The sequence below is a fragment of the Siphateles boraxobius genome, unplaced genomic scaffold, assembly GCF_051911475.1.
Source record: "Siphateles boraxobius isolate OS27281-9 unplaced genomic scaffold, OSU_SipBor_1 18, whole genome shotgun sequence".
Lineage (NCBI taxonomy): Eukaryota > Metazoa > Chordata > Actinopteri > Cypriniformes > Leuciscidae > Siphateles > Siphateles boraxobius.
Window position 1 is genome coordinate 5349778 of NW_027508788.1, and position 70866 is coordinate 5420643.

Sequence of the window (70866 nt, forward strand, 5' to 3'; positions counted from 1 at the left end):
AAACTGCTTTCTGGAATACTCCCCAGTTCATGTGAGCTACGCTTGAACTGACGGCACTACATGATCCCACACTCCTTTCAGAGCGTCTACAAAGCCACGCCTCCTCCAAAACACAAGAATGCGCAGTTGCGCACAGCCAGAGCTGCAGAGTCTGCAAAGCGTTACGGGAGACGGTGTTAAATTACCTCATGTCAATAATAATGAACGTAAACAACTTATAGAGCTCTGTCTTGTACAACCTGTCGGATGCAGATTAATTTTGCTGTTAATAGAAGGTCCCGGGTTGCCATCTCGTAATTACGGTTATGAAATGGCGTGAACGCATGCAGCATAAGCTCATTGTTTTGGTTTAGGAGGAACTATAAAAGGTGGCTATTGTTTGTTTGCGCCGCCCAGTTACTGTCTGTGTCTACAACTCTGCATATGGAATGCGCTGATGACGTGTAATGTATGGAGGAATGGAAAAACATGTAGGTCGACAGGCAGGTAGGATATCCTATTATTGCATTCGAACCGAATGCAGTGATTGGACAAATATTTTTTGGTCCTGAGACTTCCACAGAAGATATATGTAAATGTTTTAATCTTTAGACCACTTCTATTGACTGCTATTAGGTTGTGAAGAGAGTTTCAACCAGTAGGCCTAAAACAGAAAGTGTTTATGAAAGAAAAAAAAGCCTACCCTACCATTAAAAAGCATCAAAATGTTATTTATTGTTTGAATTTCATAATAAAATTGACAGAATTTGAAAGCTGAGATGTTGTTTTATATCAGAAGTAACAGAGCACAAAACTTATTACGATTTATTAGATGGGAGGTGTGCTAAAAAGAAATCAATATTATTGACCCAGCACTAATGAAATTAAATGTGAATTGACATTAAAAGAAGACTAAACATTTCTTATTATTATCAATGTTGGAAACATATTTTTTAATGGAAACTGTGGTACATTTCTTTCAGAATTCTTTGATGAATAAAAAAACTGATGAAAGTCAATTGAATGTGTCCTTGTTAAATAAAACATCTCAGGTTGTGTAACACAGACGCAGGCTGAGTAGTAAACATAGACAGAAGATACTGTCTATGTTGATACATACAATGATAAGATAACGCTCAGAAATGCAGCCGGGGCAAACAAGACTTTGCAATGTGTGTATGAACAAGCAGGGTTTAAATAGTCTGGTGATCAGGATCAAGTGTGCAGTAATCAGTCCCTGTATGTGGGTTCTTGGGAAGTGTAGTTCAAAGCTAACGTAGGAGATTGAGACCTCCGATGGCCGACAGGGGAATCTTCACCGGCGTTCGTGACAGGTTGCATGTGCAAGCCAGTTCCCTAAGAAGGGGAACAAGACGCTTTGTCTTGGTTTGATGCTATGAGGAACAGCATCAGCATGACTGGTGTCTGAGGCATGAGTAAACATGACGTCACATGAAGAGCACCCATGAGTTTAAAAAGGGTGCCCGAGTTACACGTAATTAACTCTTTTGTTTTATCAGACACACAGGCAAGCCTTAGACATGGCAACAAGATGCAGCATCTTGTTCCCCTTCTCAGAGAACTGGGTTGCATATGCAACCTGAAATATTGCCTTTTGAAGAGGAACTTCAAAATCTTGGTGCTTTGGGGAACTCAATACTCACATGCTGAAGAAATGCCTGCCTCACTAAGCAATGAATATGTATAAACAAACTAGGCATAGCAGTAAGGGCCTGTTTACTCCTGGTATTAAGATGCGTTTTGGTCGATCGGATCACAATTCAATGACACTATGTAAAAGTGGTCTAAAACTTTTTGAGCTTGTCCACTTTAGACCACTTCCAGAGGTAGTCAAAAAGCATTCGACCGAATTGCTTTCGTAGTGTAGATAGCGTATTGCAGAAATATATACACATTAAATCAGGTTCAAAACTAAAACCTGAAATATAAACTAAACTAATATATTTGTATTCCATTATTCCCAAAGGCCCGGATGTAATTGTACGTGACAACTGAGTCAATGGGCCTGATGTATATGTCAAGGGATTTTTAGGGCCATCAGACTTGAAGGATTCACCTGTATCAGGACCTTTCTCAAAGTGGCCAGGTTTCATAGGGCCATTTAAAAAGACAAATTGATAAATTTAACTGATAGTCAAATAGATTGCACAGATGCATTGGAAAGGACAGAGCAGTCATGTCAAACAGAATGGATAAACTCTAATAAGATGCTTGGACAAGAAAAAACAGCAAAATATGAATTCAAAAACTGTGCATGAACATTTACAGACCACTGAGCAATAATCAACTCTAGTATTTAAGACAATAAAAGAAAAAGTTGTAAAAAATTGCCCAAATCATATGAGTTTTGGTTTATAAAGTCTGTTTTTATAGATTTCCAGAAGGATTAGAGGCTTAAAGTTTCAAATTCTATCCATTGTAAATTAATTGACAGTGTGATAAAAACAGTTGTAATAAGATTAAATGGACAACAAACATTTTACACCCCATATTTGTGGTTACTGCACTGGCAAACATTGTGACAAGTGTGGTTTAATGTGATTGGTAAATGGTTTTTCATAAATCAGTTATTTTTGTGTGGTTGATCTCGAATATCTCATCATCGTACTCAAAACTCATATTTTAAACTTTAAGAGAAATATATTTTTGTATCTTAATAATGAAAGAATATTATCAAATAAAGCCTTTTACATAACATTTAAATAGTTTTTTTCCCCCATCAGTTAGTATCTATTTTTCCTCCTCCTATTGCTGTATTACATCTATTTTGCTTCTTGAAACCAAATGTAAAGTAGTATTTAAATAAAGAGCTAAAGGCCTGGTCTCTCATGCCATATATAAGAGAACTTAGACATTTGGGGAAAATCATAAACACTACAAAGCAAATGTACATTACATGTAATGAAGTCATATAGTCAGTATACACATAAATGACTTCTTGGATAACTCCAACTAAAATGGATGCGGCACAGAGACACAGCTGTATTAGATGCAACAGAACAGTCTTGTTGGCTTTTTTGGCAGACATTTTATCACAGGAGGCTGTTTTAGCCACAGCAGCTATAGAGGCATAAGTAAATATAATAACAAAAGTCACTACGACAAAAAATACACATGTAAAAGCTATTTCAAGTTTCTTATATATCTGCAGTCTGAAGAGAGTAGTTCTTGAGCAGAACAAATTCATCACTGTGTTTGTTGTATCAATGGAATAGAAGATAATAATCTCAGACAAGCACTGAATCAAACCTATCATCCAAATAACACCAATGGCCATGTTCGTTCTTCTGTAACTGGTGATTTCTGCATGTCTGAGAGGGATGCAGATGGCCACATACCTCTCCAGTGACATCAAAGCCAGATTTAGTACGGCAACCTGATAGAGGGATTGTGCAGCCGCAAGAAGAATGATACAGACATTTTTCAAAATAAACAGCCTGCTTACAGCACACACAAATAACACTACGCTCATAAAGAGATTGAGCGTATCGACCCAAAGCATGTGACCAAACAAAATGTAGCGAGATGTCTCCTGAAAAACAGTCTTTTTCCTTAAGGTGAATATCATGACTCCATTGACATAAAGGAAAATAACACATGTGGTCACACACAATAATGTTTTCACCGGTGCATCTCGATCTACCAGGAATGGACTCTGAGTGAGGTTAGATTTAGAACCATTAAAAGCAGACATATTCATAAAAAATAAAACATGAAGATGTTAACCTCAGATGCTGGTATAGCACACTGACTTATACTGCAGTCTACAATGTCCTTGGATTGCATACAAATCTCCAGGCTTGTGTGCTGTTGATGGCACAGAGTGAGAAAGATCAGAGCGTGGCACTTTAAATATTGTTAAATTCATTATTATGTTACGTATGTGTTGAATCCCAGTGGTTGTTTCGTGTATGTGGGGGGTGGGGGAGGTCTGTGTGTGTTTACTTTGTTTACCTTGTAATCTGGCAAAATCTCCCTAGGAGGTTTGTTGGAAGCTAGTTATTAGCTAACAAAGTTTTAAATATGGATATTTTTCTTACACATGCATTGCTTCGCTTCAGAATGCCTTTATTAAACCAGAGATGTATGGATTACTTTTATGATTGATGGGTGGCTTCAAAATCTGCGTCTGAATGGGTGCGTCTGAAATTGCAAATGACTCACAAGCTGATGATGACCACTGAGTTTTGCACAGAGAGCGCTTTGATATGACTTTGAATGTATTTATGATAAACAAACAAACAAACAAACAAAAACACTCATAGTCTGCTTTCCAGATCATGTGATTAAACCGGGTGTACAGTGGATAAATCTGAAAACAACACTCTTGCGTTTTTGTATGTACAGCAAATCAGATATTTTGTGAAACAATGATGCCACATGTCGACCCTAGTCAGACACCTTGCTTGTCTGTTGTCTAATTAAGACAATTCATATTTTGTACCAGGCCATTTATGGTTGTTCATAACAATGTTGTTTGGCGTACGCCCCGTCCGTATCGCAATCCGAGGGTACGGAATCTGCATATCCTGCCTGAAGACGAAGGCAGGGGCGCAGCAGACCCCCTGAGAGGTACCCACCTGAGGTTTCAGCTTTGAAACACAAAGACAACACAGAATAAAGATAGAATGAATTAAATTGAGGCCTTGTCCACACGAAGACGTTTTTAGCTGTATACGTAATTTTTACTACAAGTAATAGAACATGATTGGATAGATGAGAAGGTAATAAGTGACGTAACAATTGAGTCTTCCCGGCAGAACTTACGCTAAAGCTTTCATTTCCTGGTAAAAAAAAAAGAAGAAGAAAAAGCTTCTGAGGCAATTATTATTGTATTCAGTGCACAAGGTTTAAGCGCAAGCTCCAAGTCTTCTCTGTTTTTATTGTATCTCTGTGGCAGGATATCAGCGCCACACTCTGGTCTAGAATGTATACTACATCGTTTTGTGTCAGTTTCAGTGGTTTCGTGTGTGGACAGATATTTCTTGAGACGACGCCGTATTTACGAAATTTATTTTAGAACGAGGGAAAAAAAATATTGGATAGGGAAAGCTCTGGCTGCTGTGGTTGTGGCCTGAGGGTATAAATACACAAGATAATGAGAACTGAACAAGAAACAGGTGGCGGACATAGTAACCAAGGGAACAAATGAGAACATAATTAGAAACCATAACCAAACCAAGAAAACAGGAACTAAACAGGAAAATGTACAACGAGGAAAAACATAACAAATTAGACTTTAAACTAAGAGTCTCCAAATACAACGAACCAAAACCGTGACATCATGTTAAGTATTTTTCATGTTTAAAGGTGCTCTAAGCGATGTTGGGTGACGTCACTTGTTGACGTTTAAAGTATTGTCAAACCGGAGGCTAGCTAGACCCTCCCTCCTCCTCATCCGCTCACTAACCCCCCAAATCCTTCTTGTCAGCTGGAACAGTTTGTTATGTTTCGTGGTGCGGGTTGCTACAGTTTGTTTTTGTTGCCGTTTATGGAGCCTGGGGTTTCTGCAAAGACCGCGCTTTTTTACAGTGTGTTCAGGGAACAGGCAGCTAGCGGATAGTGAGGAGATGTTTGCGGTATGTGACAAAAAATGTTTTGGCCTAAAAAACGTGTGACATCGCTTAGAGCACCGTTTGTTTTTGTTGCCGTTTATGGAGCCTGGGGTTTCTGCAAAGACCGCGCTTTTTTACAGTGTGTTCAGGGAACAGGCAGCTAGCGGATAGTGAGGAGATGTTTGCGGTATGTGACAAAAAATGTTTTGGCCTAAAAAACGTGTGACATCGCTTAGAGCACCTTTAAGCAAACTCACATGAGCACAGTTAAAGTCAGCATGAAACCGACATTTTTATTGTCTTTTCTTCATTATAGTAGGGATGTGCCTGAAGCCGAATTATGTTTTCAGAAACCACATTCTACGGAGCCCCTTAAATGGACAGGGTGATGGAAAAAATATGAGATGGGAGGAAAAAATATATTTGCTTTTGCATTCTCTTGCAATTATAAATTTGGGTAATTATCCATCCATCCATCCATCTTCTTCCGCTTATCCGGGGCCGGGTCGCGGGGGCAGCAGTCTAAGCAGAGATGCCCAGACTTCCCTCTCACCAGTCACTTCCTCCAGCTCTTCCGGGGGGACACCGAGGCGTTCCTAGGCCAGCCGGGAGACATAGTCCCTCCAGCGTGTCCTAGGTCGTCCCTGGGGTCTCCACCTAGTGGGACGTGCCTGGAACATTTTCCCGGGAAGGCGTCCAGGAGGCATCCGGAACAGATGCCCGGGCCACCTCAACTGACCCCTCTCGATGTGGAGCAGCAGCGGCTCTACACTGAGCTCCTCTCGAGTGACCGAGCTTCTCACGCTATCTCTAAGGGATCGCCCAGCCACCCTGCGGAGAAAGCTCATTTCGGCCGCCTGTATCAGGGATCTTGTCCTTTCGGTCATGACCCAAAGCTCATGACCATAGGTGAGAGTAGGAACGTAGATTGACCGGTATATCGAGAGCTTCGCCTTGGGGCTTAGCTCCTTCTTTACCACGACAGACCGGTACATCGACCGCATTACTGCAGAAGCTGCACCTATCAGTCTGTCGATCTCCCATTCCATCCTTCCCTCACTCGTGAACAAAACCCCAAGATACTTAAACTCCTCCACCTGAGGCAGGAACTCTCCACCAACCTGAAGCGAGCAAGCCACACTTTTCCGACTGAGGACCATGGCCTCTGATTTGGAGGTGCTGATTCTCATCCCAGCCGCTTCACACTCGGCTGCAAATCGTCCCAGTGCATGCTGAAGGTCCTGGTCTGAAGGGGCCAACACGACAACATCATCCGCAAAGAGCAGAGATGAAATCGCGTGGTCCCCAAACCTGACACCCTCCGGCCCCTGGCTGCGCCTAGAAATTCTGTCCATAAAAGTTATGAACAAAACCGGCAACAAAGGGCAGCCCTGCCGGAGTCCAACATGCACCGGGAAGAAGTCTGACTTACTGCCGGCAATGTGAACCAAGCTCCTGCTTCGGTCATACAGGGACCGGACAGCCCTTAGCAAAGGACCCCGGACCCCATACTCCCAGAGCACCCTCCACGGGCCGCCGCGAGGGACACAGTCGAATATCTTCTCCAAATCCACAAAGCACATGTGGACTGGTTGGGCAAACTCCCATGAACCCTCCAGCACCCTGTAGAGGGTATAGAGCTGATCCAGTGTTCCACGGCCTGGACGAAAACCCGACTGTTCCTCCTGAATCCGAGGTTCCACTATCGGCCGTATTCTCCTCTCCAGTACCCTGGCATAGACTTTCCCAGGGAGGCTGAGAAGTGTGATTCTCAGGAGTTTACTGACTACCTCAGTGACTTCAGCTAGGGTGATGGACGAGTCCACCTCTGAGCCCTCAGCCTCTGCTTCCAGAATGGAAGACGTGATGACGGGATTGAGGAGATCCTCGAAGTATTCCTTCCACCGTCCGACGATATCCCCAGTTGAGGTCAACAGCTGCCCACCTCCACTGTAAACAGCGTTGGTAGGGCACTGCTTCCATCTCCTGAGGCGCCGGACAGTTTGCCAGAATCTCTTCGAGGCCAGCCGACAGTCCTTCTCCATGGCCTCACCGAACTCCTCCCAGACCCGAGTTTTGCCTCCACAACCACCCGGGCTGCAGTCCGCTTGGCCTGCCGGTATCCGTCAGCTGCCTCAGGAGTCCCACAAGCCAACCAGGCCTGATAGGACTCCTTCTTCAGCTTGACGGCATCCTTTACTTCCGATGTCCACCACCGGGTTCGGGGATTGCTGCCTCGACAGGCACCAGAGACCTTACGGCCACAGCTCCGAGCAGCCGCTTCGACAATGGAGGTGGAGAACATGGTCCGCTTGGACTCAATATCTCCAGCCTCCCTCTGGATCTGGTCGAGTTGAAGATCTCTCCGACAGGAGACTCGGCCAAACGTTCCCAGCAGACCCTTACAGTACACTTGGGTCTGTCCAGCTGTCCAGCTTCCTCCCCCGCCATCAGATCCAACTTACCACCAGGTGGTGATCAGTTGACAGCTCCGCCCCTCTCTTCACCCGAGTGTCCAAGACATACGGCCGCAGGTCAGATGAAACGACCACAAAGTCGATCATCGACCTACGGCCTAGGGTGTCCTGGTGCCACGTGTACTGATGGACACCCTTATGCTTGAACATGGTGTTCGTTATGGACAAACTGTAACTAGCACAGAAGTCCAATAACTGAAAACCACTCGGGTTCAGGTCAGGGGGGCCGTTCCTCCCAATCACGCCCCTCCAGGTGTCACTGTCGTTGCCCACGTGGGCGTTGTAGTCCCCCAGTAGAACGACGGAGTCCCCAGTCGGAGCACTTTCAAGCACCCCTCCCAGAGACCCCAAGAAGGCCGGGTCCTCTGCACTGCAGTTTGGCCCGTAGACACACACGACAGTGAGAGACCTATCCCCGACCCGTAGGCGGAGGGAAACGACCCTCTCGTTCACCGGGGTAAACTCCAACACATGCGGCTGAGCTGGGGGGCTATAAGCAAACCCACACCAGCCCACCGCCTCTCACAATGGGCAACTCCAGAGTGGTGAAGAATCCATCCTCTCTCAAGGAGTGTGGTTCCAGAGCCCAAGCCGTGCGTAGAGGTGATTCCGACTATCTCTAGTAGATAGAGATCTACTTGAGTAGATCTAGAGATCTACTAGAGTAGATCTAGAGATCTACTAGAGTAGATAGAGATCTACTAGCCCCAGGGTGGGGCCCCGACTGCGCCATACCGGGCGACGTCACGGTCCTCATTTTAATTTTGCTCATAAGGGTTTTTGAACTGCTCTTTGTCTGACCCGTCGCCTAGGACCTGTTTGCCTTGGGAGACCCTACCAGGGGCATATAGCCCCGGACAACATAGGTACCATGGTCATTCGGGTACTCAAACCCTTCCACCACGTTAAGGTGGCAGTTCAAGAAGAGGTTGTGTAATTATATTGTATGTAATTCAAACCCCCTGCATACGCATATTGATAGCGGCTTCCTGATGCCCGCAAATTACACACAATATAATTGGGTAATTATATTGTATGTAATTTGCGGGCATCAGGAAGCCACTATCAATATGCGTATGCAGGGTTTGAATTCACTTTTGAATACATGCTCACTTTTTACTTTCACTTTCCAATTCGCGATCACGTATACTCTGTGTACAGGGAGCTGCAGTATACTGACTCAAAAAATCAAGTATTGACTCACAAGGTGATGATGACCACTGTCCAGTTTTGCGCAGAGAGCGCTTTGACATGGCTTTGGATGTATTTTTTTTCCCCCGCCACCAACCCCCTCTTCGGAGGACAACTTTATTTTTAATAGAGAAAAAAATATATACGCAATATTTTACAATACAGACAATACATTTATATACAGTGCGTAACGATTCACCCCATTTAGTGAGACCCTGATTTTGTGATTTGATTTGTTTCCCCCCAGGCTGTCAGAGTTGAATAGATGGTGATGGTTTGGCAGATGTTGGATTTCTTGATTGATTGTGAGAGAAAGGGGAGGTCTGCAACTGGGATATTTGTGCATTGGTTTTGTTCCAAATCCAGCCACGGGTATTTATGCTTATGTAAATTGATCCATTTAACTAGGAACTGTAATTGATTTGCCAAGAAGTAGTGATGGAAGTTTGGTGCCTCAAGCCCCCCATGTGATTTTGTATTTTGTAGTGTTGAGAGTGATATTCTGGGTTTTTTTGTTTTTCCAATAAAATTGTGTTGTTAATGAATTATGGGTTTTGAACCATTTATCTGTAGGAGTGATGGGAATCATAGAAAAAAGATTAATTTGGGGTAGGGTTTTCATTTTGACAGCAGCTATTCTTTCGATGAGTGTGAGTGGGTGTTTAGACCAGCGTTTGTATTCGTCTTCAATTTTCTTTAGGAGTGGAGTGTAATTGAGGCTGAAAAGCTCTGACAGCCTGGGGGAAATCTGAATCCCTAGGTACTTGATGTTGCCTGTGTGAAGGTAAAGTGATGTGTCCTGAGTTCCAGAATCCAATACATCACCTGAAAGTGGTAGTAAAATTGACTTATTCCAGTTGATAGTGTAATGTGAGACAAGGGAAAATCTGCTGATAATATTGAACGTTTCTTGAAGGGATACTTGTGGGTGCTGTCAATAAAGTAAGAGATCATCTGCATATAAACTCATTTTGTGTTGTACATTATCTACCCGAATTCCTTTGATTATGATGTTTTGTCGTATTGCTGCTGCGAGCGGTTCGATGAAAATGGGAAAGAGGGAAGGCGAGAGTGGGCATCCCTGTCTGGTGTCCTGATGCAATGTGAAACTGTGATGTAATTCCATTAGTGGTGATGGTGGCCTTTGGATGTATTTTTGATAAACAAACAAACAAAACAAAACACTCACAGTGTTGTCTGCTTTCCAGATTATGTGCACGCTTACACATGCAACAGTTTAAATAATTATTTTCTGATCAAATGAGATACATATGTTATATGTATCTACATAATCTACATTATCATGTTAGAAACAAAGAAATGCTTGATTAAGCAGTCTACTAATTTAAACTGAATTTTATTCTTCTCATTGTTTCATTTTCAAGTACATTTTGATGTCACACGTTCCATAAAACAGTATATGACTAAAGAAAAAATAAACCTTTATGGTAACTGTAATTATGTTTATGTCATATGGCTGGAAAGAGTGCAAAACATGGACAAATAAAACAACCCTTACAAAACACCTTCTCATATCTGTGGTTACTGCACTGACACAAATTGTAAAATACATGGTTGATTGTTTTGCCAAAGGTCAGCAATTTGTGTGAGGTTCTTCTCCAAAATCTCATTGAATAAAGTCACAAGTTCATATTTTGCAATTTAAGAGAAATTTCCTTTTGTATTTTAATAATGAAATAACATTATCTATAAAAGCCTTGTATATAATATTTCAATAGGTTTTTACCATAACTTTTCAGCCTTCTCCTGCTAAATGTATCGTATTACAACTGTTTTTCCTTTTGAGACCAAATGTAAAGTAGAATTTAAATAAAGATCTAAAGGCCTGGTCTCTCATGCCATATATTAGAGGACTTAGACATCTTGGAAAAATCATAAACATCACAAAGCAAAAATACATCACATTCATGTAAGTCATATAGTCAGTATAAACATAAATTACTTCTTGGATAACTCCAATTAAAATGGATGCAGCACAGAGACCCAGCTGTATTAGATGCAACAGAACAGTCTTGTTGGCTTTTTTGGCTGATGCCTTGTCACAAGAGGCTGTTTTAGCCACAGCAGCTATAGAGACATAAGTAAATATAATAACAAAAGTCACTAAGACAAAAAATATACATGTAAAACCTATATCAAGTTTCTTATATATCTGCAGTCTGAAGAGAGTAGTTCTTGAGCAGAACAAATCCATTGCTATGTTTGTATCATTGGAATAAAAGATAATAATCTCAGACAGGGATTGAATCCAGCTTAACATCCAAATAACACCAATGGCCATGTTAGTTCTTCCGTAGGTGGTGATTTCTGCATGTCTGAGAGGGATGCAGATGGCCACATACCTCTCCAGTGACATCAAAGCCAGATTTAATGTAGAGACCTGATAGAGAGCTGTTGCAGCAACGAGTAGGATGAGGCAGGCAATTTTCATAACAAAAAGCCTACAAACAGCACACACAAACAACACTACACTCATTAGAAGATTCAGCGTATCCACCCATAGCATGTGACCAAACAAAATGTAGCGAGATGTCTCCTTAAAAACAGTCTTTTTCCTCAAAGTGAAGATCATGACTCCATTGACATAAAGGAAAATAACGCATGAGGACACAGACAAAAATGATTTCAAATCTCGATCCACCAGTGGTATAGTCTGAGTGATGTTAGATTTAGAATCATTCAAATTAGACATATTCAGGGGAATTAAAAAGACCAAAAATGATGTTATAAAACACTGAATAATACTGCGATAAAGTCTTTGTAACTGCAAATCTCCAGCCTTGTGTCACCTATGTTGTTGAAGGCACACAGAATGATCAGAGAGTATCACAGTTTAAATACCAATGTAGAGCATCTGTCATGAACTACGTATGGAATCCCAGTGGTTTGTGTGTCAAAATGACTGTGAAAAACAACAACAACAGTAACACTTGGTGTGTATTTCAACAATAAGTGCCTGACTAACAGCATCAAGTATAGCAAATCCCAGTGGTTTATGTTTCCTTGTGTGTTTGTGTGGAAATATGTCTTTAATTCTTGAAGCTATAAGACAGTCTGTGCATTCATCTCAAACTCTAACTCTTTTTAAAAAAACAGTTAGGCAAAAGATTTCTCTGATCACAGTTGGGAAAAGCTGATTGTGTGGATAGATGGTCAGTTAATGAAATTAATATATTTAATATCTCCTTCAATTTATTAATGGAGTTTAAAGAGTTTTAATGAGTGTTTAAATCATTATTCGTTATAACACAGCTCTCTGGGATACTTGGTCAATCATGGGATTCAGCGATTAGATATTGTCCATGTGAAGTCGTCTAAGTTTATAGTGGTGAATGGCAGATCAGGGGGGTGTTTCCCAAAACATTGTTAGCCAACTATGGTCGCAGGTTCCATTGTTATTATCAGCATAGTTCAACGAGTCGGTGTTTAGGCCTACCAAAACCACAATCGCAAAGTTGTGTGGTTAACAACAGCTCTTGTCCTGTGGTTAGAAGCATTAGTTTCTTGTTTGTTTTAAATATGAATAAAGTTGAAATGTATTAGGCTACATTAAATACTTATCATGAGCAAATTATAAGCAAGCTGACATTCAGTACAATCTATCTCTTTCATTTCTAATATATACAAATTTCATTTACATCTTTAAGTTTGTCAGTAGATCAAAAGCACCGTTTTAAAGAGTGTGCATGTGCGTACATGCTCTACGTAAGAACGAGCCATTGAATCTGGCGGAGTGTGTAAAAGTGCAAATAGCCCGCCTTGTTTGCAGAGGCTATTTACACTAACTCCGCCCACTGATGTCTAGCCAGACAAAATTACGGAAGATGCTAAATTTGATTGTCAAAGTATTGATAATGTTGGTGTAAGGCGCTTGGCCAAAAGTTTTGATGTAAATCGACCTAAGTTCGAATCTGCCTTTTGCCGAACTCGCTATACTCCCTTTTCCCACCACTTATCAGATTGGAAAGGCATTTATTTCCAATAAAAACGAAGAAAATGTTAAAAAATATATGGGAAAAAAAGTGTCTAACGTGTGTTTAATAATAAAGTTTTTTTCAGTTAGGGTTCGGTGTAGGGAGGGCTTTTTTGTCCCAATAAGGCGGCATCCATTTAATAATTTGAATAGTTAATCAATTACACTCTTTGTTATTATGGCATACAGTTTAATGTACAGCAACACCGAGTCATAAATAGCATCTGTCACTATTTATAAGTAATAATATCCTCCAATACTATTTACACTTATAGCAAAGGAAATGGGCCTACGTCTATTATTACATTGTTAATATCGCTAATTTTACTTAGTGTAAATACTAATATCATATCGCTAAGAAAATGCTGCTGTTTTTATGTTGTGTAAATAGAATCTAATCCTATTAAAACTTAGTGTAAATATAATATATTGCTATTAAAACTTAGTGTAAATAGCAGCAATCGCTTTGTACTTAAACATCATCTATCGCTAAGAAAATATGCTATTTTCACTTAGTGCAAATAGTCGCTGTACGGTAATTTCAGCATGCCGTGAATGCATCTTCATTTACCATCTAGTGAAAATAACTGCAGAGGACTTATGTATTAATATTATGTAAAATTGTTGCAGTGCTAGTTTTGTTGCTTGGCCGAATATTTTGAATATTTTTTTGATTCATAGTGTATATGCAGTTAAAGGACAATACAGGTAAAATAATATAATTTTGTGCTACTCTATTTTCATATAAAAAAATCTCTAATTAATATCCTACTATTATAATTAGTAGTAGTAGTAGAAGTAGAAGCAAAGTGTGGATCCCCACCTGTGAGAAAGAAAGAAAAATAATGTCTCTTATTTATTCATTTTATTATGTGCATTAAAATGTGCATTATGCACTTACTGTGTTTATCTGAACCCTCATAATCACATCATGTCAATCTTGAGGGTTACATCAGAATCTACTTGCACACAGTCCCTTGAGTTTCCTTTATTAATCACATTAAATATTTAGTATATGCCTGTGTGTTTGTACAAAGAGGTCTCTGGGGGTATGAAATGTGGTGTTGATGTCTACCTGTGGTGGTTACTTTGGGCCACAGGGAAAATAAAACCTTATGTTTGGCACATTATGTCCTCTAGATGTGTGCCCTTATTATCGAGTGTGCTATGTAAACATTAAAGTATAAAATAAACACAAAATCTTCAGGGGATATTCTAAGAAGTTGTCATGTAGTGACAGGCATGCTGATGAAACTTACTCTCCATTTGTCTAAGAATATAAAAATGTAAAGAGCCAATTACAAAGTGTCCATAAACATGATCTATCATGTTTAAAAGACTCAAATCATTCAGTCTTCTTTAAGTTAAACTATTATACTAAAATAAATTAAAAAAAGAACATAGCATATGAATAGCTACATGCATATAGAACACATTACTTCTTAAGTATACAGAAGTTTAGGCCTATTTTAATTTAGACAAATACACAGTTATGATGTAGCAAATCATGCAAAACAAGCAATGGTTGTTATTGAATAGAACTTCATATAGGCTATATTTTATGTATCCTATTACACACACCATTTAATAATATTTCACACATTTTTTGATTAGTTGTGTAAAAATTGAAAGCCATTTTCAGACAATTAATAAAATGGTTTATGCTTTAAAAAATTATGTATTATTTGACTATTTGTTTATCATAGTAACAGTGGAAAAGTAAAGGCAATTTGAAAACTAGCAGAAGCAACCGATGGAGTCATGGTAAAAATTCAATAGGCTACTGTTTTAATGTGACATAAGCAACAAACAAAAAACAAACAAACCAATACACACTGAAAAAAAAATGTCATTGGATTTACACAATTGAATTATGGACACTGGTTCCACATAATTAGTTTGGGTTCACAGTATCCAACACATTCACATCGTTTCTGTACAATAGTTTTGTGTTAATCACATGTATTTTATTTAAGTAATGTGTACATGCTCTGTTTAAGTTAACATTACATAATTCAGTCATGTTAGCTGAATATTATTCTTTTATTTTAGATACATGACTGGATCATGTTAATTCTACAAAATCTAATCAAGTTATCTTTACATAATTTTTTTGTTACATTTTTAATGGTTTATGTTGTTACTTAAATGTGTTTTTGTACTAAACAATAAAAAAGCATTCATTTAAACCATTTATTTCATTTATTGAACATTCATTCATTCACTTCAATTCAAAATTATGCATGTAAAAACGTACAAAAAGTACTGAATGATGTATGCAGTGATGGTCTTTATTTTCTAGCTAGACATATAATCTCATTTATGAAGACCATCAGATTCATATCATAGATAGATAAGATTGTAAGCAATATAACATCTCGTATTTCTGTGAAAACTGAATTTTGCACAATTCAAAGAGAAATTAGTTATCTCCGAAACATTTAATGTGCAGACCTAAAAAGGGTCAGTCCAGCACTGAATTTTTTTTATGACATCTTGAAATGACAATGAAATAACATCTCTTTGGTGATTAAATATCAACAAGACTTAAACTACCGGTAGTATGTAAAAACCCGTACTGTTCTATGCAATACGCATACATGCCCATTTTAGAGCGAAGATGTGAACTCTTCATAAGAAATGTTTTAAGAAATGTTTTAACAAGATCATGAACATGAGTTATATATCATACCTGCATTCATGACTGTGTCTTTATAAACAAATAGAACATTGAAGCACAAATAATTTGATTTCATGAAATAAAAAAAAATGTCCTGTGACTCCTCTGCACAACTTGAATGTGTAGAACTTGTGCTGATTGTCTAGAAGAAACCTCAAAACTTTAAGTGCCTAAGAAAAGGCAGTACTCAGAACTGTTAGTTCATGCATCCTGCAAACTCTCACAGGTGAAGTTTGGATTTGAAGTTTTGGGCCTTGATAGAGAGCTCACCCCCATCCAACTCCATGATGATTTTTTGCAAAATCTCAAAAGTGTACCGTAACGTTGTGGGGTACTTCAGGTTAAGAGAATAAATGAGACCAAACAACATTGCAGTTGCAAAAGCCACATTCTCAAGGTCCTGAAGCACAATCACACCCTCAAGGACAATTCCCACATCTCGGGGTTCATTCTCAGCAATGTGCTTTATCACAAAGATCCCCATGGTGGTCTTCTCAATGGCACTGTGAAACAGATCCTCATCCATGTCCTGAAGAAAGTATTAATAGATTAGATGGGTATATAATTAAAACACTAACACAAACCATAAGGGGTAGCTTTTAGAGTTTTTACTGGGCAAGTGCATTTTTAATAATTTGCAGTACATAAACACTAATCTAATACAGATGGTTTCAAAACAGTTTTACAGTGACAACAGGAAATTAATGCAACAAAGATTGTTTTGGCTGTACGGCATGCACATATTATGTGTTTAATCTATAGGCATGCACGTTTGGATGCGTATATGGGTGGGCGCGTAGTCTTTCTTTACAAAGTGACATTGCCAATTACTTGTCTAGCAGGGCTGGGCAAAAAAATAGATTTTTTGATTTATCGTTTTTTAATATGTGGTCAAAAACGATTCTCAAACGCCACGAATCGATTTTTTCAAGCCTACGCAATTATATAACACAAAATGCTGCGATTTTATATGAACTAAACAAATTTGGGCTGTTAAAGCAATTAATGCAGCATCATTTGTTAATTTTTGTCATCCTTTGGCTATTGTTACATAATCCCGCTCTTATTCATGCAAATGTTTGTACACCATTCCTACGTGACAAGACAAAAAAAGAGCTCACTGCATGTGAACGTCCTGACCATAGACTGTAAAAAAATTTGGACGACGCCCCTTCGTTCTCTTCCATGGTGAAAACTGTATAGCTTTGTGTATAGGGTTAACTGTGCACAGTGTAGTAGCTATTTCTTTCAGTACAGATTTCTCAACTTGAAGATTATGCTTCTGAAAAGCATCACAAAGAACATCTGTATTAAGAGGAATTGATAATGTGCTATTTAGGTTGTAAAGCTCTTGTAGAAATTCATCAATTTGTGAACTTGGTACATGGGACAAATGTTCAAGCTTTAACAACGCTGCTGCAAAATTGTGTTTGATAATATTTGGTAGGTCCTTTGTGGAACAGACATCAGAAGCAGATTCTATATCATGACATGCCTCTACCTCATCATCCTCTTCAACATCTGATTCCTGTGAAACTACTGTGGTAGTAGTTACTATCCCAGGTTTAAAATCTTTAAGTGAAAAAGAATTATGTTTTCTGTTTTTATGAAATTAAAAGTACCACAGATGTTTGTTTTAAAGTTACAATGTGAAAACATGCACGTTATCAATTCATTTTTTTTCAAATGTGCATTAATATGAGCCCAATAATATTTCTCGGAGTACAGATCTCCACAATTACATATATGGCAATTAAATATGCTATTTTTAGACTGTCTCTGCCTAGTTTGAGTCACATGGAATCTATTCAAATGAATCTTAAGAGCATTCCACGTTCTAAACGAGCATGGGCAGTTTAAATATACACATGGAAAACAACTATTACGTCCAAAATGTCTATGTTTCAGCCTATAATGCTGCAATAGTTTCAACCTACTTGTTACAACTACTGAACAGGCCTTGCAAGTCCACATGTACAGCAAATGTTACTGAAAAGAGAGAAAGAGCAACAATTAGTCATAAATAAAAACAATAAAATTATATAATCACAAGATATGACAAAAAATATATTTAACTAGGTGAGTGTATAATTCAGCAATTCTTGAAAAAATCTTTGGACAGTAATTTTATAAAATCTTCACATGTTAATAATAAAATACAAATTACTATATACTTTTGAAATACATTCATTAAAAACAATTTAAGTTATATTGCTGTTTGCAATTTGCCCATGGAGTCACAGTGCGCATTGAAATGTATGGAAAAAAAAACACATCCTAGTGTATATCTATCCAACAGTTTATAGATCATTATTACATTTAAATATTACATTTAAATTAAATTACAGTTGTTCTGCGTATGATGCCAATTAATGTAGTGTGATGGACTGAAAGTCTGAACGAGGCCTTAGAGACAACAGTAACGTAACGTTAGCGGTGACGACATCGTTTAGACACCACAAGTCATTACACTTCAGCAAGACGAAGTGATTTTATGCAGATCCACAGCCCTTTAAATGCAGATCAAGCATTATAATGGGATTATATCATATCAGAGAGAGTTTTACCCGGTTTTACCGTGCCGACTGTCGTAACCGTATGAGGCACGCTGGAATGCTGCAGCTGAACGGAGAATGATTGACATCCTCAGCAGACGGAAGACAAGTTTCCGTGAACTTTAATTTTAGGATGTTAATATTCTTCTGTCCCTCACATTAATCTATAGAATGGCTTTAGATAACTTTGAATATAGTGGGACGAAATTTGATGGAGTCGGTCAGGCGGAAAACCTCGTAGTTTTCAAACCCTGACCAAGCGGCTAATGTTACAACACTCGACGAAATAAACAGTCGACATGATTTAAAACGTGTGGGATTATCTTAAAAAAACTATTTATTGTATTTAAAGTTAGATGGACAGAAATCTTTAGAAAATAATATTACATTTGTAATGATATTCTTACCTCTTAAAGTCAATCCCCTCAGATGTCCTTCTCCAGACCAACGGTCCTCGTGCATATAGCGCGTGGGCGGTCGCTCTCGTCCAAATACTCCCGCGCAGTGCGCGCACACGAAAATTTAAAAATAAATAAAAACCTCAAAAAAGACAGACCAAAAAAAAATGTGCGGGCATTTTTTTCTTCTTCCTTTGTTCAATAAAAGCCTAATTGACTTTGTGTGCAGCATTTCAACATAAGTCTAAAAATATGTTTTTTCCCAGCATTGACATGACACTACCCAGAAACCCGCATTTGCTAAATATTCAGATTGAGAACACATGGACGCCAAAACGTCTTGTTTTTATCATATAAAAATGATAAAATAAAATGGAATAAGCTGAAACAAACATGTACCTCTCTTGTTTAATGTAGTTTCAGAAATACACTGATGCAATATTTACATGTTGCAACAACTGAATTAGGTTAATTATACATGATGAAATTAAGTGCCAAAATACAACACAATTGTGTTGTATTAGCTCATTTTAATTAAGTAAATGGAACAGCAGTAAAATCATTTTGCGTGAACACCATCTGTTTGATGGTAAATTGAGCCTGAATTGATTTGAACATTTTATTGCAACATGATCATATCACTTTTTGATGACTGTGCTTAATTTCATTTGGAGTTTATGCAATGTAATTATGTTTGCATCTCAAACATAAATGCATTAAGTAGATTGTAAGTGTATTATTTTAGTATTCTCAATAAAGCTGCTTTCCTTTTTTTTCAGTGCACCGGCTATAGAGGATAAATAGTCTCTTATGAAATATTTTTTTGTTAAGGGAAGGAGTGGTGTTTCAGTTTTTGAAAGATACGCGTATTGTAGTTGGCTACATACGAACTATTAGGACAAACTGGTGTTGTTGAATGAGGATAAAACATCTGTCATTGAAGTGCAACGGTAACAATAGGCCTACAGTCTCTCCTCCTCTTTGCTTGCAATGTAACGAAAGCTCATGCATGCCGCACGATGGCAGTAACTAACCTTGTCAAATCAAAACACAGAACATGAGGAAGTGGGTTGCTAAGGAAATCAAATCAAGCCTGAAGGCGCTGTAAACAGTGAAGAAACGCTTACTGGATAAATATTAATGCTCGTTTTACAATCTTACCAGCTTTTGCTGATCAATGAATGATTGGGTTGATTGTGTAAATCGTGGTACGCGTGCTAATTATAACTATTCTGCTTTGTTTATGGCGTTGTGAAACCGGAAAAGGAGCTTAGATAGTCAGGTCGCTAGTTAGCTAACGTTAGCTGTTCATCTAGTTTTAATTTACCCTAGTTATAAGATGGATAGATATCTGTAGCTGCAAGACTTAACCAAAAAACGAAAACTTGTTATATAAACATATTTTGGTGCACCTAAACAACCTGCAACGGTCGAAAAGTGTATTTATAGCCGAGATTATTATTGTTTATGAAGCAAAGTTTATCAATGCAAACAACAACAACGATACACTATAAAATAAGCACAAATATGTAAACAGAAATACTAGTGAATATATGTTGGAGCAAAAAGAACAATTAAACAGAAAATATATGAATCTATTAACAAATATAATAGTGGAATATGCTAATGCAGTGTATGAAATTGGTTATATGAACATTTGAACATATGCATGTGATAACCAACATACTGCATAATGTAATTTCAGGACTCTTATGGCAGAATTGCATATAATTGGGCAGATCATTGGGGCCACGGGTTTCCCACAGAACAGCCTCTTCTGCAAATGGGGTGTACACACAGGTGTCTTTTTTGCTTTATTGTTTACTATTTTATACTGTGTTAAAAACTGTTTACTCTAGCTGTACCAAAAACACTGATCTTATAGACAATTATTATGTTTTCCTTAATTTTTTTTTAAAGGTGTAAAGATTGTTTTAATGCTTATTTGATTTTCCAAACTTTCTATAAATTATAAACTACAAAAACTTTTCACTTTGTGCCATTCAGGAGGAGCATGGAGGCTTCTTGCTGGTTTGAAGGAAGGTCAAACTCAACTGGACATGCCTCAAACAGGGGACATGGCATACTGGAGCCATCCCATTGATTTGCACTACACTACTAAGGGCCTACAAGGTATTTGTATTAGAGGTCGACCTATAGTAGATAGAAGATTTTACCGATACCAATATCTAGGTTGGACTGCACTGGCCGATAATCGATTAATCAGCTGATAGTTTTTAAAGTGGATTTACTGAATGAAAACTAAAATAGTGCTAAACTTTATTACCAAAAAATCAAATAATACTGAACCATAAAAATGTATCATACTTTTTAAATGGAATAAAATTATACATATTAATTATACATTGATAATTAAAGTTATTTCAATGTGCGTTAACTAATGTTTAACAGATGCATGAATGTTTAACTGTTTAACAGACTTGTATTACTAATGTATTACTAAAAGTTGAAATAAACACTCTAACAAAGGCCATAAGGATTGAAATTACACACATGTATGTATACTCTCACACTTTATTTGCTTCTATTTTAGAACACTTGGTGATTATCTAATCAAAATTACAAAATATGGAGGTCGCACACCGGACGAGAAGCGTAGCGGCTAGCACAACTCACCAGTATCGCACTCCGGATACGTCTCGTTCAATTCAAGCTGCGGTCCAAAACACCTTTATCACCAAACATGCAAAAGTTCACTTCAAGAATGAACAAAGTGGCATAGATGAGTTTGAAGTTCGGTGTTTCTGATTTGTTTATGTTTCTGTCGGCTGCATGAACATATCAATTTGCTTTTTCACGTCACTAGCATTAAATTTGCTGTCTAACGAATGCATAAAAGTGACCAGCTGGACATAAACTAAGGCAAATAGATGGTAACTATCATGACATCAAACTTTTGGGTCGTCGTACGTTTTTGTCACATTATTTTACCTGCTTGATGTACTACTAATGTTAGCGTCTTTCGAAATCTCAACGGCAATCATACTGCTGTTCTCCACTAATGCAGCATCTAGTCAACAAATTAATCACTTTATAATGATATGAAAGCATGTGGTGTAGTACACCGTTTCATTGTCAATGTTTTAAATCCGCATCTGAAGTGTCCTGCTCACCTCTGTCTCACATGTCAAAACAAACAGCACGAGGCGTCAGTTATTCCACCTCTAGTGGCCGCTTTCGTACTGTATAATGGCAGTGCACCCTTCTTAGCCACTCCAACAATGGACGCAATTCAGAAAGACTATCGGATTTTTGCCAATAACCGATTGTTCCAGCAATCGGCTATCGGTGCCGATTAATCGACTTTTAATTTGTATTATGTTTTAGTACCACTTAAACATGATTTAATATATATGATGTGTTTTCTACATCTAGGATGGCCAAAGCTTCACCTCCAAGTGTGGCATCAGGACTCTTTTGGGCGATGCCAGCTGTATGGTTATGGTTATATCCACGTACCATCAAGCCCAGGACAGCATCGGCTGCAATGCGCTACATGGCGACCGCTGGGATCCTGGCAGGATCAACTTGCCGAGATGTTTGTCGGAGGAGGACCACAACTGCGCTCGCCAGATCTCATTTACAGTGGCGCAGATCGATACAGACTCCACACGGTTGGCATGGGCACAGTTGAACTAGAGCTGTGCGTTATTCTACGCCACTTTGACAGATATGGTGTGGAGAGCTGAGAATGGACTGTGGACTGACACACATTTCAGATCAGAGATATGAGGAGTGAAAAGAAGGTAAAATATTTTGTTATACTGGACAGGAGTTTTTAACATAATGTAATGTGTGAATGTAAAGGTGAATAGTTAAGTATAATACAATGAGTTGAGTGAAATGGCAAGGATGGATTTACGTCTATAGATTGATAATGAGCTGTTGCTGTTGTGCTTTTTGGATCTCAAACAAAACTTTTTTAATTTCATTTTTCTACATTTTTTGTACATTTTGTATGTTTTATAGAATTGTATTTTGTTTTGATGCAATTAAATTTGGCAGTTTCAAAGGTGAATCATATCTGAATCAAACATTTTTAAATCGTTCATCATCAATGCTTGATTGGAAAGATATTTCAAAGAAAAAAACTGACATTCAGTTGAATAAGTACCTAGTTCTAGTAGTTTGTTTGTTTTTTATCTTTATGTAACAGGCTTTTTTGTAGCAGGCTGTGTGTTTTGAAGATAGTGAGATACAACTCTCACATTTTGCTCATTTCCTGTGTGGAGTTTCTAACTGTTTTAGTGAGACTAAAAAAGACAAAAGAGCAAGTTAGATCACAGCTGATTTTATTCCTCAATATTGAGGAAGTTTAAAACTTTACAACTCAAGGTTTTCAAAAAACACAACTTTGTTCTTTGAATGGGCATGTAAACAATTAATAAATAATAATAAAAAACCGGTTGACAGCATCCTGTTTCAGAAATGGAAACATTGGCTGTTAGAAGTATTTTAATGCACTGTTTCATGTCCTGCTTATACTGAAGATCATCAGTTCCTCTCTAAACTCTGTTTCTTTATTTAGACAAAAAGAGAGCTGGGGGAGGGTTGTTTTTTTTACGTTGAGGAGTGTGCAGTTGTCATCATTTGGTGGCTCTGCTAATTCGCTGTTAAATCTGTCTGCTTTCTTCGAAGAGTTCAAAAGTTTGAGAGTAGGATACCCTCTTTGGGAATTGCGTCTGCATTCTGTAAACGCAAGCTGTGGAAGATATTTCAACAGATAAACTGCTGTGCTAGCATACCTTCTGTGTTGTGCGATTTAACTGTTCCCTTAACATACCCAGCTGACCTATTTAAAAGTGCACTAATTTGTTCTTACTCATTAAAAATGATTTGCATACAAATAAATGAAGGATACTTTTGAAAAATGTATTTAAAATCATGTATACGCACACATGAGATAGGCTATCGGTTGCCTAAAGGTCATGATAACTGCCATCAAAGTTTAGCACAACACTGGAGTTTCCACATGAAAGAAGGTAGAGCCCCAGAGCACAGCTACCTTTTACGTAATTGTCATGGACCAATCGCAGGTCACCGTGAAGTTTTTCAGAACGTTTGCACTGCCAAATTGTCTTAAAAAAATGACATCATACCCATCTGTTCTTCGATTTTGCAATGGAGAGGGTCGCCATGTGGGCCACCATTTTGAGATCACCTGACCAAGTAAACTTTACTCACTTTATCCTAATTATCCCCATTAGTATTTAACACTTTTGCACACTTAATAAATGGCTGACTGTGATTTGCTTTTTTGTGTGATGTCCAACCCAACTATTTTTATCCTGTTCTCACAAATGTGAATAAAAAAATTAATAATCATTCTAATTCTATGAAATATGAAAGTTCACACTACAATTATAACAATAATGACACAGAGGAACAATATCGCTGGAATGGATTCACTTTCAGAATAATTTTTTTCCCAGCTGTTGAATAATAAACACAGTGACCGGCTTTTAGAATCCCCCCCGATTTTTAGGGACTTCAGCATTTAGCGTGGTAGACGCTATATCTTTATAGTTTTCGTTGTTATCGTTGTAGAATAGGGAAGTCCACACCACAGCTATATCGATAATGACATAGAGGAATGATATCATTGGAATCACTTTCAGACTTTTAAAAGCCTGAGCATATAAATTGGCAGACCTCATAACTGCACTGCACACTTAATGAATATAAAGTTATCATGCCTTGGTGCAGATGCTTATAGTTATTGTTATAGGTATTTTATAGTTCTCGTTCTTGGTGTGAACAGGCCTAAGAAGGTTTTAATGTAGTACAGGTAGGTTGTTAAGGATCTTTCCTGAATTCTTGTTTAATTAAGGAAAGAATTCATAACATCGTGTTTCATTCTAAATGTTTAATTCTTTGTTGAGTGGATAGCAATAACCAGCTGACTCCAGGCATGTGAATGCCATCATGAGTTGAACTAAACACTTTGCCTCGCATATTGTCCATAGTGCGGGGTAACTCTTCAGGGGAAACTACTGTGCTGAAAAGGAAGTGTTGTGTCATTTGGTTAAACTGTGCTGCTTCCTTTTCCTCTTTTGTCATTCCTTGAGTTGAGAGCAAACTGTTCAGAACAAGAGGATGGCACGCGAAAATAACTGATATTACTTTGAAGCTCAAATACGTGCGTTTGTTTTTTTTTCCTGTTGAGCGGGACACAAGAAACCGTTGAGATTATCGAGTGGAAACTATGTACTGTAAATTAAGCATGGTGGCTTGTGAGGAGATATATTGCGTACGTTCATTGGACCTCTGACTTCGTTGGTGAGTTTTGTTTGTTTTTTCCAGATCCATTGTGTGTTGTGCCAGCCTCCACATCTCAGTAATGTTTGGTTTCTGATTCAGGCCGTTGGGTTTGAAGTGAAGAAGACAACACCAGCTTATGCTGTAGCAATGCTAAAGTGACGATAGAACTATATCCAGAAGTGCTCGAGACCCTGTAACCATCCTGTAACCATCCATTGCCACACTCAAAGACTGAAGATAAATTCCAGCAACGCTGACCATGAGACCGGAGAGCTTATTTCTAGTATTGCAATGCCTGCTGGGATTTGTGTACTATAGCAAAGCATTGTCAACATGCAATCCTTTAGACCTGGAACTGATAAAGAGAAAGCGCATTGAAGCCATTAGAGGACAGATACTCAGCAAGCTACGTCTGCCTAAGGAACCAGAAGTAGATGAGGAAAAGGAGTTAGAAAACATCCCAGCAGAACTGATCTCAGTGTATAACAGCACTGTAGAGCTAAACCAGGAGCAGGCGGCAGATCCTGTACACCAGCCTATAGACGATCCTAATGAGGAGGGATACTATGCTAAAGAGGTTCACAAGTTCACAATGAAACCGAGTGAGTGGGTCTGTCCTTTCTCTATTGTCTAGCCTGTTGATTATTGAATGATTATTACATTGCCTTTCTTAGTGTTAGAGCCTAAGATGCTATGTGCCTGCCAATTTCCTCAGAGAGCTGAGGGTGTGCGCAAATTATCTGACCACAAACAGGAAGGAAGGCTGCTAAGAGAATGCTTATTTTAAGTGACTCATATCTTGGATTTAATGTTTCATGGTAAACTACAGTATCACTCAGATCCAATCATCCCTTGATCTATTATTGTCTCTTAAATCCATATTTGGACTATTATATGTGTTGGTTGCAAAGACAATACTAACAGTCACTCGTTTTGAGGTTTCCCATGCTTTTCACAAAAATACATATTTATTTATTTGTGGTCATTGATATGTTTTTTTTATTTTTAGATTTTAAAAAAAAGTAGGCTATCACTCAGCTCCAAAATCCCTTGATTTATTATTCTATATATTGTATTATGATTAATTTCAGTGAGCATTACCTTTTGATTGCATTTTGTAAACGGATTACTTTTATAAAGTACCAACATATCAGTTGTACAGGATGGTTATTTTATTGGTACATATAGAGCCCCGTTGTCTTTCTCATAACACATCCTTTGTTCTCTACTTTTCTTTTGGCCCTCCATTCATACAATGTCTTGTAAAATATAAAACATACATGCTTATTTCTAGACATATTTCCAATCAGTTTTGCTGTCTTTCTTATCACCAGTGAAGGATAACCCAGAAATGTTGATATGGTTCAACATCACAGATATAAAGCACAAATTGGGTTCGAGCCCCATGCTCTCCCAGGCGGAGCTCCGTTTGCGTATCAAGGAGCCTAACATGCCTAATTCAGAGCAGAGATTGGAGCTGTACCAGAACACTATGGAAAAGGCTCGCTACCTGAATTCACGCTTCATTTCCAATCAAATGTCTGGCAAGTGGGTGTCGTTTGATGTGACATCGACCTTAAAGGACTGGCTGCAGAACACGGGTGAGAATCAGTGCTCCCTTCCACAAGCTACAGTACACTTTGCTGTATTTTAGAGCTATAAATCCCATGTGTTTGGCAGAAACTATTATCTAACATGAAAAGTAGCTCATTTAGCAAAACACATCAAAAGACCCTCTCGACTGTATTAATCTTGGCAGTCTAAAAAAAAAAAAATCCCCCACTAAAATAGTCTAAAAATGTAAAAAAAACAAACAAACAAAAAACCCTTTTTAATTTACTAAATTTAATAACGTTAAGAATTAAGGTGTCCCACATTTTGCACGCAAAACTGTTACCACGTGATTTGTGATCCCTTCACACACAAAACAAAAATCCTTAAAATTGTGACATTCCAATTGAATTGACTGCATATGAGTTAAGATATATGAAAACACTATTTTATTTATTTGAAATTAGTTAATTAATAAGTGGTGTAACAAAGTGGTGTTGGTACTGAACTAAAACTAAAATGTAAAAATAATTGGTAATTGAAATAAAGCTGAAATATAAATATTGAAATATTTCTGGAAAACTTAATATTTACTTCATATAAAACAAATATTAGAAGTGTTGCCTTGGCAGATAACTAAAATAAACAAAACAACTAAAATAAAAAGAAATTGAAGCTAAATAGAAACATAATATATAAAACAAAAATTAATGAAAATGACAAAAGCACATAACAAAATTACTGAAACTTTAAAAATAAATTAAAGCTGCAAGCAGCATTTAGCGGTGTTCAAGCAGTTAAGGCCTTTAAGGCCGTTAAGCACAAAAGCATCAAAAGACATTAAGTTTTATTTAGCATTAATTTAACCACTGACAAATTAGATGGAAAAGACCATTTACAGCCAATACAGTCAATTTACCATAGGAAATGTATGGTTTTAAAGCTTTTTAACAGTTATAGCGCCACCTATGGTCCAATCTCTATAAAATTTTGCATGCTTCTTCACCATTTTGTGTCACATATGCTCACCTATTTTTGTGAAGTTCTGAGTTGTTATTTAGGATTTACAGGCTTTTGAGTTTGTTTTGCCACGCCCATTTTCTAAATGACCCGGTTATAGCGAACCAAAAAGCAAAGTTCAACTTTTTTTTTGATAATTATATATCTAGAGAGTCCAGAGAATTGTCCTAGACTGGTCTGGTTCCGATCGGGTGAAAACCAGGGACTAGTTCGCAAAAGTAGGTTTTGGACAAAATTCGACATAGCGGAAAATTTTTCTTGCCTAAATCGACATTGGAGATATACATTTTGTCCGTCTTGAGCCAAGGATCACAGTGGTGTAAAAAGCTTGAGGCTAGGACCAGTTATGAGCAATTTAGTACTTTTGGTTGCTGTAGTGCCACCTATGGGCCAATCGGGGTCATACTCTGACAGGTTCTCCCCAAAAGTGTGGCCTACCATCTGACCGAGTTTCATGTCTCTAGGCCTTACGGTTTGGGCTGCATGATTCGGTTTAGCGGAATTTTTTTTTCAAATAGCAATTACAATAGGTTTTCAGCACTTCGTGCTTGAACTCCTAATAAAAATAAAATTAGAACTGAGCATAAAAATAAAAGCTAATTCAAAATATTAATATATCTTCGATTAGTACATAAATAACCTGAATTTAACACAGCTACAAACCAAAATTTGCAAACATGTCACATTCTAAACCTGTTACCCTTTCTGGTGTAGTTCTTTTTGCAGTTACATTTTAATTTGATAGATTTTTAAGTTTGATGTTGACAATTTTTCTATTTATATTACTGAAAACACAGACACTGTTGTTTGTAAAGAAGTTTTTATTACATTAAATGAAATGTATGCGTAACAAATTAAACTTTTTCTCTAAAATGTGATTCATAGAGGCGGAGCAAGGATTTCAGTTGAAGGTGGCCTGTAATTGTAAAAATGAGGATTTTCAATTCAAAATAGCAGGTTTGTGAGTTAAAATTCAAATCCTGTATGTCTTGAGGTTGAAAGGACAAGCTAATATTTCTATTTGTGTATGCAGGTTTATCTTTTTCATCAAGAGGTGACAAAGCCACCTTAGCAGAACAAGAGCCAAAGCCCCACATTTTGGTAATGTCTCTTCCTGCTGACGGCCACAGCCCATCAAAATCTCGCCGAAAACGGCAAACTGATGCAGTTTGTGCCGAGTGAGCCTTTTATGATTCAGCATGAAAGAAAACTGACTATCCTTTTATATATAATGTTTATGTATTATATCAAAAGTCTCACAGTATGTCACCTTCATGCTTAATGCAGAAAGTCTGAGGGCTGCTGTGTGAGGAGCCTGTACATTGACTTCCGCAAAGACCTGGGCTGGAAGTGGATACATGAACCTTCTGGCTACAATGCTAACTATTGCACTGGCTCTTGCTCTTACGTCTGGACTTCCGAAAACAAGTACTCACAGGTACCAATCAGGACTTACAGATGTTTCATATACCTGGACCGTTTAGAAATGGTGTGTCTGATATGGTCCGATTTTGTTTGCCTACAGGTTCTTGCACTGTATAGGCATCATAATCCTGGTGCATCTGCTCAACCCTGCTGCGTTCCTCAGGTTCTAGAGCCACTGACCATCCTTTACTATGTGGGGCGACTACATAAGGTCAGCATTGATTTTTTATCACTTTCATTATCAGTGCTCAACAGAAACTTAATCTAATTAATGCTTAATGTAACTTTTCTCAGGTAGAACAGCTGTCAAATATGATTGTGAAGACATGCAAGTGTTGCTGAAAGTGTCGCTTCCGTTTGGTCCTGATCTTGAGGCCAAGTATTTTCTGAGGGCAACTATTTTATTCCTGTTCTTTTTTCCTTTTTTTGTCAACTTGTCCTTTTTGTTTTACTTGTCTCCACTGTATCAGTAGTATTGCTTGTTTTGTACTGTACATTTATGTGTTGAATAACATTCTACATGCTGTACACGTTGTCATAGAAGTGGACATATTCGTTGTTTGATATAAAGATGCCCAACATGTTTAATATTATTTAGCAGATAAATCATATTATGACTGAACATTTTCACCACAGTTCAGGTGTAGGTTTTAAATTGTTTTATTTAACATTAAAACACCTGTCTCTTTTTTTCAGAAACATCTGAATAAAGTTTTCCAAATGAAAACTGTTGGACATGTGTTTACTGTACGGACTGAATAAAGTGGAAAATGATATTTCTCTCAGCTCTGTTTTCATATGATTCTGTACTTCCAGGTCAACAATAAGCATTGCTTTAACTCATTGTTCTGATGCCTGGACTCAATCTATGCTTAGTTATGTTGTTGGCAGCGAAAAAAAACCATCTTTTTATTTTTATATAATTATTTTTTCATTATTTTAAAACTTATTTTTATTTTTTAATTAAAACATTGCTTTAATATCATTAGCTCCAAAACGAAGCAATGTTGCTAAAATGTAGTACAATTACGTTTTTTAGAGCCAGAGCTGTTGGTGTAACTTTATTGCTGTATAATTGTGATCACCCTTCAATGTTTTTAATGTATGTTGAGCTGTTTTCCCCGTCTCCATATTTGTTACAGGTGTTCAGGAAAGGCAATTTCCTGCCAGCTATTTTGTTGTGGCTTCAGAGCTGGCAAGGCTTTTGTTGTTGGATTTTATAAAGGAAGTGAATTAAAAGTGGTATGTACACAGCATTTTATTGAGTGATCTTACTAAAAATATAATAGATAATAGTTAGTTAACTACAATTATTTATCTTGTTTGTTAGGTGAGAAAATAATAACCTGCACAGTAGTGGCCAAATGTACGGAGGGAATTTGTGTATTTAATGACCATGCAAGTTTGATTAAATCATTAAAATATGAGAAAAATGTTTTATATTGTTTTTAAATATTAGAGCAGAATCAAACACTAAACTTGGTAAAGGTTTTTTTTTTTTTGACAAAATTATTTGCCAAAAAAGGAAAACTACAGCTACAGGTTTTAAGGTTGGTAATATATATATATCATTATTATTTGTATGTACACATTTAGTTGTTACTGTAATCAGGAGCATGTTTGTGAGCTTTTGAGGCCAAGGAGCGCCATGGATAGATCATGGATAAATCTATATAAAATTATTTATATGTATCCATGATCTATCCATGGGGCTCCTTGGCCTCAAAAACTCACAAACATGCTCCTGATTACAGTAACAAGTAAATGTGTAAATAAAATTAAAAAAATTAAAAACAGAATTAATAAAAAAAAAAAATAATATTTTAAACATGGAAACAGCATACTTTAATTCAAATTAATATAAATATTCAACCATGTGAATACAACAGAAGAGAGGCATGAATGAATCGAGTGTAGGGATTCTTTAGATTTGTGTCCTATGCTGCCATCTAGTGACACAACTGGGGTGAAGATAAATTAGTGTTACTTGCACTTTTGACAAATTAATAGAAAATGAATACTGATATATTTTGGAAAAGTTATTAGATTTTTATTGATGAAAGGTATTTAGGATATCTGAGTTTTCAGTATAATTATTCGACTGGCAATGAATTGTGTTGCAGGCTTTTCCAGCTCTCATGTTAATTCATTTACACAATGTAAATCTTTGGCGTCCTCTACTGGTTACACATCTACCATACTTTCCCTACGATTCAGAACAGTTTTAAAAGTGCTTGTCTAGCCTGCTATCCAGTTACAGGGTGTGACAAAGTAAATAAGCAAGTAAACATTTATCTTTTTATTTAAAATGAAAGTAGTGAATGAAATAAGAGATTCTTGCTTTTGCTTGACTTCAGTGTCGTAATATTGTGATCATGATCCAAACAAGATGGTTTCCTGTTTATTGAAACTGAGGGTGGGAAGTTGATTACACTGTTTTATCACTTTTAATCCACTCATAAACTTTCATCTTTAGCTGGCACAGATATAATTAATCCACTGCAATGAAAACTGCTTTCTATTGGCCAATAAGGTTAAGATACCACCAAATATTACCAGTTTATAAGTTGGATTGTTTTACAGATTGTTTTATGATGGTTTTGTTTTCTCAAAAGCCAATAAAAACTTGGATAATATCAGGGTTATTCTACTTCATGTAATAGTGAGTGATAAGGCAGGTATGATTGTGTATGAATTGCAGGGCACAAAAGTCAATCTTGTATAATACAGTTAATATTTCTCTAATGAATGCTTTAAGTATCCTAAAACAAGCACATGACCTCAGCAAAAATAACCTTTGTGCATGAAGAATGTGAATGCAGTCAAGCTGACAACCAATCATTTTAATTGTTACTTACAATTCAAGATCTCATGTTGACAAATATTTTGGCAAACTAAATATTAATTTAGCTTGATAAAATAGGAATGTATACAGAGATTTCAGTTTGTGCAGATAATAAAATCTGTTCTGTGGGAGAAGGATTTGAGGCCAAAATCTGTTTATCTTCTATTTATCTTAGTGAGATTAACGAAATAACCCAAGAAACTGAAAAGATACTGAACATCTGATATGGAGAACTCATAAACCATACAATTTACTTTCAAGAAAACTGTGCCAAGTACATATCAGAGCTTTCTAAAATGTAATTTCATGTACAGTAGTTGAAGTCAAATTTTACAGTATATTTTGGAAAAGTCAGATGTAATCATGACATTATTTTTTTAGATGGAATGAACCGATGATGCCTGATTTCTTCAGTCTACCATTCCTGTACAGTCTTGTCCCACACTAGCTGTCCATGCGGCTCTTTGGCTCCTTCAGGCAGCATGGCCAGATACACAGGAGTTTCTGCTCCTTCCTCTGGACTCTTGGTAGCATTTTGTCCAGCCATGTCAGTCCGCACCCATCCTGGACAGCAAGCATTCAGGAGGATACCATCACCTGGCCTCGTCTCGCTGAGAACTCGAGCCTGGATCTTTGATAGCACAGTCACACCAATCTAAAAAAAAGACAGAAAATAAAAACAATTCCTTTTCAGACAGATTTTTGTCTGGGCTTGCTTATTGCTAAAATACACAACCTAGCAAATCACGCTCTTGGTATGTTAGGGGCTGCATCCGAAAGCTTAGGCAGCTGAATTGTTGCCTTGCTGGGACTGCCCTATCAGCAAATGACTTTGCAAGCAGCATAATGGTTTAATGATCTACAACAAAATCAAGGGAACTTTGGAGATAACTAAGTGAATTTATATATATATATACTGTATATATATATATATATATATATATTACTACAATATTAATTTCTCGCTAAATGCCACCAAAGGTGGAAAAAGTTGGTCAGAACCATACATGTATACACGAACTGACCACCAAATGCAACTTTCAGATACTATTTTTTATTTTTGAGCTCAATTATCATGGAATGGAATGTGCAGCATTGTGGGATATCATAGACAGCAAAGGAAATCAATCAGATGAAGGTATTCTCATGTACACAGGATCATAACATGACCACTGGATTCGGACATGCCTTGTTACCTTTCTTCCTCCGTATGCTGTCTATGGAGGCAGCTTTTTTTTATTTTTTATTTCGGATGCAGCCAGGGACAAATAAGGATGTTTGTTACCTTGGTGGTACCATAGGCAGTGTTTGGCCAGCCCTGAGCCGTATGATCCCCTGTCTGTGCAGCATGAACAAACTCTCCCATCAGCAGGCACAACTCCTCCTCTGACAAATCTTTATTTCTGAATCTGTCCAAAACATAAAACAAAAAATACTTGATTTGCTGTTTACTTTACCTTATCACTTATTATAAAAATCGATTCACACACTTTGCCTGTAGTTCAGGATTGCACTGGTCAAGGGATTTCTTGCTAACAAAGCTGGACACATTGGCCACTCGAGCATTGGGTCGAAGTATCGGCAGAAGAGCATGACACACCCACAGTGTTCCCCAGAAGTTGGTGCGCATGGACACTTCAGCCTGTTCTCCAAATGGCTCTGTTGCTGAATCTAGATAAAATAAGAGAATTTCAAATGGATGTAAATGGATGCAGAATGTTAAAAAAAAAAAAAAAGCAGCAAGGGTCTAGAGACACATTTTGAAATGCATGTTTACATAAAAAATATATAAAAAAGCAGCACTGTGGAATGCAAAAAACAAAAACAAAACGATTTATGTGTAAACGTGCCCTAAATGAACAGAATAGAGTGAAGATTTTAGCACAGAATTCTGTATGGACCGATAATAATATAATTAATATAATATAATATAATCAGTGTTGGGTGTAATGCATTACCAGTAATTAATACTTTCCCATTAAAAGTAAAGTAAGGGATTACTCTTAATTTTTCTGTAATTTAATTACAGTTACTTCTAATGTAATTTCAATAATTACTGTTTAGAACAATTCTATATAAAACAATAGTGGATTTAACAGATACATTTAATGTCTGATGTTTAAATGTACGTTTTTAATGTAACCTTCTCTCTTTAAATACGTTGGTCAGTTCAAGTAAAATGTATGCAATTTTATTTATGTTGAAAGAATTAAAAGAGCAGTTTCATGTCTCCTTGTATTGGTCAGTATAGAATTGTGTTGATATGTGTTTGTGATATTGTGTTTCGATATTTAGAAAATAGGCTAATTATTAGTAATAAGTAATGCAATACCTTTGTAGAGAGAGTAGCCTACTAAGTACAGTAATCTAATTACACTGCTGAGGATGTAATTAGTAGCTATGTAATTACTTTTGAACTTAACTTAAAAATACCCAACACTGAATAATATAATATAATATAATATAATATAATATAATATAATATAATGTAGAATGTTTTAATTGTTCTTTGACACTCTTTTTGACAGAGCATTAAGGCTTAAAGATTTACGTAGGTCTGCGTTGAAAGCAGAACATTCAAAACTAACGTTTGAAGGCAATTCCCGCGTTGTTGATAAGAACATCCAGGCCGCCGTACTTTTCCTCCAGAAACTTCTTGAGTTTTAGAGAGCTTCCTTGGTCACAAACATCAAGTTGATGGAAGATTACGTTTTTGCACCCCTCCGCTTGCAGTCCAGCAATAGCCTCTTGTCCCAGTTTCTCATTCCGTGCGGTGAGGAGAATATCTCCTTTGAAACCTGCCTTGGACAGCCCTTTAACAATTGCCAGTCCGATGCCCTTATTTGCCCCTGTAACTACAGCCACTTTTTTGGACATTGTGGGTTTCTATTGTCTGCCGTTAAGCGAAGAAATTAAGCCACGAAAATAAAGAATCTGCACTCTGGTGTTTAATGTTGAAATACTAGTTTCTGAAATGTTCCGCACTTTCGAAGCGTAGCTCCTCCTCTAAAACTGTCAACAAAAGAAAGTGCAAGTCATGCTTACTTTTGCTTTCATTGATAACATTGATGATAGCTTTTTCACTTCCCACGGGTAACTTAAATGCAGTATGTTATAAAAAAATATGATATTGAATGTTATAAAATAGAACGTGTTTAAATGCTATTCTGTTACAAATAAGGATGCATTTAAAGTTAAGGTTGTAGGCTACTTTATTCATTTTGTGTGATTTGGATGTTCAAGTTGAAAATGTAAAAATGCTCCACCACCTGGGGAGTTGTGAGTGGAACCAGAGAGGGAGGAGATATATGCTGGGTCCCAATTCGCATACTATCCGTCCTAAATAGTATTCGAAAATAGAATTAGTACGTCCCAAATCGTAGTATTTTGAAATGAGTGTTCCAAAGATACCCGGATGGTCTACTATTTCCGGTCAGAATCCGAAGTGCAGATCGATGCACACTCTAACTGTGCGTTCACACCGCCGCCGGCGAGAGCGTCAAAGTGGCCGGAAGTCATTCATTGTCAATGAGAGCCGGCGGCGAGCTCCGGCGAGAGCGGCGCGGCGCGGCGCGTCTTGGACGGTGAGAGCGGCGAGGAGAGTTGAAGTCAGGTCAACTTTATGGTAATAAGCAATAGGCTCTATGCAGTACCGCTGCTAGACATTTTGGTGCCCTAAGCATAATTCCTTTATGGTGCCCCCCGCCCCTGGGAAAAAAAAAAACGTTTATTTTTGCCGGTTTAACTTTAACTTTTTAACGCGCAATCCAACGGAACACTGAGGCGGCGGCGGCACCATCGTTACTTTCTAGAGCAATTAAATACTCTTGTTCCGCCTGTCTTGTTATATACATCCCTAAAAAGTGCCTAATAATATTTCTATAATGAAATAATATCGGCACTATAATTATTATGACTATGATATGATGATTGATTTTTCATTAGGCTATTTTTGGTGCCCCCCTCAGCACTTGGTGCCCTACGCACAGTGCGTGATGCGCGTGGTGGGAGCGGCGGCGCTGGCTCTATGCAGCGGGGATTGTGACGTGTTTCCGACTACACTCTCTACTGGGCTAACAGTTTCGTGAAAAGTCCTCTTACCGGCTCCCGCTTCCTCTCCCTCTGACATTTCCGTCAATACAACGAGAGGAAGCGGGAGCCGGTAAGAGGACTTTTCACGAGTGAAGATATTATTGCGCCAAGTCGAAGTGCTCAAAAGCACTTGTTATGGTATTCCGCCATACAATATAGTCATCAATTTTAAACGCTTAGAAAAGCGCAACGGTTTATTTTGTGTCACCAGCCCAGGTCAAGTTACACTACTCGAGTAACTGTGTTTACATAGGGAAAACGTGGAAGTGTTTGGTCGCTTCTCTGCTTGGCCCATATTTAATGCATAGGCTAAGCTAAGTGCTAACATAGTTTTGCGGCAATACAGAGCGATATAGTGCACGAAATGAGACGAGAGAGGTATGTATCAACTCGTCTTAGTTAAGGGAATAACATAGTTTAATAAGAAAAACTGGTGGAGTATGCCTTTAAGATCAGGGGCCTGTACCATGAAGGTAGCTGAACAAACTCGGGGTTACAGGATTAGTTTTGAGTTGACAAAACCGAACCGATGCAATCAGGCTTTATTGGTACCATGACGCAGCTCATCAACTTTCTCTGTCAACTCAGGCTTTGATCTTAACTTATGATTAATCCACGAGAACGTGCACATAAAAGAGTGACGTCGGCACTGAACAACCAATCGCGTTCGAAATGGATAGAGCGAGAGCTATATATTTTTCCGCGCAGGAGCAAGAGATAATTATTCAAAAATATGAAGAATATAAAAGTGTTTTTCAAGCACGCAGTAACACTGTATCTGCTGCCAAAGCAAGAGAAGATTCTTGGAGGAAGATTGCTGATTGCGTTAGTGCGTAAGTTAAACAATTAATGTAAAATGATGTAATCATATTAAAAATGTATTAAATGCTAAAATAAACATGTGTGTATTCGTGTTGATATACATGCATGCATGCATACTATACATACGTGTGTGTAGATGTATGTAAAATGTGAATGTATAGGCTATTCCTAAGAAAGATTGATATTCATATATTTTTAGATGCAACCCCAACTCCAAACGTTCTTGGCAGCAGATCAAGACAAAATATAAAAATATAATTCAAAGTGGTGAGTATTTACCACAACCTTTTATTATTTTTGTGAACATTTATTCATAAAAACTTGTTTGCAGCAAACAGAAAAAAATGTGAAATCAGGAAAACTGGGGGAGGGCCACCTCCTCAAAATTACACTGTGGCCGAGGAGTTGGCGCTGAGTAATAATAAGGGACGGCCGATTATGGATGGCATTGCAAGTGCTGTACAGTCTGACCCTGGTGCTGGCTCCTCGAAGCAAGTGACACTGGGTATGTGTGTGCAATGCATTACTGATGTTTTAAAAAGGGTTAAATTTGGCTGACTCTGTTCTGCAGTAGAGGGAAATACAGTGTCCCTGTTGAAGCCAGCACACATGCACACAGTCTCCCACACAGAGGTCAGTATATGTAGCAGACAGAACACCATGAACATAGCCTGCTTTATAACAGTTATGCTTTATATTTGCCTTTTATTATGGGTGAACCAAATGATGAAGACACTCTGTCTGTGTGTTCTGAGACAGTTGCTGAGGTGAATGCACTGGGCTTTTTATTACGGCACACATTTGAATGTCATAATTAAGTGACTGGCCCTTACACATCTCTTTTATTGTAGGATTTTTCACAACCTGCCCCAGAAACTGAAGCCTCTACCTCAATGGGCTACAGAAGGAATGTGAACAAGGTAATGCTTTAAACCCTTGACATAAATTACAGTCAGTCCTATGTTTGTAGATAGTCATGCCACTTTTTGTGATTTGATCAACCTCCAGAAAACTTGTAATGATCATGTTTGTGGTGGAATTGTTTCAGGTGGAAACAGACTCAGTCAGGGCCCTTTATAAAAGGAGCCTAGAACTAGACTGTGAGCTAAAGGAGCTAGACTGTGAGCTGAGGAGGCTCCAAATTAAAAAAATTAAATTGGAGATCAAACAGCTGGAAAAAACAGATCTCCGTTTGTGAACTTTTTTTTAAACAAGTAACGCTTTAGTATGAACACTATGAATGTCTATTAATGTAATTTTCTTGCTCTCTTTCTTCCTCCCTAGCCACATGACCAATAAAACAGTTTGAGTCCTATCTGCAGTGTCAGTGTGCTTTTATTAAGTAAAATATTGTGTTGTGATCGCATCTCTGACAGCTGCCCCAGCTGGGTGGTCAAGTGTGATGGGGTCAATTTCATCAGGGAGAAGCTGGTTTTGTGGTGGTTCTCGCTCCTTTCTGATAGTGGCTATATTATGCAGAATGGCACATGCAGCCACTATCTGAGGGCCACATCGAAGCGGTTTTGTGGCCCTGTCTGGGGGTCAGGATAGGGCGTTAGCAAAAACCTCTGGCATGCATAACCTCTATCTCCTACCAACAGGCCATCAAAAAGCCCTGTCATAGAACAGAAAAGGGGAAAAATTTGTAAGTTTTGCCATTAAAATAAAAAATGTAAAGTGTACTGTACCAAATTTAACTTGCCTTCCTCAAAGCGCTGACACAAAATAGACTCACGGAAAATGCGTGAGTCATGCACTGAGCCAGGCCATTTGGAATCCAAGCTTGTGATCATGCATTCATGATCACAAGTCATCTGCAGATGAAATGTACAGTAAATCATTGTCCTATCTGTTAGTTACTATTTATTTAAAGATTGATCTCAATGCAAATAAAAATAATTTCACATAGGGTATAGTAGCCCTACCTGAACATTAAGGCTGTGAAAGGACTTTCTGTTCACATAATCTGCCTCATGTTCTCCTAGAGCTGTGGAGATTGCAACATGTGTGCAGTCTATTGCTCCTATGACTCTAGGGAATCCTATCATAGGAATTAAACATATATATTTAAAACATTTCTTAACAGGTAGCTACTGCAGACTATTGTACAATAGATTTCTAAGTGTGAATTTTTTTTTTTTTTGAAGAAAAAAAATTTGTGTGAAAGGCTACATTTGTTCATGTGATGTCACCCTATCAATATATCTTACCGCCAATTTTATAAAAGCCCTCTTTTATGGACATGGTGGATATATGTCCAGGGAACACAATGAAGCTATTTATGTACCCCTGCAGAGCGAGGACCACCTTGCGAATTGTTCGACAGACCGTGTTTTTCCCTAGATTCTCTGCATCACCGACCGCATACAAGTATGTACCACTTGCAAAAAACCGCAACGCAATACATACCATTTGCGGTACAGTAAGTGCATGGCTTCGACGAGTCACATTTGTTATGTGCGGCTCAAGAAGTTCGCAAAGATAAGACATTCCTTCCGCGGAAAATCTGTATCTTTCATACAAGTAAATATCAGGAAAGTCAAAGGGATTTTGTCTGTCCCTAAAAACTCTTTCTCTACAAAGTGCTCGTCTAACAATTTGCGCGGAGATGTCCACGGGATTTTGGAGAAAAGGTGAAGCCATTGCAACAGAGAACAGACACTGGGAATCAGTTACGTCACCTATATGTTTCTTGGCTCACAGCTGATTGGTCAAACTTCAGTCTGAGCTCTCGAATCCAGAACTTAACCTGCCCCGGAGCAGGCTAGCCGTGCAGCGTAAGATACCATGGCAACGAACACCGATTAAAGCCGAGCTGCTTTCATAGTACCTAAAACCCAGAGTTGGCGGAAACTAAGCTGAAACATAGCTGGCTAGCCACCTAAACCGGCTTCATGGTACAGGCCCCAGGAGGGATGACTTCAAAGTCAACAAAAACACAAAGGTGTGTAGCGTTCATTTCAAACCCGATGACTTTTTGGAAGGGACTAGACTGAGACGTCTGAAAAAAGGTGCTTTCCCTACATTGTTTGAGTGGAACCGTTACCAAGTGCAGCCGCCGAGGTCGAGTGTTTGGGAACGGCGAGAGAGACCGCTGCCCACTGATCCTGACTCGGACGTAGAGCAAGATATGGACTTTGACGTGGAGAGGACTGGACACGATTATTGTTCAGTTCCCGAAGCTTCAGCTGTGGACATGGTATTGCATGAAAATGAGGAGTTGACAAGGGAGATAGAAGATCTACGGAAGCAGTTGGACCAGACCAAGATCACACTTCGCTTTGGTCTCCAGAGATTTGCTGGGTCCGATGAGGACATACGCTTTTATACAAGGTAAAATTATATTGCCTGTGATAAGCATTTGTAATAGCGTTGCCATTGTCCTGAAAACACTAGTCCACGTTGTTATTAAATATTATTGGAGTTGTATAAGCTAGCTGCACGTAAAAGTTGGCTACACAGACCAAAATAATAACAACAACATTGGCCAACATAATTATAAGTATGAATAGCAGCTTTTGTCATCAACAGCAATCAGAGTTAGTTTAATCATGCATACCGAATTCCATAATTTTCATGACTCATGTTGTATTACAAGATTTTTGTATCAGTTACTTGTAGTTCAGGATTCTTATTTCCTAAACTGGAAATTAATATACTATACTATAAACCAAAGTGTAAGTATTTTATGCCATGTGAGAACCAATGCACTTTTCTTTCTTGACAGATTTGCAACCTATAACCACCTGATGGCCTTCTGGGAACTGATTGAACCAGCAATGCACAGAATGATTCGTGTCACCAACTCCAAAGTCACCAAGGAGGCTGGAAACACTCGTGCACTTCCTGCAATAGATGAGTTCTTCCTGTTCATGATGCATCTTGCTTTGGGCCTCAAGCAAAAGGACCTTGGTCATCGCTTCCATGTACATCAGGCCACTGTGAGCCGCATCATAACAACCTGGGCCAACTTCCTGTACTTTGTCCTGGGGTCAGTGTGCATTTGGATGCCGAAAGAGAGAGTACGAGCCCATCTGCCAGAGGAATTTCATCTTTTCCGAGACACACAGGTTATCCTGGATTGTACTGAGATCCGCTGCCAAACACCTTCCTCTTTGCTATTACAAAGTGAGGTTTTTTCAAACTATAAGTCTCACTGCACATTCAAGGCTTTAATAGGAATGGCACCTCATGGTGCAATAACATTTGTGTCTGGACTCTATGCAGGGTCTATTAGTGACCGGGAATTGTTCAAACAGTCAGGGATCATTAACCTTCTTACCCCTGGCATGGCCATCATGGTGGATAAGGGCTTCTTAATTGACAGCCTTGTGCCATGCAAAATTCACCGGCCTGTTTTCCTGACCAAGGAAAAACAAATGTTACCTCATGAAGTGACACACACTCAGTCTGTGGCCAGGCTCAGGGTACACGTTGAACGTCTTATCCGTCGAGTGAAGGAGCACAAGTTGTTTGACGCAGTCATCCCCTTGTCCATTTCTGGTAGCATAAACCAACTGTTTACAGTGGCATGTTTGCTTGTGAACTACCAATGTGGACCACTTGTCAAGGCATGGAGCCACTGAGTCTAAAAACCCTCATCCTTGTTAAAGGGATAGTTCACCCAAAAATGAAAATTCTGTCAGCATTTACTCACCCTCATGTTGTTCAACCCCGTAAGTCCTTCGTTCAATTCGTGTTCTGAAGATGAACGAAGGTCTTACGGGGTTGGAACAACATGAGGGTGAGTAAATACTGACAGAATTTTCATTTTTGGGCTAACTATCCCATTAATGTGCTACGGTTTGTCACCTGTAAATATTCTACATATACTTTTGTAAAAACTATGGATATCACACTCTCTTCTGTATTCATTAATCTGATCAACAGACAAAACTAAGAAAGTGTTTCCTTAAACATTTTTTATTATAATTTCATAATGCATAACATATTACATATTTATTTATTAACTATACAAATCTAAATATTTAGTATATATGTACGTGTAATGTAATATAAGATAGGTATATATATTGTATAAATATAGTGTGTGTGTGTATATATATATATATATATATATATATATATATATATATAGTATATTGTGTATATATGTAAATATTGTTTATAGTGTAAATAAATAAAATAAAAATAATGCTGTATATAATAATTTCAATAATTGAATGGACCACCAGTGGTACGTGGCCACACTGTAACACTTAAAACACAGTCATTAAATAAAGCAACATTTGTACAATTGTAGAAATTGAGAAATACTTCACTGTTATCTAAAAATGACTTAAACACGCAAACACTTCAGTATGTAGTGGTAAAAAAAAAACAGATCTGCTCGGTCTCTAATGGTGCGCATTACATCAATATTTTTGTATATACGCTCAACAAGCATGTCCTCCTGCGCACATACTACAAAATCACACCACTCGAAACCTGTTAGGAGGATCTGACCTTGCTCTTGCCAGTAATACTTGTGCTGCCTCCTAAGCTGCAAAGCACCATCTGACATTTTGAGGTAGGGACAGTCAACATAACTCTGGATGTTGGGGCATTTTATTTCCAGCAGGCCAAATGGTGGGTTGTCAGAAGGATCGAAAACGACTCCATCGGGAGAGCATCCCAGCCATGGAGCATCAGGGTGTATAATGAACCCGCAGGGTGAATAATTCACATTTTTTAAACTGCAGTACTCTGTCACGGCAACTGGCTCCATATCGATTCCTCTTCTCATGTCCTTTGTCATGACAGTCCCCCTCAAAATTCTGTGTGCCAGATTTTCAGCAGATGTATGACAGCGAACATGGCATGCCTCGTGAAAGCGTGTAGATGTGACTCGCATCTTTCTCAGTCGATGCCATTCCTGGCATGAGCTCTGTTCCTGTGTTGCAGCTTCAACCCTGTGGGCCATGTCGAATGACACCTGTAGCGATTTCATATATACATGTTCCTCCTCTGATAACACATAAGAGCATGTGGTTGGCTCAAGCCTATAGCTTTGGACGGGAATAGAAGGTTGGGCAGGGGCGTCTGGGATGTTGATGATTTCCCGCATTTCTGGTGGTTTTAGCTGAAATGACAGCACACTCCCTGCCTGGACAGCCCCAAAAGCTGACTGAACTAATGAGACTTCTGCTGACATGCCCATGGTGGTCACTAGAGGTGCAAGCAAAGGGGGAAAGTCCTTATATACCTCTGTCACTCTCAATGTGGCTAGATCTGGCATTTCCCCGTCCAGTGCTTTGTAGAGAGAACTTCTGAAAAAGTTAAAGTGAAAAAAACGTTTATAAAAAACTGCAGCGTACAGATTAAACACATAAACTAAAGGTAATGTAATCTCACCTCACACAAACAGCGGTTGAATTCTGGGGTTTGCGGACCTCCATGTCTCCCACCGGACCTGGCCTAACACCCTGACAGCAAAGACACATTTTGACATGGCATCACAATAGCTACATGTGCAATTCACATGACAGACAGATGACTTACCAAGGTCCTTGGTTTATGCCAGATCTGCTCAGTGTCTGTGCAACTGTGCACTGGGGGTACAGCAGGGATGCTTAATTGTGAGAAGTGCACTGTTTGATACAGTAGTGCAACCAAATGGTTGCATAAGGCACACCCCGCCACAAAGGAGCAGTGGGTGCTCGCCAAAATGACCGGTTTTGAATGTTTTAACACCATCTAGGGAGAAATAGAAGCTTAGATGACAAATACCTCTCAAGAGCTAAACTGTTAACAAGAGGAAAATATAACTAATAAAAGCATACAGTGTATTCTAGATGAGAGGCACATATGTTAAAATGTAGGCCTACCCATTCACGTCCATAGACAGTAGACAGAGACTAAGCCATATACATTTAGATAATGTTACTTATCAGATGATATGGGCAACTTATCAGCAGGCCTACCCATTACCCTAACATTGACCTTAGTCACCCTACTCTCAATTCGTGTGGCTTTTCATTTTTCCTCATGGATCTATGGCAGACTGCCCTCACGCTGACCTCTCCTGTCACCTTGTCTTTCATTGACACTGTTAGGGAGAAAGATGAAAATACATTTTGAAACTGTTTTATTTAGTAAAAAATTTCACAATTTGTAAAAAATAAAAATTATATATATATTACTAAAAAAATGAGATGCCTACTCTCAGATAAATGAGGCCTATGATTATTTAGAGGCAAAAACAAATCTAAAACCAGTCCTAATTAAAAGAGAACAAGTTGACAAAAAGATTGAATCCAATATTGGGTGATAATATAGCATAACAAGTGATTTATAAGCAATTTTTTGTAGGCCGGTCATTTTTGACCGGGAACACCACAAGTGTAACAAGGTGATAAACCCCCCCCCACCCAAAAAAGTAGGAGAGAGCGAGGCACAACGTAACGCTTTTTGACTTTCAAGTATTTATTTTTCCCCACATTAATTTCCCACGTCTAGTACAATTATGTGGTTTTGTTTTATTAATAGTGTTTACTTTTTTCTTGATATACCCTGAAAGAATGGAAGTGAAATGTGACAACATGCCCCATAGGTGGGGCACATTGTAACATGACCATATGACAGCTTAAAATGTTATCTGATCAAATAAAAAATATATACAAGTCAAACCAAAATATTTTCTCAATAAAATACAATTATTAACTTTTTCAAATAAAATAATGGCATTTTTTAATGTATCAGATTTGTCTAAATTTAAATAAACAAAAAATAGAGATGAAAAATTAACATTAGTAAGAAAAATAATTTTGCAATGGTTAAATAAATGTTCAGTGATATCTTACAAAGATTTCTGAATTTTGGCGCATTCTTTTTCTCTAAATAGTGTTGATATGGCAACTAGTAAATACACTAAGTTTCGTCCATAGACAGTAAAAGAGGTTTCGTCATGCTGGCATGTGTGGAAGTATTTAAAACAAGTTTGTTACAACTAGCCCCACGTTACCTTGTGCCCCGCTCTCCCCTACGAAAATTGTCAAATTTTCATTTCATTTCAATTTTTCTCAAAAACATTTGAGAAGTACTTATAACGTTACCCTCTGTGAACAAAGTCACTAAGTTTCAGTCCAATGCGATAACATTAAATAATTGAAATTTTCTCCGGATCGAAATGACCCGAACACAACCTGAGGGGTTAATATAGTAATTACGTAGTTACTTACCCTCATAGTTGTCGATATAGCTGCCGATGTACATTTTAAATCCTTTTTCCCGCTTGCTGTTGGGAGCAGCACATGATTTTTTTACCAGTCGGTCTACATCATTTACCGTCAGACGAGGTAAGTCCTGAAGACAACGACTATAAAAGAGAGCCATATCTGTCTGTGTATAAACAGGAAGTTGAACCGGAAGTTGATAGCCTAGTACACGCGAACCCGGAACTACGACGTGCATAGAGCATAGACAGTAAAAGAAATGGACAGAGCGACCCCGTTGATTTCAACGGAGAGAGTTGAAGCCAAACATGGGTACTCACTTCCTGATAGCCAAGCGTTCTGCGCAGGCTCAAACTGAGCTTGATGACGTAGATGTCACGTGAGCAACCTGACTGGGAGTTGTAAATCTTCTAGTAGCTGTGCCAAGACAAATCTTAATCACCCGTAGACAGTCACCCAACCGCGACCTGCAGCAACTTTTGGTAAGTATTCTGATTAATTATTTTGTCAAAAACGTTGTTGAAATATTTTGTCGCGTTGCTTTTATGGACTCTATCTATGCCATGGGCTGACTTTAGACAGTAAAAGATTGCCTGCGAGCTTCTCCTCCTGTCTATACGGTAATGTCTCTATTGTGCGACATAAAGTCGCGTGGTTATGACGCAATTTTTAGCCTATTTTTACAAGAATGGCTTCTACGGGGCCATAACGTAAGATACAAAGTAATGGAGCCTTTTATACATTGTCGTGTTTCTTTAGAAATAAATAATGGACAAATGGAGTCTTTGGACTGTCAAAGTGACGCCAAAATGAATGGGAGTCAATGGGATGCTAACAGCAGGTGATAGCCAGCTACAATGGCGGCCCCCGGGGGCAGCTTCAACTTCCGGCTGATGGATTACCCCCTTGGCATAGAGCCTATGACGCGGTTCGGCGGCAACCAATCGGAATATAGAGGTGCTCCGTTTGAGAGGAGTCCAGAGAACGCAGTCCTGTAAACTTTGGTTCCGACCACATTAGTTCCCAAGCAAAATTGAGGAGGTTGATCATTTGAATTTGATAAGGCGCGCAACACTAGTATTTATAGGCAATATTTTCGCGCTAGAACGCTTGTTTTTCAGCGGGAATGCAAATTATAATAGCACTTAACCATGAACACAAAAGCCACACCACACAAATGGCTTTTAATTTGTTTATTTCATTAGCAAACATGTCACTATAATTGTTAAGTTTTTTTCCATCGATCACATTTCTGCAAAAATAACGATCGACATGCTTGTTTGCTTTGTGGCCCCTTTAAATACAGTTGTAAAAAAGACCACGCGTTCGATCTACGTCAGAGCATCAGAGCGTCCACGAATCTTTCCACGGCGTCGCTGGCAGGGCGGCGAGAGCGAATTTTGCCGCTCTCGCCGGCGGCGATAACGGCTAATATTGCCCACAATCCATCGCGCGTTGGACGAGGATTCGGTTAGAACTACAAACACGAGTGAAAAGTGTTAAAAAACTACAGACATGGACGATGCGCGAGTCTGCCCAGATAGCAATTACATTTGGCCCGGATCCGTTTTAAGCCTCTTGCCTCCGTTTCTATCTTAGAGACGTTTTCTGATTGTGAACCAGATCCGTGCCAGATATAAGTTTCAGCTTAAACATTCTAACTGCCATCAGTTCAGTATTTTTACCATTTTGCAGATCTGGCCCAGATCACTTTTCCCATAGGTAACCGAAAGACATGTGTCTGACACTGATTTGGTCCAGATCAGCAATATGAATCTGAGCCGATACTGTTTTCACAGGCTATACTGGTGTGGCCCGAATCTGTGATGCATATCTGAGCCGACTGCATTTAAAAAAGGGCTACAAACTGCTCTGGCCCATATCTGCAAAACGGATTTGATCCAACACTGTTTTGACAGATACTACCTGATGTGGACCACATCCGAAATACTTTTCTCAAACTGTGTGAAGAACTCCGTGGATTGGAATAAACATTTTCAAGACAACATGGTTGTCTGCATATTTTTTTTTATCTAGAGCATGATAAATGCATTGTCATTAAGCTGAGCAATATTATTAGTGTTTAAAAACTATACAGCAACATTTTGTGATGCTATAAGGCCGTTGCAGCACAGTCGTTTGAGCTCCGTTTTAGGTCCGTTTCACGACAGCGCCAAGTGAACGTTGGGTCTCGCTTGACTGTCGTCTTGCAGATACGGTCCACATCCGTCCTACGGACTTCAGCCAGAAGCGCCAAAAAAAGAAAAGAAAAAAAATAGATAGGCTATCATCAAACCAACTGTCAACGCAGATTTACCTGACCAGCTAGGCTACCACACGTAAGTTTTTATGTGTTTATTCTATGTGTTTATTATGTAAATCTATTTGTATGTGTTTATTCTAATTTACTGTCTATTACTGTGAAATGCTGTTTGCTTTGTAGATAGCAGTTACAGGCTGTTTTTTTGCGCACCACAAAGTGTTAAAGCCGCATCTGCTATGGCGCTACTGCGCTATACAAATAGCATATGAGTAGCACAGAATAGACCCAATTAGGATAACCGAATCAACTTTTTAATGGCACATATTTGCGCTAATATAGGCCTACTGAATTTTAAAAGGTAGTTTTCGCTTAGGATGTCCAGACGTCCCCGGTTTCAGGGGACAGTCCCCGTTTTTGGTTGCCTCCGGGAAAATACAGAAAAACTAAAGTTACCTGTCCCTGTTTTTTGAAGATAACATTGTATGTATTTTAATCAGATTGACAGTCAAACTAAACATGTCCCCGTTTTTTCCAAAATTTTGGGATTATATCCCCGGTTTTGGTCTCGGACATCTGGTCACCTTATCTTAGCTTTAGCTGATGCCGTTAAAGCGCTGAGAATTGCAGGCTCACATTCATGAAAATGACACCATTGTAAGCTTAATTTTACACTTTGACCGACCATTTAAACACTCGCTTGAATTGTATGCTGCCAGCTATCCATCATCTAACAGTGTCAATAATTGATGCCACAACCTGCAGCTATTAACTATTAAGTTGGATGAGACTAGGGCCAACCGTTCCGTGTAATACGGAATCGTTCCGTATAATACGGAATCGTTCCGTATTTGACACATAAAAGGCTTGTTCCGTGTTGAACTGATACGGAACGCACTTTGTTCCGTATTTTTAAGAATCAATTCAGTACAAATCCATGACAGACGCATAGCTTCTAATATATATGTCTGACAGACTATGATGAATGAACGAAGACCCGCTGCTATAATGGCAAATTCGGGGACTTGGTCTTGACACACCCTTTGCGGGCTCTGACGTGTAATGACGTGGAGTTGGCTCATTGGTCGCACGTCTGAGGCGCCCGCGCCATTGGATGTGCAGTTGCCGTCACAGCCTATGAGCGAGCCAGACGCTCAATGTGCAAAATGCGTTTTACAGGCTTCAGTAAATCGAGTAAAATGTGTTTTGCATTTGTAGGCTATGATAAGAAAAACTACTAAAATTAAAAATATATATATTTTTTGCACTGGAAATAACATTCTAGAAGTCTAATTCTATTGAATAAGTTCGCACAAGGCTACAGAAAACTGTTGTGTTTATTTTTCTTCAAATGCAGTCTAAGCCGATGAGTTTTGAATGTTATATGTTGTATTTGTTTAAGTTAAAAATAAAACGTATTATAAACTAAACAAATACATGGTTCATTTTTGGCAAAATGATCATGATAGCCTTTATATATCTACGTGGTTAAGTCTTGTATATTGATTAAGCCTACTTTGCTATTCTATAAATATATAGGCCTAATACATTGCATTATAGTATGATATAAAATGTATGAATTTCAGGGGTTGTTTTTTTCAAAATTTTCTGTTATTGTTGCCTGGCCTTATTGACACAACTCGGATTGATGATAAATTAACATATTTCCTCAACTAGGATTTCTTAGGAGTTTTAGTATGTTGTTCTGCGCACCTCATAGAAATTATCTATGGTGATTATTTTTTTTTTTTTTTACAATTAGTCTGTCGTAAAATGCTACTTTGCCTGGACTAAAAATAAATTGAGTAATTGTGATTAGGATTTTTTTTTTTATTATTCATGGCCAAAGTATCATTACTGAAATCAAATATACATTAATTAAAGAATAGGAAGAGAAAATATATGATAGAACTGATAGAAAGTGGCAGGGACAATAGCCTACATAATTTAGAAATACATCTGAATGTATATGCCTCCAACCTTACACTGAACAAAGACCATAACCACTATTCTTCTCATGCCTACCCCAATTACAATTTCAACCTTACAATATATAGATAGATAGATAGACAGATGGATAAATAGATATTGACCAATAGAGGGATAGAGAAATAAATGTTATACTTGTTACCAAATCTTTATTTTTGATAAACCAGACAACTTTTCCAGTCACATAATACATCAAATTAAGTAAGACAACAACTTACAACATACTTTCCATTTCTTTTTCCAGATGCTGAAAACATGATGCAAACTGTTGAGACGAAGGTATAATACTCAGATTTTCATTCCATTCCAAACTCCATACTTTTATTTTATTTTATTATTATTCAATTTACAGTTGAGATAGTTACATAAATGTAAAAAATGAATAGACGCAAGACACCTGTTTCCAGTTCAGCGTTGAGGAGAAGAGCCAGGGTGGACCTTAATAGAAGGTTAATTGATTCGGCCAGGAAACACCTGCAGCCACACTTTCTCCCAGAGATATTGGGTCTCCAACAGATGATGTTGCAGAACCTGAAAATGAAATCATGGAAGAAAATCTTGGATTAGATCCAATGGCAGGTGTTGTGTCTGACAAAGAGGATAGATCTTATTATCAAGATGATAGTGATGTAGAAGAAATATCTGACTGGGAGGAACCAGAAAAACTCAGAAATCGCCTTTCCAACTGGGCATTAACATATGGTATTTCCCATATTGCACTTTCGGCTCTCTTGGCAATATTAACGGTCCACCACTGTGACTTGCCAAAAGATGCACGAACTCTTCTTAACACAAGAAGAGATTATTCTGTTAGGGAGCTCTGCGGTGGCCTTTACCACTACATTGGCATTATTGAGGCGTTAAAACATACCCTTTCCCAGTGGAAAGACAAGCTTGTCGATGGATGTTGTTTATATCTTCAAATGTCAGTGGATGGCCTGCCACTTTTTAAAAGTTCAGGTCTTCAGTTGTGGCCCATTTTAGGTAGATTGGTAGGAGTACCCATGAAAGAACCTGTAGTCATTGGGATGTACTCAGGTATAAAGAAACCTGAGTCATCAAAAATGTATCTCACAGATTTGGCAAATGAACTCTCACAATTACAGGAGGGGTTTACATTTGAGGGGAAAAGGCTCACTTTAAAAGTTCATTCGATGATCTGTGACGCACCGGCAAAATCCTTTGTGAAAGTCACAAAGGCTTTTAACGGTTACTATGGTTGTGACAAGTGTATTCAGAGTGGGGTGTACCTCAACCACCGCATGACATACCCCCTCATGAATAGCCAAACACGGTCTGATGAGGCATTTGCCAGGCAGGAGGATGAGGAACACCACCATGGTCCTCATGCCTTCACAAATGTACATTTTGGTTTGGTGTCCCAAGTCCCACTGGACTACATGCACCTGGTGTGCTTGGGGGTGGTAAGGCGCCTTATCTTTCTGTGGATGAAAGGTCCTCTGACTGTCCGTGTACCAGGGAGAGACGTGGACAGAATATCCAGAAATCTTCTAAGCTTAAGACCCCACATTCCTTCGGAATTTGCTAGAAGGCCAAGAGCACTGAACGAAGTGGATAGGTGGAAGGCGACGGAGTTCCGTCAGTTTCTCTTATACACAGGGCCGGTGGTGTTGCGCGAGGTGTTAAGACCTGATCTATATGCAAACTTCCTGCTGCTGTCGACAGCCATGGCAATGCTGGTCTCCCCTTTCTTTGCCAGAAAGTACAACGAATATGCCAACAGCCTCCTTCATGCTTTTGTGGAACATTTTGCCCGCCTGTATGGAAATGATCAGCTAGTGTACAATGTCCATGGATTGACCCATCTTGCACAGGATGCAAAACATTTTGGCAATCTGGATGTTATATCATCCTTTCCATACGAAAATTATTTGCAAAAACTCAAGGGTTTTGTACGCAAACCCTCAAATCCCCTGGCCCAAATAATCAGACGCCTGTCCAAGGGATTAAATGGTGGTGTTACAAGTGACCAGCCCATCAAATTGTGCAAAGAACATGCCCGAGGCCCTATACCAGTACCAAACTTGATCTGTCACCAGTATGACGAACTGATATCAGAGAGGTTCACCATGACCACAACATGTCGAAACAACACATTTCTGATGGGCAAAAATGTGTGTCAAATAATTAATATAATTGACTGTCACGGTGATATCATAATTGCCTACAGACAGTACGGGATGGTTGAAACATTTTTTACCTATCCTTTTAATTCGGACATTTTAAACATTGTGGTACCAGCTGACCTAGGCCATGAGATAAAATTCTCCAAACTGTCATCTTTCACACAAAAATGCATGGCTGTCCCTTTCAATGAGGCAATGGTGGTTATACCGTTGTTTCATATGAAGGACTAGACTTTATTTTTGAAAATCATAGATCAGTTCAGTTCAGTTCAGTTATTTATTTTTTTAATCATCTTATTTTTTACACAATGATTTCTAAAAGACATTCTGTGGAGTAATTTTCCTCGACGAGGACATTATAGAAGTTGTGCCGAGGTCATGGGTTAAAGGTGATGAATGTTTTTGGCCAACATTCATTTCTGAGGAAAAAACCCAAAAGGCCATAAAGAGGCATGAAATGCCAGGCCCTGGCTGGAAAATCTTCAAAATAAGAACACTCTTTGAAAAAGGTAAATAAACAAGCAAACAGGGTAATTCTATGTCTTTCCATGTTAGGACAACAGTTATGCCTTACTTCATTTATCCTTAATTATCTCCATATCTGTCTTTATTTTTTATTATTTTTTATAATAGTAGATGACTTCAGTAAGGCAAGGCAAAAGCTGAAGGACTACAACAGAAATGGAACGGCAGTCCTGCAGTCAGAGGATGAGAGCTCAATGGCAAAAAGGAGAAGAAAAGCGACACAGTATGTACATTATAGATAATTGTTGTATTACTGCAAAAGCTATGGCTGGGGATGGGTTTAGGGTACAAAAAAAGCCTTTGTTCATGCCTGCCCATTGAATGATGCTATTGCCTTGTCATTACAATTTGACCTGTCTTCACTAGTTACCCAGGATTTGAAAACGGCAGTACTGACTCTGAAACTGAGCAGACTCCAAAAAGAAGACCAAAGTCTCGGCCTCGGCCTCAACCTCTCCCTATTAGCGCTACCCTTCCTAGTCTCCCTCCAGCCCCCCTCTGTAAGTTTTGATTTGATTGCCAACTGCAACAATGTACAGTCCAGTCCATTTGTACCACTGCAATATGTTGATTCACGGTTTTCCCTTTATCAAAAAGCGGACATCGCAGTGGACATGGGTAAGGAGTCTCTGGACAACACAGGACAGGAAACCTTTACAGACATAAGCTGGAATGTGAGGAGGGAGTCAGACCCCTTCAATGGTAGGAGTCATGCTCTATAGCAAAATTACAATACAAATGAAAGTACAATTGTGATGTTCTGTCCTGTTAATTTCTGTCCTTGTCTGACAATCTGCCTTTCTTGTTATCATTTTCCCTCAATGGTCATCTAGTAATCAATAGCTCAGCGCACCAGTCAACACCACCACCACCTCAACACTTGAGTCCAGTGTTTGACATTAATATGGGCTTCCCCTATTCACATGGTGACTTTTTCATACAAATTTACATGTACAGTACATGTGTACAATAAATATCCTGTATATACTTATTTTTTTCTTGTTTTCTGATTTTAACATTTACATACCTTTCCTCAATTAGCCAGCGGTGGTGGAGAGCCTGGAGGTCACCTCCTCTTCAAGCCAACCTTCAGAGTTGGCCATGAAACAGGGCCAATTCCTTGCACACGTAAGAAAAAAAGAAAACAAAAGAGTGTTAACAATGTTTACAATATATATATATATATATATATATATATATATATAGTACAGGCCAAAAGTTTGGACACATCTCATTCAATGCGTTTTCTTTATTTTCATGACTTTTACATTGTAGATTCTCACTGAAGGTGTAACTGGTCTGTTGTCTGCGTTGTGTTTTTGTTGACTTAAGAACAGGACAGCATTCGGCAGCTTCACAAATCTTTAATGCCTGATACACAAAACATATATGACATCCTGAGTGAGACGCCCCTACATCACTCTCCTCAGTGCATTAACAATGCTAAGAGCAACATAAAACTGAGAAACATACCTGATACACAAAACATATATGACATCCTGAGTGAGACGCCCCTACATCACTCTATAAAACAAATGTGACGTACATTTAGTCACCATGTGCTTTCATCTCCACATATACGGATCAAAGTCAAAAATATAACTGAATTAAGGATAAAATCACCAAAATAACCATATAGATAAGTAAAATAAAACAATACACATACATTGTAGTGAAAATATAAACATAAAACCAACTATTAAAGTAAAGATTAATTAAGATTAACAAGAGCCAATAATAACTCACCTCCTCAGTGCATTAACAATGCTAAGAGGAAGAGGTGGAGACAAAACCGGAAACTTGCAGGCTCACAATGACGTCACAGCAATTAAAGGAAAACACCCTTATTCTCAGACAAGTATATCAGATATATATGAAAATAAACCTTTTTGTGTAAATTATAACAAACAATACATACATTTAATAGTACACTTTATGTACCTGTTACACTCACCCCTCAGAATTTACACAAAATTCACCTGAGTATAATAAAAAAACACTGGTCACTAGAATTACATGGTCCACACTTAAAAAAACAGTGGAAACAGCATAAAAAGCTACCCAAACGAAAGGGATACAAATATGAAGAAAGTTGGCCAAACTTCAACACATATTGTAGGCATTACCAAAGTGCCCATTACACTTTGAAAAAATCTCAGACCAGGTACTTAAACAGAGCCAATAGGCATTAGAAAATACATGACTTGACTTCTAGCATTTTAAGAGAAGCGGGAAGAAGAAAAAAAAAGAAAAAGAAAAAAAATGATCTAAACATGAATAACAGGAGATACCGACTCAATACCAAGTAAGGTTTCGAGTTGAACCATTGACTCAATCAACCTACGAACAGGCTTAATTACTCTACCAAGCCTGGTAGTGTAACGATCACTTGTATTTAAATCAGCTACAGGATCTCGCCTAAAGGGTTCACTGGCAGAGACAGGAGTTTGGGGAGAGTCGATGGCGCCAGCCACAGCCACAGTATTATCATCAGTCACTGACACAGCAACTTGTGCATTTGGCTCCTCTTGATTGGACAACTGAGAATGCACCCATGAAGAAGTGCGGACATCACCACAAGTAGCAACATTGGAGATGTTCGACATAGAGTCTGCATGTGAGAGTTCCTCAGCCTCATTCTGCCCATCATCTGCGTGCCCAGCAGACTCAATTTCGGCAACGTATAAGGACTCACCACTGCCTGTCTGCTCGGTTAGACCACCACAGTGTGCTGCATCAGATGTATGTGAAGGTAAACTACAGGCAAGTGTTTCAGCAACATCATGATCAGAACTAACCATTTCTGGTTCAAGCAGCGGGAGGAAGTTCACTTGAAGTAGAAGATTTCGATGCACTATTCTCTCATTACCAGCTCTGTCACTGATCTTATAGAGATGTATGGATGGCTTTGAGGCGACAACAGTGTACATGACCGGCTCCCATTTGTCAGCAAGTTTACGTTTCCCCTCTACAACCCTTGTTAGCCACAAGCACTTGATCACCAACGGCTAGAGGTAGGCCTTTAGCTCTTTTGTTGTACTGGCTGGACTGGTGTTTTTGTTCCACTACAGCATTCTTCTGTGCCAACGCCATGGCAGACTGTAGGTCGCTGACAAGAGATTTGACATACTTGTCATAGTCACAGATTGTCTTATCCTGCAGGACACTACGGAACATGAGGTCAACTGGTAATCTCGGTACCCTACCAAACATCAGGTAAAAAGGGGCGAAACCGGTTGTTTCGTGAGCTGTGCAGTTATACACAAATGTCATGGTCTGTATCAACTGTGGCCACCTCTGCTTAGGCCTAGGTGGGAGAGACCTCAGCATATTTCCTAATGTCCTGTTGAAACGTTCGGTACCACCATTCCCCATTGGGTGGTAAGGGGTAGTTCTCGACTTGTCAACTCCAGCCAGTTCAAGGAGCTCGGCAATCAACTCACTCTCAAAGGTAGCCCCCTGGTCAGAATGGATGCGTTGGGGAAATCCATAGACGCAGAAAAAGCTGTCCCAGAGTTTCTTAGCCACTCTTTTCGCTGTCTGGTCTTGACACGGGAATGCATGCGCCAGCTTTGTGAAGTGATCTGTGACCACTAAAACATCCACAGATTTGTTGTTCCGATCTTCAGCAGACCAGAAGTCGATGCAAACGAGCTCCAGTGGGGCTGTGGTCTTAATACTCTCCAAAGTGGCTCTCGCTGCAGGCTCTGGAGTTTTGCTGAGGACACACCTGGGACATTTCTTCACGTAATCCCGCACATCACGCTCCATATCAAGCCAGAAAAACCTCTGACGGGTCAAAGACAGAGTGCGAGGCTGCCCTTGATGTCCAGCCAGGTCGTGAACACCCAAAAGTGCCTCAGATTTCAATGAGTCAGGTAAAACGAGTTGGAACTTCTTGTGCTTGGTGAGCGGGTCTTTAATAGCTCTGTACAGGATTCCATTAAGCACAGAAGGTTTGTCCCACTGCTTCAGAATTCTCAGCACACACTGGTTATCATTGGCACGCTCACGTCTTGATGGTCTGCGCTTCCTGCCGACATAATAAGACACCCTAGCAATGACAGGGTCTTTGTACTGATGTTTTTGCAAGTCTATTAGTGAAAGAGAATGAAACACTTCCTCGTCTCCACTGATTAAAGAGTTTAGATGTTCTGCAACCGACGTTGCTCTACATTCAGTTCCAGTTTCCCAATCATCACAGGAGGACAAAATGGAAGACACATCATCAGCGGACATTGATGTATCCAGCCCAGAAACAAGTGATCCTGTCCCTAATGTTTGCGGTTGGCAGGTAAGGCGGAACACCTCTTGCACATTTCCATCCTCTACACTGTGTACTTGTCGCAACAGTTCAGCATACGGCTCGGACAAAAGCCGCTGACTCACTGGCCTAACAAATGGATCCCTACTGAGCGCATCCGCCACCACGTTGAATTTCCCAGGAACGTATTTGATCTCAAAAGAATATGGAGCAAGTTTCGAGACCCAGCGCTGCTCACATGCATCCAACTTCGGCTTGGTCATAATGTACGTCAGCGGATTATTATCCGTCCACACAGTAAACTCATGGCCCTTAAGCCAGTGACTGAACTTATCACACACTGCCCACTTCAGAGCTAAGAATTCCAGTCTGTGTGCAGGATATTTTGCTTGGCTGCGGCTCAAAGCCTTGCTAGCGAACGCTATTGGTCTTGCCTTGTCCTCACCAGCAGGGATTTGAGACAGTACTGCACCTATGCCATCCAATGAGGCGTCAGTACAGAGAAGAAAAGGACGCTCAAAATCAGGATGAGCCAGCACCACACTGTCAACAAGGGCCCTTTTCAGCTCTTCAAATGCCACATCACAGTCAGGGGTCCAGTCCTGGGGTGTCAACTCACGAAAAGTGCCTGCTCTCTTCTGACTACATGCAGCTTTCACTGAGCGTTTCTGGCCAGCTGTTAAGTTGAATAAGGGTCTGGCAATGCGTGAGCAACTTGGAATGAAGGATTGGTAGTACAGGACCATACCAAGAAACGATCTGATCTTTTTTTGTGAAGGTGTGGTTTTGTTTTCCTTCATTAAATCCTCCTTCTGAAAAGCAGAGATGACTTTAACTTTCTCCTCATCAACTGAAACACCAGTACCATCTATCACATGGCCCAGGAACTTTACAGATTTTCTCAGAAAGTGACACTTTTTAGGTGCTAGCTTCAAATTGCTGGTTCTCAATCGAGAAAACACTATCTCTAAACGCTTCAATGCCTCCTCTTCAGAAGGTGCAAAGACCAACAAGTCATCCAGATAACAGAGCAGAGTGGAAAAGTTAAGGTCACCAAAAATGCTGAGCATCATGCGCATGAAAGAGGCGGGGCTATTGCAAAGGCCTTGAGGAAGACGATTATACTCATACAAGCCCATTGGTGTTGTGAAGGCAGTGTATCGTCGGTCAGACACATGGAGTGGGATGTTGTAAAATCCTGAAGTTAAGTCCATGGTGCTGAAAAGAGCATTACCACCCAAGGCTGCGAGACAGTCAGCTTGATGGGGTAGAGGGTGGGCGTCTTTGATGGTTTTAGCGTTGAGCCAGCGAAAATCAGTGCAGACCCTCAGATTACAGTCTTTTTTCCAGACCATCACCAAGGGTGACGCATACTCACTGACAGACTTGCTGATTATGCTTTTCTCCTCCATCTCCGACAACACTTCTCTCAATTTTTGATAGTGGGCAGGTGGGATGCGGCGATAGGGCAGACGGAATGGACGCTCATCATAAAGATGGATCCTGTGCACAAAATCCTTTGTCTCTCCACAATCCAGTTTATCCTTTGAGAAAACATCATGGTAGGATACAAGAAGATCTGTCAATTTCCTCTTACACATTTCAGAGACTTCACATCCATCAATGTCAATATCTTTCAGACCATAGTCTTCCAGCAATCGTGCAAGATCAGAGGATGAAGCAGTTTTAATGGGAGTTGACTCAGAAACGTGACAATGGGTTCTACTTAAGCCCTGAATGACAGTGAGATCCTCCACAGCTAGACAAGAGGAAACGTCGGCCAGTTTAGTGTTACGGCGAAGTGTCACTGATTCTGGATTAGGGTTAAGGATCTTCATTGGCACCCATCGATTGCCCCACATTGGTGTAATTGCCCGTCCAACAAGGATGTTTCTAGGAGCTGAACGTGCAGTGGTTGTCTCAACAATTACAGTACTTCCTGGGGAAACAGGCACATTAGCTGGCAATTTGCCCCAAACAAGATACTCACGTTTGGGAAGCAGAGTGATTGCCTGACAGAGTTTCACAGTCCCAAGTTTATCAGGCTGTTGAGGCCCAGACCATCGGGAGATGCAGCTCAGAAGCTCTAGGAATTGCTCACACTCAGGATTACTGTTATTGCAGGAAACAAGCTCCCAGTACTTGTCATGCGATTTCATCTTCTGCACAACACATTTGACCACATTACTTCCTATTATAAACTAATCTCTTTGTCCAGGCACCACAAGAGTAGGAACGACAAACTTGAATCCATAGACTCCAATCTCCAAGTCGTATGAACACTTCGGCTGAATCGTGAGGCCACCACAGCCAACCAGGACCACATTACTCGCAATCACTTGAGGATGTGGAAGAAGACCATCAGCTTGCAGCTTGGACTCACCCTCTTCACTAAGCGTGCAGGCCATACTACCAGAATCCAGTAACCCCTTTAATGTGCAACGGTCACAGACTGTCACAGGAGCATAAAACAACTCACTTGCCCCATCAACTCTCTGAGACCCCACATATAACACGGTTTTGTCCTCTGGCAATAGTTTGCAGCTGTTAGCGAAAACATTTTGCACATCTTCTGTGAGGGAGGTTTTACTCAAATTGCCCATGCTACCCCTCTCATCGCATGGGCTCCTCAGTTTAACTGAGCAGTATCTGAGGGAGATGTAGGGCATGCTGCTTTAGGACAGTCACTCTTAAAGTGTCCAGGACTGAAACAGTGACGACATAGCCTTTGACGTCTACAATGTTCATACGTCGTGTGTTCCTTGGATCTACAGACCCTACATGCAGTGCTCAAGTTGGTTTTGAAATCTGGAGTTTTGCCTGGGTGAACCTGACTGGGTGAAGTTAAAGAGGCAGTGCACAAAGACAGGACTCTATCCATCATGCCAACAATGTGCTGAAGACTGGTATCTGGAGAGAAAGGAAGAGCATATGGATTAAGAGGACTTACAGGAGTCAGTGACTGGGCTGGCATGGAAACTGGTTGCTGAGGAGAACTGGGCATGGAAACAGGCTGCGGAAGAGAACTAGGCACATTATTGGGGCCTGCCACAACAGTGCACTGGTTGCTTGCTGACAAGGACATTGTGTGCTGCTTCCTCGAAGAGACTCTCTTTAGATCCCTCTGATGACTATCCAAGCGCTCCTGGACCTCAGCGGCGCTCCACTTCTCAGCTGGCTTAAACTGAAAAGACATAGCAAGACTCGGGTCCGGGCAATGTGAAATAAACATCATGACTGCTTCAGCAGCGGGATCCTCAACACTCTTATTATGTCTGCGCAAGCACTCATCAGCAACATCTATGGACTTGTTAAGCCGTATCCAGTAATCCATGGGACTTTCATCTGTTCTAGGGACAGTGTTATAGAAGTCAGCCATAGGCATGTTAGAGTAAGACAACTCACTGAAGTTGCGTTTCAGTATGTCAAACACTGCATTTGGTAGCTCACCGGCACTCAGTTCAGGTCGGCTTCGCAGGGACACCTTAACCAAATCTCTCGCTTTGCCAGTCAATCTGCTCAGGATGAGATCAGAGACATCAGTTTGCGTTCGGCTTTTAATTCGGTTCAAATAACTGCACATCATATCTTCCCACTCGTGCACAGTAAATGAATCACTCTTATCTCCCCTGAAGAATGGTGGGGGTGGTGCATCTTGCTGTACGATCACCTTGAGGCTAGATTTATCAATGTCGTCACTCGAGTGGTGAGACTGGCACGGTGGACTAGGCTGTACTGGGCTGGGCTGGCGCGCAGGGTTAAGGCTGGCTGAGATACTCTCCCCTATTTTCTGAGCCAGATCTGAAATGATGCTACCTAATGACTCAGGAGTAACAACACGTTCAATATCAGGGCGTATGATTGGGGTGGAGCTAGCTGTTGGACCTACAGAAACACCAATCGCTGAATCAGCTGTGTGCACATGGTCAAGTCCCAAATTAGCTAACCCTCTCCCTCTCCCATAATAACGCGTGAATTCAGACACCCCCTCATTTCGATACATTTCAGGTCCACTACCTCTGCCCAGTGGAAAAGTGACATTAGATTGTTTCACGGGACTGAAATCGTCTGTGCTAGAATCCTCAAACATGTCTCAATTTTTGAAACGAAACAGATAAAACATGAAAAAAATTACAGCAAATTATATGCCACAAACAGTGTAACCTTAACTGATGAAAAGTTCAACCAACATCAAATATGCAGAAAAATACATAAAATCAAATGTCTCAAAACAGTTAAATTTCAAAATTCTCAATGAAAATAAAATATTTACTTTCTCAAAATCAATTATATACTTTTTCTTGATTAAAATGCCTCAACAGTCATTGATTATATACTGTACAGATAAAGGATACGATGCATGAAGGAAACCGAAGCGTCCCGCGGTGCTTTTCAGTCTCTGTCGTTCAATATGCACCAACGACCAACAAAAGCGCTCCGGAGAAAGAAAAAAAGTCAATCAGGAAGTCAATAACTCTTTACCGTTCCTTTAAGATACAACAGTTCGTTCCGCGATGTCACGCGCTGTTCATCTCACACACGCGCCCTTATGCGCGAGCACGGAGCACGGAGAAAGATGATCGGCGAAGCAGGCGAGCCGTCACGCAACCACGGCGATCGGCGAAGCGCTGATCTGATGATCCGTAATGATCACGGCACCAAGTGTAACTGGTCTGTTGTCTGCGTTGTGTTTTTGTTGACTTAAGAACAGGACAGCATTCGGCAGCTTCACAAATCTTTAATGCCTGATACACAAAACATATATGACATCCTGAGTGAGACGCCCCTACATCACTCTCCTCAGTGCATTAACAATGCTAAGAGCAACATAAAACTGAGAAACATACCTGATACACAAAACATATATGACATCCTGAGTGAGACGCCCCTACATCACTCTATAAAACAAATGTGACGTACATTTAGTCACCATGTGCTTTCATCTCCACATATACGGATCAAAGTCAAAAATATAACTGAATTAAGGATAAAATCACCAAAATAACCATATAGATAAGTAAAATAAAACAATACACATACATTGTAGTGAAAATATAAACATAAAACCAACTATTAAAGTAAAGATTAATTAAGATTAACAAGAGCCAATAATAACTCACCTCCTCAGTGCATTAACAATGCTAAGAGGTAGAGGTGGAGACAAAACCGGAAACTTGCAGGCTCACAATGACGTCACAGCAATTAAAGGAAAACACCCTTATTCTCAGACAAGTATATCAGATATATATGAAAATAAACCTTTTTGTGTAAATTATAACAAACAATACATACATTTAATAGTACACTTTATGTACCTGTTACAAAGGCATCAAAGCTATTAATGAACACATGTGGAATTATGTCCACAAAACAGTGAAATAACTAAAAAGATGTCTTATATTCTAGTTTCTTCAAAGTAGCCAATGAGAATCTACAATGTAAATAGTCATGAAAATAAAGGAAACATATTGAAGGTGTGTCCAAACTTTTGGCCTGTACTGTATATATATACAGTATATTGTGCAGCTGTGGGTTGATTTTATGGACCATCATTGTGTGTATTATTTCCTTAATGTTTAAATAACCTGAGGCTTTTCTCCAGATTAACACTTTTTTTCAACTTTCACAATGTTTCAGCGGCTCAGCTACATGGCCTATTGCTTTTGGAAAACCTAAAGCAGCAGGTTGCCCAACTCGCCACCACCGTGAACCTGCTCATGGCCAAGGTCAATAACGGCCTCCAACCAGCAGCCTTTGAGTGGTCCGGGGAATTTCAATTCCCCCTGGAATCAGATGCAGAGCTGGACCGCTTTGAAGCCTGGCTGGCGGACCCTGCCAACGATAGGCAGAAACATGCCCTTGTAAGCATATTCCCCCAATATGCTCTCATTGTACTCAAGACACACTAAATCTAATAATCTAAAGTAATATTTATTGCTATAGTAGACTAGCTCTTTATGATGATGTAACAATTTAATTCATCGAAAGTAATATTTATTGCTAGACTAAGCTCTTTATGATGATGTAACTTGAATGTTATGGATAAAAGCATCATCCAATTGCCCACATGTCTTAATTGTAAAAAAAAAAAAAAAAGTCAAAAAAGTGGCTTACCTGTTTAAAAACTTGTGCAACGGTGATCCAACCACTATCTTCATGCCCCTAGGTGAATACCCTGTCTGCTGTCGGGGGTGTGGATTTGAAGAGGGTGACATGGAACATTCTGTCATACCTGTTTTCCTGCCCCCTTTCTCGAACAATTAATTGGAAGGGTGTGAACAAGAAGAGGGCCTTCCACAGGATGGCATCACGGACCCTCCTCAGCCGTAAGTAGGCTATTGCTTCAAATGTCCTTAGTGAATTAGTATTTATTCACTCAAAAGTCTTACAGATTACTCAAATATGTAAAATATAGCAAGGAGATATTTTAATTGTTTATTAATAAAGTCAAGACGAAGTTGACGATGCTAACTCGCAATCTTCGCAGTAGGCTATTGCACCAGAGAGAAATGCACATTTCATTTCATAAGCAGAGAGCATTCTGTTTTCTTTCGTTTTGAATTGTTCTGTTTACAGGTAGACATTTCAATATATATATATATATATATATATATATATATATATATATATATATATATATAATACCGAAATTCCCTTTAAAGAAAGGCTTTGTGTCTTCTGTTTGAGGTCTGTGAAAGTTTTAAAGGAGTCTTTTAGTGCCGCTTCAGAGCGCTCGCGTCCATAACGGAGAACTGTCACGTCTGTAACATTGTTTTTTCCTCATAAATGCGAACACGAATAATAAAATAAATGAATGTTTTATATTCTGTGGAGAGCTAACCCTTCTTCGTCGGATTTGCGCAGTGCAATTCACAGAATTACAAAAAAAATATATAGGCTATATATTTTGCCTCCTAAAAGTTTTTTTCATTCGTGTCTATTTCCCTAACATATAAAACGCATGTGTTGACTGGTATTTTTTTAATGTCTGGACTCTTTTAAGGGAGGAGCCTATTGGTAAACACACGTTTCTTTATTGGTATTAAATGCATTTTCTGAGAATTAAAATTTCAAGTTTGACTGCAAATGTCATGTCAAAAAATCATTTATGTAAATCATTTATCCTCAATTGTGGTGTAGTAGGTCTACGTATTTTATAATGTTAACTTCAAATAATACTAATAGTAATTTAAAGATGTAGCATTGGATCTGGACGGTATGGATAACGCTGGGAGTTGGAAGGGGTGTGTCGCGATTCTGCAGGTTCGTGGATCTGAGTGTTGCGATTTCGGTTTCATATCGCATATCGTTACAGCCCCAACGTTAAGTTCTACTTCTGATAGTTATTTTGGTGAAAGTAACACAAACGTAATACAGGAGTAATGTAACGCATTACAATTCTGAGACAGTAATATTGTAAGGTAAAGAGTTACTTTTAAATAACAGTAACAAGTAATAAATAATGTATAACAGTTTGGAAGTACCAGTGTATAACCAGTGTTGTGCAAGTTACTTCCAAACTGTAATATATTATATATTACTTGTTACTGTTATTTAAAAGTAATTCATTACCTTACTGTGTCATAATTGTAATGCGTTACATTACTCCTGTATTACGTTTGTGTTACTTACACCAAAATAACTATCAGAACGTTACTCCCAGCGTTATCCATACCGTCCAGGGCTGAGTTTCCCGATAACGTTGTCTCTTAGCGGGCTACGAAGACTCTTAAGGTATAACTTAACTGAAGGTATATCATTTCTAGGCGTGTTCCCCGAACTATAGCCTACCTTAGAAAGCTGCTTAAGATATAGGCACCTTCTTACGTGCGACGTTACCGGGTGCTGTCCGTGGCGATGGTGCTGAATCTGTTGATATCGATGACTCGAGAATCAATTATTCTCTCGTGCAGGGGCTGTTTATGTGAGAAAGCGCTGTTCTTTATAAAAGAAGCACTTCAGAAATAGTTGAAATTGCATTTACTAGGACTCATGGGATATTATAAAAAATAATCCAAACTATAACAGCCTATACTAGCCTACATATTTTAAAATTGTATCATGACATATATTGCTGCCATAATAACTTAAATTTAAATGTTTTATGTGCTTTCTTCTCTTTCCCATTTTTGTTCGCTGAGGTGAGCTGCGATGAAATATTGTTCTTGTAAATACTTTCAAGCATTTCAGTAATAAAAGTGTACGTCACGTAGCTACGGTGTTCGGCAAATAAATAAGAAGTAAATATAGCAGACAATTATAGATAATCACGAAACGGAGGCGCAGGCTTGTGAACTGGAGCGCGTCTCATAAATGAACCGAAACTCAGCGTATAAGTAGCCTATAGCCTACTTCACAGACCTGAAAAATATATATCTATATTGAAATGTCTACTTGTAAACAGAACAATTCAAAACGAAAGAAAACAGAGTGCTCTCTGCTTATCTGTGTGCATTTCTCTCTGGCGCATTCAGAATCAGAATCAGAATCAGAAAGAGCTTTATTGCCAAGTGTGCTTGCACACACAAGGAATTTGTTTTGGTACTGAGGCTTCCAGTGGACATATACAAATACAACATGAAACATAATACTACAAATTATAAGAATAAAAAATAAAAATATAAATATATGAGAATAAAACTATCACAGTTGGGTTTAGTCAGAATAGACATTTTCAGATTTACAGATTATGAACCTATTTACAGTGTTTTGAATATTATAAATAAATAAATCTACATATAAGTATCACCTGAGTTGTGGGATATTGTACTAAACAGTGGGAGTATTGCACTTACAGGCATATGCCTTGGGAGGAGTTTTAACTGTTCAGGAGGGAAATGGCCTGTGGGTAGAAACTGTTCCTGTGCCGAGATGTTCTTGTGGCCAGTGATCTGAGTCTCCGTCTTGACGGTAACAGTTCAAACAGGTGGTGTCCAGGGTGAGTGGAGTCTGTGATGATTTTACCTGCTCTCTTCCTCACTCTGGAAGAGTACAGGTCCTGGAGGTTTGGCAGGGGGGCACCAATAATCCTCTCCGCAGTCCGGACTGTCCGTTGTAGTCTCCTGATGTCTGATTTGGTAGCTGAACCAAACCAGACAGTGATGGAAGCGCACAAGACAGACTCAATGACGGCTGAGTAGAACTGAATCAGCAGATCCTGTGGCAGGTTGAACTTCCTCAGCTGGCGAAGGAAGTACAGTCTCTGCTGGGCCTTTTTCACAGTGGAGTCAATGTGATTGTCCCACTTCAGGTCCTGAGAGATGATAGTGCCCAGGAACCTGAATGACTCCACTGCTTCCACAGTGCTGTTCATGATGGTGAGTGGGAGGAGTGCTGAGCTGTTCCTCCTGAAGTCCACGATCATCTCCACTGTTTTGAGCATGTTCAGCTCAAGGTTGTTATAACTGCACCAGGCAGCCAGCTGTTCAACCTCCAGTCTGTAAGCAGACTCGTCACCGTTTCGGATGAGACCGATGACAGTGGTGTCGTCTGCAAATTTCAGGAGCTTGACAGTGGGGTCTTTAGAAGTGCAGTCATTAGTGTACAGGGAGAAGAGCAGTGGGGAGAGAACGCACCCTTGGGGAGCACCAGTGCTGATTGTGAGTGTCTTGGATGTGTGTTTCCCCAGTCTCACTCGCTGCTGCCGGTCCGTCAGGAAGCTGGTGATCCACTGACAGATCGAGGATGGTATGGAGAGCTGGGTCAGTTTGGCTGTGAGAAGACCAGGCATGATGGTATTGAAGGCCGAACTGAAGTCCACAAAGAGGATCCTTGCATAAGTCCCTGGTCTGTCGAGATGTTGCAGGATATAATGCAGTCCCATGTTGACTGCATCATCCACAGACCTGTTTGCTCTGTAAGCAAACTGAAAGGGATCCAGCAGGGGTCCAGTGATGTCCTTCAGGTGGGCCAGCACCAGTCTTTCAAACGACTTCATGACCACAGACGTGAGAGCGACAGGTCTGTAGTCATTAAGTCCAGTGATTTTGGGTTTTTTGGGGGCAGGAATGATAGTGGAGCGTTTGAAGCAGCAGGGAACTTCACACTGCTCCAATGATCTGTTGAAGATCTGCGTGAAGACCGGGGCCAGTTGGTCAGCGCAGGCTTTTAAACAAGCAGATGAGATGCCGTCTGGGCCTGAGGCTTTCCTAGTCTTCTGTTTTTTGAAGACTCGGCTCACGTCCTCCACACAGACCTTAAGCTCAGGTTGGATGGCAGGAGGGGGGAGTGATAATTGGAGAACAGGAGGTGATGCTGAATGTGTGAAGTGCAGATCAGACCGGGTGTGTGGTGTGAATGAGGGCTTTTCAAACCGGCAGTAAAATGAATTTAAATCGTCAGCCAGGTGTTGATTGTCCACAGATCGAGGGGATGGTGACTTGTAGTTGGTAATGTTCCATGCTTAATTCACTGGCCGCGAAGATCACGAGTCAGCATCGTCAACATCTTTATTAATAAACAATTAAATGTCTCATTGCTATATTTCACATATTCATAATCATTGCTTTTTCATCAGCTTTTAGGTGCCTTAATTATAGGCAGCTTCGCCGCCACTCTTACATGTTACATGAACGCGTCACCACCACATCAAAAACATGATTGCGTGATGAAAACATGAAAAATACCCCCTAAACATAGCCTAACTGTTTAGAAAGAAAACACAGAACGAATAGCCTAATGCGCATATGTCGATTTCGCGAATGTTCATGCCATCTTCACCCATTAGCCGCTCCCACTGGCCAGCGCGAGCGCAGAGGCCGAAATCATGACTCACCGCACTCCTGTAAAAAATAAATCGCTATACAAATATATCAGACAGACGCTGCCATTTAGTCTTTATTTACAGACTTAGACACTACACACGGCTATTGACTGCACGAACAGGTAGCCTACTTGCATTTTTCATTCGTTAATGTCTCGCGGTCTTGCTGTTTTTTGTTGTTGTTTTTTTTAGCCTACAATTAAAACTAAAAGTCTGTTGTAAGTAACGCAAGCCTTACTTAACATGTAACGAGTAAAATATTACTGAAAATTGATTAGTAGGCTAATGCATTACACTACTGCGTTACAGCAAAAAGTAATATGTTACTATAGGCTAATGTATTACTTTTGTAGCGCGTTACTCCCAACACTGTGCACAACACTGCTAATCAGTAATGCTGTTTTCCAGGTGCAGTGCGCAAATGCGCACTGACAGCCAGTGCAACAGAAGCGGAAATATGGAGGCATGCAATTAGGTGGTTTGCCCTTTCGGCGGACAGGAGCGGAGGGCGCCAGGAGAGACTGGCGCGTCAGCAGCAGGAGCAGCAACAGCAACAGCTGCCACAGCACCCACAATTTGATTTTGTTTAAGTGCATTTTTTTTTGTTTTGTTTTTGTTTTTTGTTAATAGCCTGTGCGTTTTTTTTATCCATTAATTCTGTGTTTGTTGTTGACTGTGTTCTTTTTTAATTGTTGACTTTGTTCATTACTTTGTTGTTCATTTTTTATAATTAAATCGTGGTCTGAATTATGTGTTTGATTACTTTGTTCACGTTGTTTTAGTAGGCTATGCGTTTTAATCATTAAAACGATTTATTTCAGCTATAGCCTATAGGCCCACGCATTGCTCCAACTAGCCTTTATCAAGTCAAGTCAAGCTTTTTATTTATAGCCAAGGCCTTGTAGTGGAAATGTTTTTATGGACATTCAATAGACTGTGAAAAATGTAGGCCTATGCCTAACTGACAAAAATGCCGAAAATGAGGCAAAAGGATCAATCTAGTGGTGATTTAAGCAGAATCGTAACACATCCGGCACAGCTCCGGTAGGCGGAATCGCTTCACGCACCCGTTACGCATCTGTAACGGGATGATCAGGCAGTGCTGGATCGGCGCTGGCACTTATTCGCAACAACCCCTAAAAACAGACCAGAAACGGCTTCGGCCCGATGTGCGTTTGGACTCAGGAACGAGTCCGTGAGGCGGATGCGGGCCAGACCCGGCTCTATCGTTTTGCGGTTGCGGCCCTGTTCCGTTACAGCGTCCAGTGGCTATCTGGGTGGCGTTTATGTAGAGAGGTTTAGATAAAGAGGTTTGACTTGAGTGATTCATTATCAGTATCTAAGCTGATGAAAATGTATTTAATCAACGTTGTCTACATTATATTGCATCTGCAGCAGCATTGTGAACTTTAGTAAAGATATGTTTAGCCATTACCTTTTAAATGCATCATTAACGTTATTCAAATTGCAAACATATGAGGAGAGTATCCGCATGAAAGACCCACGACTGGCAGATGAACGTGCTCTCCGAAACGGTAGGAAATCAAATTAGATTGAATGGAGGATTTTAACTGTGACGAGACGATTGACAGGGCAGTTTACGGTGACAGGATGCACGCGACAGATCTGTCCGTTAAAGATGACGTGATAGTATGTCCCAAAGCTTGCCTACTCTTTTGCTACACACTCAAAAGTTTTTTTTTTTTCTTCACAAAAAGAGTACATACTTTTAGGTCGTAGTATAAGTAGGCGAATTGGGACGCATCAATGGAGTGCCTCGCTTATTCAAGTGTGGTTCTTATAAGGCGCGGTGTGTAAGGTGTGGGATGTGGCCGACAACATAAAAACCTGATAGCACACGTAGGCTACATCACAGAGACTCTCTGAGACGTCTCACACATTTGATGTGTGTTTACATCTGGAAGATGCATTTTTTAGAGTGTTTGCTCATCTACAATACGTCTAGGACGTTTCCTGTCAGATGTCAAATAGAGTTTAATGTATTTAAGATGAATATGATTTAGAATTTATGTAAAACTGTCATCTTAAAGATATCTTATCTATCATATGTTAGTAAACAGCAGATGCTTTCAAGATGAAGTGATATTTAATAGACTGATTAAAGGTAGCCTATACTATGTAACATTTTTGTTAAAAATTTTACCAAATTTATACAATGAGCGAGTACATCATAAATCCAGCTTCCAAACCATGTTTTTGTCTTATCCTAACCCTATTTTAGCAACCCAGGCTCATGGGAAATACGTTATCTGCTGCCTACATTTTTGCAAAACCTGATACAGTAATGTAGGCTACTCACTAGAGGCGATAAGTGGTATAATTTTTTCTCCGTTCTCCGTTATTTATCCGATAGTTAAATAAAGGTTATAAAAACGACTATATCAGTAATGTTCAGGCTTCTCAGTAGGCCTATACACTCATTTTAATTTAATTAGGAATTATTTCCACGCTTTTGAGGTGCCACACAGCCCAGTCTCACGGCAGTTCGTGATATGGTCACGTCATATAATCTACTGGTTCGTGATACGGACACGTTTATTTCGTTATTTTCGTGATATCAGAATTTTTATTTATGTATTTATTTATTTTTACTAATGTAATGCACTATTCCTTCTGCCAGTCGGGCTGCAGTAGAGAAGCTGCTTAATCGATATTTATTCACAATATCTTATCATGTTTATATATATGTACTTCTTTTAGTTTTATTATTTTGGTCTTATTGCCAGGGAAGCTGGACTGGTTTGATGTTTATTGATTTTTAAAAATATATATATATAAAGACTACGCGAATTTTATCAGTAGGAGATCGCGTTGAAGAAGTCTCCTTCCGAACACATCGCGATATTTGGCATCAGTTCACGTCTGCCAGATGTTGGTAAGTAGTCGAAAATACACTGTCCTAATAATGTTTGATATAATGTCTTTTCTGATGGTCGAAATGAATCAGATTAGCTCATGTTCAGTCACTGCATTATCTGTCATCTCCACGGAGGCTTTGCATTTCATTGCTTTCTAATTCAAAACAGGGTGATTAAACACTATATGTCACGTGACGTGGTATAGGCCTAGACCTTCTATCAGTTAATCATATTCATATTAGTTTTAAAGTAAGTTAGTACAATTAGTTCCAAAGTGGTATTTGAAGTAGAATCACAGTAAAAACAACACTTACCTTGCTTTTACCACAGTAACCTTAGTTTTACTGTGATAGGTGTGGTAAAAGGACAGTAACCATAGAACTTACCATGCTTTTACCACATTATTTGTAGTTTTAATGTGATATTTGTTGTAAATGCATATTAAACACAACACTTACCATGCTTTTATCACATTATTTGTAGTTTCAATGTGATATTTGTTGTAAATTCATATTAAACACAACACTTACCATGCTTTTACCACATTATTTGTAGTTTTAATGTGATTTTTGTTGTAAATACATATTAAACACAACACTTACCATGCTTTTACCATATTATTTGTAGTTTTAATGTGATATTTGTTGTAAATGCATATTAACCACAACACTTACCATACTTTTACCACATTATTTGTAGTTTTAATGTGATATTTGTTGTAAATACATATTAACCACAACACTTACCATGCTTTTACCACATTATTTGTAGTTTTAATGTGATATTTGTTGTAAATGAACAGTAACCACAAAACTTACCATGCTTTTACCACCGTAACCTTAGTTTTACTGTGATAGGTGTGGTAAAAGGACAGTAACCACAAAACTGTCCATGCTTTTACCTCAGTATTGGTAGTTTTAAAGTGATATTTGTTGTAAATTCATATTAATCACAACACTTGCCATGCTTTTAATGTCTA

At 39.2% G+C, this 70866-nt stretch overlaps 8 protein-coding genes and 2 long non-coding RNA genes across 10 annotated transcripts; 5 read left to right on the forward strand and 5 right to left on the reverse strand.

Moving 5' to 3' along the window:
- Positions 1-2719: 2719 nt before the first annotated feature.
- Positions 2720-3700, reverse strand: LOC143740651 (odorant receptor 131-2-like). Its single transcript, XM_077232660.1, has one exon. It carries the CDS (start codon positions 3698-3700, stop codon positions 2720-2722), a length of 981 nt encoding a protein of 326 aa, XP_077088775.1.
- Positions 3701-10979: 7279 nt separating this feature from the next.
- LOC143740693 (odorant receptor 131-2-like) lies at positions 10980-11936 on the reverse strand. The gene has a single exon (XM_077232693.1). The coding sequence runs from the start codon at positions 11934-11936 to the stop codon at positions 10980-10982; it is 957 nt and encodes a 318-aa protein (XP_077088808.1).
- A 3046-nt stretch (positions 11937-14982) lies between these two features.
- On the reverse strand, positions 14983-18953 carry LOC143740694 (uncharacterized). The gene is made up of 3 exons (XR_013204877.1): positions 18860-18953; positions 17835-17886; positions 14983-16426 (listed from the first exon to the last, which is right to left on the reverse strand). It is a non-coding gene; the product is annotated as an uncharacterized LOC143740694 (long non-coding RNA).
- Positions 18954-19893: 940 nt separating this feature from the next.
- b9d2 (B9 domain containing 2) lies at positions 19894-23275 on the forward strand. Its single transcript, XM_077233011.1, has 4 exons — positions 19894-20058; positions 20556-20650; positions 20858-20983; positions 22247-23275. Exons 2-4 carry the CDS (start codon positions 20563-20565, stop codon positions 22558-22560), a joined length of 528 nt encoding a protein of 175 aa, XP_077089126.1. The 5' UTR covers positions 19894-20058; positions 20556-20562; the 3' UTR covers positions 22561-23275.
- Positions 23276-24759: 1484 nt separating this feature from the next.
- tgfb1b (transforming growth factor, beta 1b) lies at positions 24760-29913 on the forward strand. Its single transcript, XM_077233012.1, has 8 exons — positions 24760-25150; positions 25232-25734; positions 26467-26733; positions 28589-28660; positions 28737-28881; positions 28991-29141; positions 29229-29339; positions 29423-29913. Exons 2-8 carry the CDS (start codon positions 25392-25394, stop codon positions 29468-29470), a joined length of 1137 nt encoding a protein of 378 aa, XP_077089127.1. The 5' UTR covers positions 24760-25150; positions 25232-25391; the 3' UTR covers positions 29471-29913.
- Positions 29914-31956: 2043 nt separating this feature from the next.
- cbr1l (carbonyl reductase 1-like) lies at positions 31957-35005 on the reverse strand. The gene is made up of 4 exons (XM_077233013.1): positions 34562-35005; positions 33464-33644; positions 33259-33382; positions 31957-32628 (listed from the first exon to the last, which is right to left on the reverse strand). The coding sequence occupies exons 1-4, from the start codon at positions 34848-34850 to the stop codon at positions 32389-32391; spliced, it is 834 nt and encodes a 277-aa protein (XP_077089128.1). The 5' UTR covers positions 34851-35005; the 3' UTR covers positions 31957-32388.
- Positions 35006-37598: 2593 nt separating this feature from the next.
- On the forward strand, positions 37599-38202 carry LOC143740697 (uncharacterized). Its single transcript, XR_013204878.1, has 4 exons — positions 37599-37654; positions 37739-37807; positions 37936-38077; positions 38172-38202. It is a non-coding gene; the product is annotated as an uncharacterized LOC143740697 (long non-coding RNA).
- A 1678-nt stretch (positions 38203-39880) lies between these two features.
- Positions 39881-41499, forward strand: LOC143740698 (uncharacterized). The gene is made up of 2 exons (XM_077232694.1): positions 39881-40220; positions 40615-41499. Exons 1-2 carry the CDS (start codon positions 40018-40020, stop codon positions 41471-41473), a joined length of 1062 nt encoding a protein of 353 aa, XP_077088809.1. The 5' UTR covers positions 39881-40017; the 3' UTR covers positions 41474-41499.
- Positions 41500-42070: 571 nt separating this feature from the next.
- Positions 42071-43719, reverse strand: LOC143740699 (uncharacterized). The gene is made up of 3 exons (XM_077232695.1): positions 43389-43719; positions 43242-43312; positions 42071-43156 (listed from the first exon to the last, which is right to left on the reverse strand). Exons 1-3 carry the CDS (start codon positions 43581-43583, stop codon positions 42187-42189), a joined length of 1236 nt encoding a protein of 411 aa, XP_077088810.1. The 5' UTR covers positions 43584-43719; the 3' UTR covers positions 42071-42186.
- Positions 43720-51844: 8125 nt separating this feature from the next.
- Positions 51845-53523, forward strand: LOC143740652 (uncharacterized). The gene is made up of 7 exons (XM_077232661.1): positions 51845-51966; positions 52091-52205; positions 52349-52482; positions 52580-52684; positions 52816-52908; positions 53024-53134; positions 53315-53523. Exons 1-7 carry the CDS (start codon positions 51915-51917, stop codon positions 53521-53523), a joined length of 819 nt encoding a protein of 272 aa, XP_077088776.1. The 5' UTR covers positions 51845-51914.
- Positions 53524-70866: the final 17343 nt, after the last annotated feature.

Coding starts and splice junctions, on each gene's coding strand:
- cbr1l (XM_077233013.1), bottom strand. CDS start 34,850: ATGTCCAAAAAAGTGGCTGTAGTTACAGGGGCAAATAAGGGCATCGGA. Junction 33,645..34,561: donor CGCGGGAATTGCCTTCAAAC/GTTAGTTTTGAA, acceptor TATTTTATCTAG/ATTCAGCAACAGAGCCATTT. Junction 32,629..33,258: donor CTGCCTATGGTACCACCAAG/GTAACAAACATC, acceptor TCTTTTTTTTAG/ATTGGTGTGACTGTGCTATC.
- LOC143740699 (XM_077232695.1), bottom strand. CDS start 43,583: ATGGTGTTAAAACATTCAAAACCGGTCATTTTGGCGAGCACCCACTGC. Junction 43,313..43,388: donor GGCATAAACCAAGGACCTTG/GTAAGTCATCTG, acceptor CTTTGCTGTCAG/GGTGTTAGGCCAGGTCCGGT. Junction 43,157..43,241: donor TCAACCGCTGTTTGTGTGAG/GTGAGATTACAT, acceptor TAACTTTTTCAG/AAGTTCTCTCTACAAAGCAC.
- LOC143740698 (XM_077232694.1), top strand. CDS start 40,018: ATGGACTTTGACGTGGAGAGGACTGGACACGATTATTGTTCAGTTCCC. Junction 40,221..40,614: donor GACATACGCTTTTATACAAG/GTAAAATTATAT, acceptor CTTTCTTGACAG/ATTTGCAACCTATAACCACC.
- LOC143740693 (XM_077232693.1), bottom strand. CDS start 11,936: ATGTCTAATTTGAATGATTCTAAATCTAACATCACTCAGACTATACCA.
- b9d2 (XM_077233011.1), top strand. CDS start 20,563: ATGGCAGAATTGCATATAATTGGGCAGATCATTGGGGCCACGGGTTTC. Junction 20,651..20,857: donor CAAATGGGGTGTACACACAG/GTGTCTTTTTTG, acceptor TGTGCCATTCAG/GAGGAGCATGGAGGCTTCTT. Junction 20,984..22,246: donor CACTACTAAGGGCCTACAAG/GTATTTGTATTA, acceptor TTCTACATCTAG/GATGGCCAAAGCTTCACCTC.
- LOC143740651 (XM_077232660.1), bottom strand. CDS start 3,700: ATGAATATGTCTGCTTTTAATGGTTCTAAATCTAACCTCACTCAGAGT.
- tgfb1b (XM_077233012.1), top strand. CDS start 25,392: ATGAGACCGGAGAGCTTATTTCTAGTATTGCAATGCCTGCTGGGATTT. Junction 29,142..29,228: donor CCGAAAACAAGTACTCACAG/GTACCAATCAGG, acceptor GTTTGCCTACAG/GTTCTTGCACTGTATAGGCA. Junction 29,340..29,422: donor ATGTGGGGCGACTACATAAG/GTCAGCATTGAT, acceptor AACTTTTCTCAG/GTAGAACAGCTGTCAAATAT.
- LOC143740652 (XM_077232661.1), top strand. CDS start 51,915: ATGCCAGGCCCTGGCTGGAAAATCTTCAAAATAAGAACACTCTTTGAA. Junction 52,909..53,023: donor GGGCTTCCCCTATTCACATG/GTGACTTTTTCA, acceptor TTCCTCAATTAG/CCAGCGGTGGTGGAGAGCCT. Junction 53,135..53,314: donor GAAAAAAAGAAAACAAAAGA/GTGTTAACAATG, acceptor TGTTGACTTAAG/AACAGGACAGCATTCGGCAG.